Source organism: Somniosus microcephalus, chromosome 3, assembly GCF_052327205.1.
Source record: "Somniosus microcephalus isolate GS21.2 chromosome 3, FLI_Smic_1.0, whole genome shotgun sequence".
In the NCBI taxonomy this organism is placed as follows: Eukaryota; Metazoa; Chordata; class Chondrichthyes; order Squaliformes; family Somniosidae; genus Somniosus; species Somniosus microcephalus.
The window spans coordinates 354,938,033-355,010,121 of record NC_140989.1 but is presented as its reverse complement, the minus strand read 5'-3'; the positions used below and the strand labels follow the sequence as shown (position 1 = coordinate 355,010,121).

Below are 72,089 nucleotides of genomic sequence, written 5' to 3'. Positions count from 1 at the left end.
AGATGCATTGCTGGTCATCTTCCAGAACTCGATAGACTCTGGAACAGTACCCATGGATTGGAGGGTAGCTAATGTTACCCCACTATTCAAAAAAGGTGGTAGAGAAAAAGCGGGGAATTATAGACCGGTAAGCCTGACATTGGTAGTGGGGAAAATGCTAGAGTCCATTATAAAAGATGTAATAGCAGAGCACTTGGAAAGCAGTGACAGGATCGGACAAAGTCAATACGGATTTACAAGAGGTAAATCATAGAAACATAGAAACATAGAAGATAGGAGCAGGAGTAGGCCATTCGGCCCTTTGAGCCTGCTCCGCCATTCAATGAGATCATGGCTGATCATCCAAATTCAGTACCCTGTCCCTGCTTTCTCCCCATATCCCTTGATCCATTTAGCCTGAAGAAATATATCCAACTCTTTCTTGAATATATTTAATGAACTGGCCTCCACCGCCCTCTGTGACAGAGAATTCCACAGGTTCACCACTCACTGGGTGAAGAAATTCCTCCTCATTTCAGTCCTAAATGGCTTACCCCTTATCCTTAGACTATGACCCCTGGTTCTGGACTCCCCGGCCATCAGAAACATCCTTCCTGCATCTAATCTGTCCAGGCCTGACAGAATTTTATAGGTTTCGATGAGATCCCCTCTCAATCTTCTAAACTCCAGTGAGTATAAGCACAATCGACACAATCTCTCCTCATACGTCATTCCTGCCATCCCAGGTATCAGCCTGGTGAATCTTTGCTGCATTCCCTCCATGGCAAGAACGTCCTTCCTCAGGTAAGGCGACCAAAACTGCACACAATACTCAAGGTGTGGTCTCACCAAGGCCCTGTACATCTGTAGCAAGACATCCTTGTTCCTGTACTCGAACCCTCTTGCTACGAAGGCCAGCATACCATTTGCCTTCTTAACCGCCTGCTGCACCTGCATGCTTACCTTCAGCGACTGGTGCACAGGAACATTCAGGTCTCTTTGCACTTCCCCATCTCCCAATCTATTGCCATTCAAATAATAATCTGCCTTCCTGTTTTTGCCACCAAAGTGGATAACCTCACATTTATCCACATTATAGTGCATTTGCCATGTTTCTGCCCAATCACCCAACCTGTCCAAATTGTTCTGGAGTTTCACGACATCCTCCTCACAGCTTACCCTCCCACCCAGCTTTGTGTCGTCTGCAAATTTGGAGATATTACATCCAATTCCCTCGTCCAGATCATTAATATATATTGTGAATAGCTGGGGTCCTAGGACCGATCCTTGCGGTACCCCACTAGTCACTGCCTGCCACTCGGAAAATGACCCGTTTATTCCAACTCTTTGCTTTCTATCTGCCAACCAGTTCTCTATCCAAGTCAATACCTTGCCCCCAATCCCATGTGCCTTAATTTTGCACGCTAATCTCTTATGTGGGACCTTATCGAAAGCCTTCTGAAAGTCCAAATACACCACATCCACTGGTTCTCCCTTATCTATTTTACCAGTTACATCCTCAAATAATTCCAGTAGATTAGTCAAGCATGATTTACCTTTTGTAAATCCATGTTGACTTTGTCCGATCCTGTCACTGCTTTCCAAGTGCTCTGCTATTACATCTTTTATAATAGACTCTAGCATTTTCCCCACTACCGATGTCAGGCTTACCGGTCTATAATTCCCTGCTTTTTCTCTACCACCTTTTTTGAATAGTGGGGTAACATTAGCTACCCTCCAATCCATGGGTACTGTTCCAGAGTCTATCGAGTTCTGGAAGATGACCAGCAATGCATCTACTATTTCTAGGGCCACTTCCTTAAGTACCCTGGGATGTAGATTATCAGGCCCTCGGGATTTATCGGCCTTCAGTCCCATCAATTTTCCTAACACCATTTCCCTACAAATACTGATTTCTTTCAGTTCCACCCTTTCATCAGACCCTATGTTGCCCGGCATCTCTTGGAGGTTATATGTGTCCTCCTTTGTGAAGGCAGAACCAAAATATGAATTTAGTTGGTCTGCCATTTCTTTGTTTCCCATTATAAATTCCCCTGATTCTGACTGCAAGGGACCTACGCTTGACTTCACCAATCTTTTTCTCTTCACATATCTATAAAAGCTTTTACAGTCAGTTATTATGTTCCCTGCAAGCTTATTCTCATATTCTATTTTCCCTTTCTTAATTAATCCCTTTGTCCTCCTTTGTTGAATCCTAAACTGCTCCCAATCCTCAGGATTATTGCTTTTTCTGGCCAATTTATAATTCCTCTCCTTGGATCTTATGTTATCCCTAATTTCCCTTGTTAGCCACGGTTGAGTCACCTTTTTTGTTTTATTTTTATGCCAAACTGGGGTGAACAAATTCTGTAGCTCATCCATTCGGTCTTTGAATGTTTGCCATTGCCTATCATGCTTGACTAATCTACTGGAATTTTTTGAGGATGTAACTGGTAAAATAGATAAGGGAGAACCAGTGGATGTGGTGTATGTGGACTTTCAGAAGGCTTTCGATAATGTCCCGCATAAGAGATTATCGTGCATAATTAAGACACATGGGATTCGAGGCAAGGTATTGACTTGGATAGAGAATTGATTGGCAGACAGAAAGCAAAGAGTTGGAATAAACGGGTTGTTTTCCGAGTGGCAGGCAGTGACTAGTGGGGTACCGCAAGGATCGGTCCTAGGACCCCAGCTATTCACAATACAGTATATATTAATGATCTGGACGAGGGAATTGGATGTAATATCTCCAAATTTGCAGACGACACAAAGCTGGGTGGGAGGGTAAGCTGTGTGGAGGATGTCGTGAAACTCCAGTGCGATTTGGACAGGTTGGGTGATTGGGCAGAAACATGGCAAATGCACTATAATGTGGATAAATGTGAGGTTATCCACTTTGGTGGCAAAAACAGGAAGGCAGATTATTATTTGAATGGCAATAGATTGGGAGAAGGGGAAGAGCAAAGAGACCTGGGTGTTCTTGTGCACCAGTCGCTGAAGGTAAGCATGCAGGTGCAGCAGGCGGTTAAGAAGGCAAATGGTATGTTGGCCTTCATAGCGAGAGGGTTCGAGTACAGGAACAAGGATGTCTTGCTGCAGTTGTACAGGGCCTTGGTGAGACCGCACCTTGAGTATTGTGTGCAGTTTTGGTCGCCTTATCTGAGGAAGGATGTTCTTGCCATGGAAGGAGTGCAGCGAAGATTCACCAGGCTGATACCTGGGATGGCAGGAATGACGTATGAGGAGAGATTGTGTCGATTGAGCTTATTCTCACTGGAGTTTAGAAGATTGAGAGGGGATCTCATCGAAACCTATAAAATTCTGTCAGGCCTGGACAGATTAGATGCAGGAAGGATGTTCCCGATGGTTGGGGAGTCCAGAACCAGGGCTATTAGTCTAAGGATAAGGGGTAAGCCATTTAGGACTGAAATGAGGAGGAATTTCTTCACCCAGAGAGTGGTGAACCTGTGGAATTCTCTGCCACAGAGGGCAGTGGAGGCCAATTCATTAAATATATTCAAGAAGGAGTTGGATATATTTCTTAAGGCTAAAGGGATCAAGGGATATGGGGAGAAGGCAGAGACAGGGTACTGAATTTGGATGATCAGCCATGATCTCATTGAATGGCGGAGCAGGCTCGAGGGGCCGAATGGCCTACTCCTGCTCCTATCTTCTATGTTTCTATGTTTCTATATTAAGGTCACTCTTCCCTAAAGGACCCTACACAACAAGATTATTAATTAACCCCTTCTCATTGCACAATACCCAATCTAGGATAGCCTGTTCCCTAGTTGGCTCCTCAACGTACTGGTCTAAAAAACCATCTCATACACACTCCAGGAATTCATCTTCCACCGTATTATTGCTAATTTGATTTGGCCAGGCTATATGTAGATTAAAGTCATCTTTAGCGGGTGATGTTACTGAGGTGGAAGTAAGTGGTCTTCGTGATGGGGGGTTAATGACTCAGAAGCTCGGTTTGTGTCAAATAGGATGATGAGGTTGCAAACAGTCAGGGGTTGAGAAAGGTGGTGGAGAGATAGATCTAGTTGTCATCAGCGTACATGTGGAAGCTGAGCCCATTTCTGCAGATGTCACCAAGAACAACATGTAGATTAGGAAGAGGACGGGGCTGAGGATGGATTGGGGGCCAAGGATGGCTCCTTGGGTAACCCCTGAGGTAATGGTGGGAGGAGAAGACACTGGTAGAGACAGTTGAGCATATAAAACTTCTCTCTCAGAGAATTGTCCAAGTACATATGACTCTTTACCCAGATTACTGGGTGAGATTTGTATACAAATGGTCTACTCAGATGTTTCGTCAACCATTCAAGTTGCAGCTATAAGTAGCTCGCAGGTATGGGCTACAGTGGACAGCAATAGACAGGCAATGCAATTGGGGCCATAGTCCCCAATGGACACCCAATGGGCACAACAGCTGCAGCAAAGAGCATTGTTCTGCATCACTTTTAATGGCTAGAATCTGGGGTGTGATGTGCAGCAATTTGATCATGACTTCAAAAGCTGCTAGATGAAGAACTTTCTTCGAGCAGAGTTCATGATGCTGCTATTACTGCTTACCACCTGCCTGCTACCCATCCCTCAGATCACAGTGTTGCAGAGGTATCCTAGTTTTTGGGAGCAGAGGATCAGGAGTAGCCATTGATGTGCCTTCAATAACTCAAAGACAAGGAATTTAAAGGATTCAACTAAGGCTTTTAATCACTAAGAACATAGCAGCATTACAGGTCTTCCCACATCGGGCGTCTGGTAGGAATGACTCATACAGCTCTTGAGACCTTTATATGGCAAAAGACAGGGGCGTAGCCAATACACACAATAGGAACAAAAGGGGGCGGTTCACACAATACAAGCAGGTGAAACACACAGGTAAAACACATAGACTGATGAAGGCATATATTTCATCACAGCCATTCAGCTCCTCAAGCCTGTTTTGCCATTCAATTAGATCATGGCTGATCTGTACCTTAACTTCATTTAACTGCCTTTGATCCATATCCCTTGTCCAGAGCAGCATCAGTTGATTGCGGAGAAGGTTGGTGTGGATGTTGGTGCTGCTGGTGTGCCCGGTGATGCTAGGGTTGGGGCTGATTGTGTTGGGATTCTGAGGACCGAGGTGAGATTTTTTCAAGGGCACCGATGCTGATGGAATAGATGGCAGGTGAGGTTGAGCTGACAGAAGTAATCTGTCAATGTTGAGATAGGTTCTCCCAAGGAGGTGACAGTGGATAGAGAGATTACTCCAAACACTTCAAAAGTGCATAAAGCTCAAAAGTGGGTTCCAAATCATTAATGTTTCAGCTTCTAAGATTGGGAAGTGAACAGCTGTGAAATGGTAGCTTTATTACCACTTTTGCAGCTGTCACCTATTCACAGAAATGGAGAGTTGTTCAGAACCCGACATACATACCTGGCGTGATCCCCGAGTGACATGAACGTCATGGAAAACTTGGAAAAGCGGTTTGAACCTGGTAAGATGCTGATTAAATTGCTTTAAACACTCTCTTAACTCTCAATGGCATGACCCACCGCTTAGTGCCGGGTCATGCACGGTTAGAGGGGTAAACATTTTAGCAGCTTTTTGAAGGCAGCCAGAGAGGTAACTGGGCAAAATGGTTTTGCAAGAGAATTGCAGGGTGCAGGGGTACAGTGGCTGAAAGGTCTGGCTTCAATGGGGAAGTGGAGAGGGTTGGGGAAGAAGCAATAATCCAGGGTCAGGGAATGCATGGTACGTGCTGAGAAGGAACTGGCAGTAACTCTGACACCAGGAAATTTAGAACCTTAACAAATGTTCCAGCTGCCACTGACTTTGCCCAAACGGTATCACCTGTGGGAGGATCTAAGTTGTCAGATTGTGCAACTGATCGTGATTTGCAGATAAAAACAATCTGAAGGTCAAAACTATGTAATTGGTAACCATGTAACATAAATACTTGCAGCTGTATCATAAAGAATATCATACATTAACTTTTAAATGAGTGTTTGATGTTATTAACCAATTTATTTAGGTAAAAAAAGCTTTAATTGAAGTCTGACATTCACTTGCAAAAAAGGCTGGGCTCAGAGCTCCTCCAGTCACTATGGGGCGATTTTGCCAGCCCTGGGGAGGTGGGTGATGTAAAAAGACTACTGAGCACTTGGTTTGAGTATAAAACAAGGCTTTAATCAACTGTTTCAAAACCATGAGATTCTAGTTACATCACTAGTTCCTGGTTACAGAAACATCCTGATCAAGCTGGGCCCACGCCTGAGTATTTATACTCCTTGGACGGCGCCACCAGCTGGCCGCCCAGTGTTACTTCATGAGTCATGATAAGACTCATGACAGTGGGTATGGAGGCGGGATTGCTGGGAAAATGGCAGAATATGGGGGCGGGTGCCCATCCCGCCCCCAACCCATCTCCGTGCCACCTTCCCAGGAGGCGGGTACCCGACCCGCGCTGGGAGCCGCTTCCTCGAGGCGGGAAGGGGATGAGTGCCAATTAACTGCCTGTTAACAGGTAGTTAACAGGCAGTTTTTTGGATAATCGCTATTTTGAGCCCTAAAGTGTGAGCTTCCCGATGGCTCCGAACCTCGCCAGGGTCAGCAAGGCGAACCATGGGTCTGCAGGGGTCGGAGGGGCCGAGATGTCCGGTGTGCAGGTGAGTGATGGGTGCATGTGTGCAGAGGTCAGTGTATGAGGTGAGTGTTGAGTGTTTTAAAAGCTTCACTTACCTTTGCTTCTTCCTCCAGACTTCATCCCTTCAGGTCTCGGGAGTCCCTCATCTCACCGGCAGAGAAAGCAGAATGGCCGCTGCATTCTGAAATACATCAGCCTTCTGCTTTTTGCTCAGGAAGGCTTTCTAATTGAGTCTTGAGTAAAGACTCAACTTAGAAGACAGATTGTCAGTATTTGACAGCTTCACAGAGCTGTTAAACGATGACAATTCAGCTGTCTAAAACTCTTTACAGATGAAACGTCACTCGCTGACGTCACCAGTAACTGGCTTTCCCTTAATTGGCCTGCAAAGCCCGCTGGGCGGGCTTAACAAGGTCAATCAAGGGAAAATAGCGTGAGTTGGCCGGACTTCGATGGAGGCAGGACTGAAACTTGACAAGCAGCAGTCCCACCTCCATCACGTCCCCATTGGCAAAATCACCCCCAATGTGTTCTGGGACGGACACATCGAGGACAAATTTCAACTGCCGGCTGCCTGTTTCTGGCCAGCAGTTGAAAATTGGGGGAGGGGATCCTCGGCCAGCCCCATTGACGCTCAAGGCCCACCTGATGCAGTGTTCAGGTGGGCCTGTTAATGGGCGAGCAGCACGCCAGCCTTTATTGGGCTAAGGCAGCTTGAATATGCATACATCTGAATACACCATTTGGAATTTTACAAGAAAGAAGTTGCATTTCTATAGCGCCTTTCATGACCTCAGGACGTCCCAAAGCGCCTTACAGCCAATGAGGTACTTTTTGAAGTGTAGTCACTGTTGTAATGTAGGAAACGTGGCAGCCAATTTGCGCACAGCAAGGTCCCACAAACAACAATGTGCTCCTGGCCAGGTATTTTTTTGTTTTTAGTGATGTTGATTGAGGGATAAATATTGGCCAGGACACCGGGGAGAACTCCCCTGCTCTGCTTCGAAATAGTACCACGGAATCTTTTACATCCGCCTGAGAGAGCAGACGGGGCCTCGTTTTAACGTCTCATCTGAAAGACAGCACCTCCGACAGTGCAGCACTCCCTCAGGTACAAATAGACAGAGGCTGTGCTGTGCATGTTCCACCCATTTATACCCGATAGTGAGAGTGGCCTAAGCAGTGGTCAGTTAAAGGGACCACTGGCTGCCCCAGTCGAGAAAAGGCCCAGAATTTGCTCTGTGACAATTTCTGTGAGGACAGGAGGAGCAGAAATTCTCCTCCTGGCTCCTCAAAATATTGCAGCCTGCTGCTGGCCCGTGCTCAACTCGTGCGGAACCCGAAAACGGTTTTAGCCTCCTGATGGCGTCTTCGGGCGGGTAACACGGTTGCTCCTGCTGACCTCGCGCCATTTCCGACTGTAGGTTTTGTTTCCTCCCACTCTTTAGGGTACGAGAGACAAGAATCAGCCGAGACTGAAACACATTTCGAAATCATTGGTTTTATAAGACACAGCAGGTTTGCAGATAAAGATGCTCACAACCTTATCTGGGAATGCAACTCAGAAGGTAGGCTGATCAAATCCTTCTTCTGGGAGACCGATGGGTTAATTCTTTGTCATCGACTTCTACTCTTAAATGCTTCTTGTGGTCTCCTAGATATCACTGTAAAATGGTTGTTTTATACACTCTTACTGCTAGGGGAACAGCCTGCCAGTGGTTTCTTCTCCTTCTATTTCTCACGGCTTGAGAAGACTTTTCTTTGCTTATCTCTCCTGCCCTTTGAATGCACGGCACACGTTGGACACTTTCCTGGCCTTGGCACCTACGAAGGCTCCAGACAGATACTTTCAACCAAACTTCAATGGACAGTAAACAAAGACTATCATGAACTCTGATTTTAGCCCAGCTGAAACATAGAAACATAGAAGATAGGAGCAGGAGTAGGCCATTCGGCCGCTCGAGCCTGTTCCGCCATTTAATGAGATCATGGCTGATCATCCAAATTCAGTACCCTGTGCCTGCTTTCTCCCCTTATCCCTTGATCCCTTTAGCCTTAAGAAATATATCCAACTCTTTCTTGAATATATTTAATAAGTTGGCCTCAACTGCCTTCTGTGGTAGAGAATTCCACAGGTTCATCACTCTCTGGGTGAAGAAATTCCTCCTCATCTCAGTCCTAACTGGCTTACCCCTTATCCTTAGACTGTGACCCCTGGTTCTGGACTCCCCCGCCATCGGGAACATCCTTCTTGCCTAGTCTAGTCCTGTCAGAATTTTATATGTTTCAATTAGATCCCCTCTCATTCTTCTAAACTCTAGCGAATATAAGCCAAATTCTGCTCTGTTACCAAGTAATCCGAAAATTTCAAGTCCATTCTTTTGGTCTCCCTTAAAAACAAGTATTAAAAGTCCATATTGAAAAGTCTAAAATTCTTCAGGGCATAAGTCCAATGTCCCCCCAATTTACTTTAATAGCAGCAAAATCCCAGAAGCTCGAGAAGGAAGTGATATCTTTTAAAAAAATATTTGCATACCTGCCTTCAATAAACAGCTTGCTTATGCAACGAGTCTGCCCTTGCAAGTAAATGACCAAAATCAATCTTGTTCAATGCTCCTTTATGCCTGCGGTTTTCTCTCGGTGTTGCATGCCTGTCTGTGCCTTGGGACGTTTTACTACGTTAAAGGCGATATATAAATGCACATTGTTGTTGTTGACTGTGGTTCTCTCTCTGTACTTACATAAAAGTTACATCGAATTTTACAGCACCGAAACTGGCCGCTCGACCCCAACAGGGCTGTGCCAGTGTTTATGCTCCACAAGAGTGACCCTGGGAGTCCTCAACATTGACTCCGGACCCCATGAAGTTTCATGGCTTCAGCTCAAACATGGGAAAGGAATCCTCCTGCTGATTGCCACCTACTACCCTCCCTCAGCTGATGAATGAGTCGTGTTGTATAAGGGCAACGAGGGGGATGGGCAATAAATTCCAGCCTGGTCAGCGACGCCCACATCCCGAAAATGGATTTTTTTAAAAGGTGACTTCCGATAAAATTGATTATTTGATGTTAAAATAATTTGCAGCTTAGGGAAAATTTACCCTTCATGAGAGGAAAGATATGTTTCCAGCTTACTGCATTTATTAAAATAATCCGCACGGGTGGGATATAAGACCTTTAAAACTTAAACATAAGAGCATAAGAACATAAGAAATAGGAGCCAGAGTCGGCCATTTGGCTATTCCATTCTGACGAAGGGTCATCGACCTGAAACGTTAACTCTGTTTCTCTCTCTACAGATGCTGCCTGACCTGCTGAGTGTTTCCAGCATTTTCTGTTTTTATATTAGATTTTATATTCGATCTCAGAATGAGGGCACCACTGGCATTTATTGACCATCCCTAACTGCCCTTGAGAAGGTGGTGGTGGGCCGCCTTCTTGAGCCACTGCAGTCCGTGTAGTGAAGGTGAACCCACAGTGCTGTTAGGTAGGGCGTTCCAGGGTTCTGACCCAGCGACGATAAAGGAACGGCAATATAGGGTCAGGGTGATGTGATTTGGAGGGGAACTTGGAGGTAGTGGTGTTCCCATGCACCTGCTCCCCTTGTCCTTCTACAGGTTGTGGGTTTGGGAGGTGCTGTCGAAGAAGCCTTGGCGAGTTGCTGCAGTGCATCCTGTAGATGGTGCACACTGCAGCCACGGTGCGCCGATGGTGGAGGGAGTGAATGCTTAAGCCAGTGGATGGGGTTACCCGATCAAGCAGACTTCTTTGTCCAGGATAGTGCCACTCTTCTTGACTGCTGTTGGAGCTGCACTCATCCAAGCGAGTGGAGAGTATGCCATCGCACTCCTAACTTGTGTCTTGTAGATGGTAAAAAGGCTTTGGGGAGTCAGGAGGTGAGCCACTCGTCACAGAATACCCAGCCTCTGACCTGCTCTAGTAGCCACACCATTTATGTGGCTAATCCAGTTCAGTTTCTGGTCAATTAATAACTTCAAAACTGATATTGACAGATTTTTGTTAGGCAAGGGTATTAAGGGTTACAGAACCAAGGTGGGTAGATGGAGTTAAGATAGAGATCAGCCATGATCTAATTGAATGGTGGAACAAGCTCGCGGGGCTGAATGGTCTCCTGTTCCTATGTTCCTATGAAGGCACTTGCACCACATTCCATCTCTAAGTCCCTCTTTAGGTATCAAAATTAAAGTTTGAAGCCATCGGACCATCAATTATGCACATTAGGAGGAACAGCACATTTAAAAAAATTAAATCATGGAAGGTTTTTAAATTTTTAATGTAACTCAATCTGATGCATTCAAGGCTACAGAAAATATTGTGTAGGTCGCAGTGAGGAGAAATAAAATTGCTTTAAAAAAATCGCCATAAAACACCAACAATGTGACTTTGGGTCCTTCTGCACCTAAACAATTAGGTATCGAATTACACCCATTCAGAACTGGCAGAAATGCAGGAAACTCTAACTGTTCTCTGGTCTTTTGCATGGGAGGGCGGAGCTATGTTAATGAGCAGCGGAGGGTTTCGGCAGAGGTTTAACTGAATTGGTGCGAAAGATCGAGGAAACTTGGGCGTAACAAATTTCCTTGAACTTTGGCGCTGGAATTCGGCATTACGCAGTACTTATGCCATTGATTTGCGCAAGATTTCAGGAAATGTGGGGGGCCAGAGGTTTATAATGAAGGTAAGAAACCAGAGAAAGCTTGAAATGGCCATAAAAGATAACCAAAACCCGCTAGACGCCATAATAACAGAAAAAGAACTTCTTGAAAAACTCAAGGACCTGCGACCAGGAAAAGCTTGCGGGACAGACGGCATACTAAACGAGATGATTAAACACGCAGACGACAAACTGAAACTGGCTATCCTAAAACTCTTCAACTTGGTTCTGAGTGTCGGTTATTTCCCTGACATCTGGAACAAAGGACTCATAACACCCATATACAAAAGTGGGGACAAAATCGACCCAAACAACTATCGAGGCATCTGTGTAAACAGTAACCTGGGGAAGGTATTCTGTAGCATCATAAACAAAAGACTTATAAACTTCCTTAAAGAGCACAATGTCTTGAGTAAAAGCCAAATTGGATTCCTGCCAAACTATAGAACATCCAATCATATCTTCACCCTACAGACCCTAATTGACAAACACGTTCACCATAACAAAAGCAAAATCTACGCATGCTTTGTAGATTTCCAGAAGGCTTTCGACTCCATCTGGCATGACGGTTTATTCCTGAAACTTATCGAAAGCGGGGTAGGAGGGAAAACATATGATGTAATTAAATCAATGTATACAAACAATAAATGTGCAGTTAAAATTGGAGACAAACAAACAAAATACTTCCCACAGGGGCGGGGGGTGACGCAGGGCTCGCCAATCTCACCGACACTCTTTAATATTTACATTAATGGATTGGCAAAACTACTTGAACAATCTACAGCACCCGGCCTCACCCTATATGAATCCAAGGTTAAATTCCTCCTCTATGCCGACGACCTGGTTCTGCTGTCACCAACTAAGGAGGGTCTACAGCAGAACCTGGACCTGCTGGAGTTGTACTGCCAGACTTGGGCCCTGACAATAAATCCCCAAAAAACCAAAGTCCTTGTGTTCCAGCAAAGATCCAAACAACATGGACCCACAATAAATTTCACAGTAGGAACAACCAAAATTGAACAAACCACTCACTACACATACTTGGGCTTAAAAATCAGTTCTACGGGAAACTTCAAACTGGCTGTGAATGAACTGAAAGAGAAAGCAAGAAGGGCTTTCTATGCCATCAAAAAATCAATCCAAATAGAAATCCCAATTAGCATTTGGCTCAAAATTTTCAAATCAGTAATTGAACCAATTGCACTCTATGGCAGTGAGGTCTGGGGACCACTAACACAACAAGATTTTGCAAAATGGGACAAACACCCAATTGAGATCCTACATGCGGAATTCTGTAAAAGTATCCTCCGGACTCAAAGGAAAACAGTAAACAACGCATGCAGGGCGGAACTAGGCCAATACCCATTAATAATCACTATCCAAAAAAGAGCCACCAAATTTTGGAATCACCTACAAATGAGCAACCCCCAATGCTATCACTACGATGCCCTGAAATGCCAAGAGCTGACCATAAAGAAGAATACCCTCAGTCAACTAGTCCTGGGACTCAATAAAGTAACTAATAACAATACTAACAATAACCAGTCCCAGGACAGTGACAGGGTAACACAAAGAATTCGACCCAACACAATCGTCGCTAAGCAAAAGGAAAAATATCTGTCATATTGGGCAGAAACAACAAAAACCCAAAGCAAACTCAATTGCTACTTGGCCCTAAACAGACAATACAACATAGCTGATTACCTGACCATGGTAAAGGATAAGAAACTGAGAAGAACCTTGACAAGGTACAGACTTAGCGAACATAGCCTAGCGATCGAAAAAGGCAGACACAGGCAGACCAGGCTGCCAAGAGAAGACAGGATATGCTCTCACTGCAGTCAGGGAGTAGTTGAGACAGAGATGCACTTCCTCACAGCCTGTGGAAAATATCAGGGCATCAGAGAGAATTTCTACCAAAAATTCTCACAAATATGCCCTGAATTCAGAAATCTGACTGACAACCAAAAACTCCCATTCCTACTGGGGGAGGAGAGAAGCTGTGTAACACTGGCGGCACACTATGTTACAGCTTGCCATGAACAGAGGGACAACCAGTAAACTAAGACAAGAGTATATATAAACAAGGCAAATGTATATTTATAAACTCAGGGATATACCTGTTTATACACTGTATGAATGGAACCGCGTTTATGTGTTCAACCATAAATGTATTTTGATGCATTGGCAACATAAGATGTACCTTATCATGCCAATAAAGCGATTTGTATTGTATTGTATTGTACATCGGCATGTGTTTCCTGATGCCGTAATTGTTCATCCATGTTCATAGTTCACATTGGATAGCTTTATTGCACTGTAAAAGTTATGGAGCCCAGCAGCAAGGAGTGAAAGAGGGATTTTATAACACTGTAATAAACATAACTCTTCACCTCAAATGATGAATAATCTATTGGTCTTGCCCTCACTTCACTACAAAGACAAATGCCAATACCAAATCCAGATAAAAAAACAAGATTATAAAACAAATCAGGTCAGCATTGACACACAAAATGACTAATCACCCTTGTGCAAACCCTCATTGCCTGTCTTGTGCGCTCATTTCCCTATCCTGGTGCTCCTATGAGGTGCTTCCCCAATACCTACAGCTTGGGAGGTGGAAGCCTGCTGAGCTTCCATTGAGGACATTTCAGATGGCCTTGGGGAATGACCTCAAGCAGCTCTGGGCCTTGAGGGCCCGGCTGCAGACTGCAGTATCTCGGCGTGGGCCGGGGCAGTCTGGCCCAGCTGGTTGAGTGACACCAGCAAGGGCACTAGCGGAGTGGCTGGCAATGGAGCAGGGATGCTGTCATCCTGAGCGAGGAGAGCAAATGCCTTTCCCATAGAGCCAAGGCTACCTACCTGGGGCAGTGCTTCAGCACTCCTACGGCTCAGCTGAAGAACAGAGTGCAGGAGTGATGTGATGCCCTGGAAGCCCCTTTCAACAGCTGTCCCCAAAGCCAAAGTTGCAACCATCTGAGCTTCCATGCCAGCAGTATGAGCTGTCTGAGTTGTCATAAGACGCTCCATCATGGTGGGTTCCACTGATGGCCCTGGCCATGTTGGACAGAATGGTCTCCATGCGCTGTGCAAAGCCTTGAGACAGGCTGGAGCAGGATTCCTCCATGCTCCGTGACATTGTGTGCAAGCTCTCTAGCAGTCTGCCCAGTGCACCAAGCATTCCTTGATGTCTGCCCATCAATAGTGCTGAGTGTTTGAGCAGGAGGAGCTAGAATGGTTGGAGATGTGTGGTGCACTGTTTGCAGCACTGTGCAGCCATCTTGAACCGTTGAAAAACCTTTCCTTATTCTCTACATCACACTTCCATTAAGTATACCACCCTGTTTGAACTGTTTTTCCACTTTATTCTCTATTTTCCCTGGAAATCTTACCTTCGACTGCCCCGTGTTTCGCAATTCCTTCATTGGCAATGCCAACGACAGTTAACTGCCTAATAACCGTGTTATCAGCATGAACGTACATTGGCCATTTAAGCACTTCTCACAAATACTCTTTGGACCCTGATGCCAACATTTATAAGCTATCATTCCCAACATTATGAAAATTAATAAATTACAGCTTAAATGTGTTATATGACCTGCAGGAAGCATTGTTGAGCAGACCAAAGCCTTGGTGCAATGATGGTGCTCCAAAAAACCTTTGGCTTATCGCTGGGCTGTCTTCTGTGTGCTTGTATTATACACTGTTCCGAAGTAAAGTTGGTGAATAATGGATATAGAGACATAGTTATTGCTATTAACCCTGGCATTATAGATAGCAAGCTTATTGACAACATTCAGGTGAGGTATTGAGGTGGTGACTGAGGAGAACTACTAGCCGTTGCTTTCTGGCATTGTGTGTTCTTTACAATTATTGTTCTGAATTTAGGATTTGGTGCGAGGAGGGAGAGTTAAAGGAATACGTTTCCCCCTCAGCACCTGATTAAAATGCAGCGAGGTATTGACTTTAAACCTGTGGTTGCTTTCAGGAAATGGTGACTGAAGCCTCCTCCTACCTGTACCGAGCCACCAAACAGCGAGTTTATTTTTCAGATGTAAAAATCCTGCTGCCTCTTACATGGCCAGTTAATTCTAGCCTGGTTCAGAGACCGACTACTGAATCCTACGAGAAGGTAAGGACTGAGAGGAGAAGCTTCTGCCGTTCAGCACCGTAACTTCTCCCGAAACCCCGTTCACACGTGTAAGTGGGGGGGTTTATTTGCGCTGAATTTCTGCCAAAGTTACAGCGATGGAGCAGGCGAAGCTCCGAGGAAATTCCTGGCGGAATCTGACACTTTCTAAAGATTTGCTTAAGTGTCTACCCCGAAGATTATCTATTACTTATTTATCTATTACGTAACAGCTTTCCTATAGCGAGGCAGTGAGTACCTTATTTGACAACAAAATGGGAATTATACTTTGTAGAGAACAATTATATTATCAGAGTCACTAGTGTCAGGATAAGATAAATTCCGTTTTTATTACAATGGAATTATTGCTGGTGCTTTGGGGATTGAGTTCCAAAACCCTGTTTATTTTTCCACGAAGACAGTAACTCGTGCCTTAGAATATTGCTATGTTCCTTTACCTGTGCATTAGATTTTAGTTTAACTATCTGAAAGCCTAGCATGCACAGGTTCAGCGGCACTGGCGACTGGGATCTTGGAGCAGTTCTAGGAGTTGTTGGGCTTTAGTAGTATTGGGAAGTAGCTCTGGGGCCTGGCAGGATGACAGGATTGTAGAGGGTGAACCTACGGTTTGGCGGCATTGGGGAATGGAATATTAGGGTGCGATTCTTACTGTCTGGCAGTAATAGCGGAAGGAAGGTATACGGTGTTTGGCAACAGTGGGGAGGGGAGGGGGGTTCCAGGTGATGGCAACACTGGGAGGAATGGCAGTGCTGGGGGAGGTCTTGAAGTCTGGCCGCACTGGGAGCAGGTGTCAGGTTCTGGCAGCATTGAATGTGGGAGATGACATGAATCAGTCATTCATGAAAGAAAGACATATGAAATAATACTGAGCGGCCTGCGGGTGGCGCTGTCCAGGAAGGGTATAAATATTCGGGCACGGGCCCAGCTTGCGCAGGACATTCTTAACAGGAACTAGTGAAGGACACAACTAGACCTTCATGTTGTAAAACAGTTGATTAAAGCTTTGTTTAACGCTTAGACCGAGTGCCTAGTAGTTTTCTTATGTCAGGAGATACCAGGATCTGTCCGTGTTGCGGGCAGGAGGTCCTAGGAATCAGTATTACTAGGCAAGGAGTCTCAGTTCCAGTAGTACTGGGAGTGTGCTGTGTCTGGGAGCAATGAGAATGGGGCTTATGGCGTTGGGAAGCATTGGAGTTGTGGGAGCAAGGTCTAGGAGCATTGGATAGGGGTTTTCATAGGATCGGACAACATTGAAAGAGGGATATCAGGATCTGGGAGAGGGGGATCTGACATCAGGGAACATGGAGAAAGATTCTGAGAGCATTGCAAAATGAGCTTCTGGACCCCAGGGGCATTGGTGAATAGGATACTTATGTCCAGGAGTACAAGGGTGTGTGGGGGGGGGAGCTGTCCAAGGATCCAGGAATATTAAGAGGGTGGGATCTGGCACCATTGGAGAGGGGAGCCAGATTCAGGTAGTGTTGAGGGGGAGGAGGGACCAAGATGATCTAGATTGACCCTGGACTGTTCCAAGGCACCAGGCACTCCTGTACAAAGTTCTCAGACTGTGAGTCATGCTCCCAGCCAGCTTTGAGCACAGAAGGCACTTTAACACTATAGTTGCTGACTTACTCTATAATGAACACAGTTGTAATTAATTAGAATGTTTACACTTGGACAACACAGGCCAAAGTTATGGCAACAGATTGGGAGAATCGCACCGAGACTCTACCCCAAGTACTGCAATGGTATTTAAACTTCTGCTCTAGGTAGTGCACTCCTTTGCAGTGTGTGTGCGTGTGCGTGTGCGTGTGCGTGTGTGTGTGTGCGTGTGCGTGTGCGTGTGCGTGTGCGCGTGTGCGTGTGTGTGTGCGCGTGTGTGTGTGCGTGTGCGTGTGCGTGCGTGTGCGTGTGCGTGTGTGTGTGTGCGTGTGCGTGTGCGTGTGTGTGTGTGTGTGCGTGTGTGTGTGTGTGTGTGTGTGCGTGTGTGTGTGTGTTGCAGTGTTTTTCACATGGAAACATACAATTGTCTCTTCATAGGCTGATGTGATCATTGCTGAACCATACCATAAATACGGAGATGACCCGTACACCCTGCAGTACGGCGGATGTGGTGAGAAGGGGCGGTACATTCACTTCACCCCAAACTTTATACTAAACAACAGTCTGACCCCAGTTTATGGCTCAAAAGGTAAATTACTTTAACTAAGTTAACACCACTGTAGCATGTGTTTTGAGCACTAAATTACATCGGAACATAGGGACAAGAGTAGGCCATTCAGCCCCTCGAGCCTGTTCTGCCAGTGAATGAGATCATGGCTGATCTGTATCCTAACCTAATCCACCCACCTTGGCTCCATATCCCTTAATATCCTTGGCTAGCAAAAACCTAATGATATCAGATTTAAAATGATTAATTGAACTAGCATCTATTGCTTTTTGTGGAAAGAGTTCCACACTTCTACCATCCTTTGCACAAGGAAGTGTTTCTGAACTTCTGTCTTAAATGACCTAGCTCTGATTTTAAGGTTATGACCCCTTGTCTTAGACTCCCCCACCAGCGGAAAAAGTTTCTATCTACCCTATCAATTGCTTTCCAAATTCCAAAAACTTCTGTGGAATTCTCTTCCCCAGAGAGCTGTGGAAGCTGGGTCATTGAATATATTCAAGGTGGAGATAGACAGATCATAGAAACATAGAAGATAGGAACAGGAGTAGGCCATTCGGCCCTTCAAGCCTGCTCCGCCATTCAACGAGATCATGGCTGATCATCCAAACCCTAGCACCCGGTCCCTACACCGACAGCCATCCCACCCAAGCCCTATCCCCATAACCCCGTAACCCCACGTATTTAATCCCCCCTAACACTAAGGGCCAATTTTATCATAGCCAATCAACCTAACCCGCACATCTTTGGACTGTGGGAGGAAACCGGAGCACCCGGAGGAAACCCACGCAAACACGGGGAGAATGTGCAAACTCCACACAGACAGTCACCCGAGGCTGGATTTGAACCCGGGTCCGTGGCGCTGTGAGGCAACTGTCTCCGGTTCCGACTTACTCCACATGGATTCCAACTAAACTTCCACCCTTCGTGCTTCGGATCCACCCAGGATTACAAATATCTCCAAGATATTCATCGTTCCTCGAACTACTGCTCTCGCCGCATCCTGAGATCCACGCTCAACGCCATGCGGCGCCACATGAACACACTCGACTTCTCTCTTCAGCAACACCGGCGCACTCTATCTCAAAGCTGTCCGGGTCCACAGTTCCATTTCATCCTTCGACTCATCCGACGCTTCAACAAAAAACTTTTCTTCTTCCTTTCCGATGTCAAGGATCGCAAGCTTCATCAACTCTTGGACACCAACGCCCCTCCGGAACCTTCTTCCCCTTCACTTTCCTCTGACCCCCCTTCTCCCAATCTCACCCCCTGCCGCATTTTCACTATCCCCTCTGACCCCGAACGATCAGTCCTCAGCAAAGGCCTGAGCTTCATCCCCTTACGTCCCCACCTCAATGAATTTCGAGCTCGGCACGATGTTGAGCTCTTTTTCCGCCGCCTTCGTCTCCGTGCCCACTTCACTGGCCAGGAGTCTTCCCCCCGCACAACTGACCCTTTCTCCCGCTTGCAGAATTCCCGTTCTACCTGGACCCCTCCCCCTGGCCTCTTACCCGCTCTAGATCTTTTCATCGCTAACTGCCGCCGTGACATCGGCCGTCTCCATTTCTCTGCTCCCCTCACTCACTCCAACCTACCTCCCTCTGAACTCGCAGCACTCCATTCTCTTAGATCCAACCCTGACATTGTCATTAAACCCACTGACAAGGGTGGTGCTGTTGTTGTTTGGTGTACTGACCTCTACCTAGCGGAAGCTGAACGCCAACTCTCCGACACCTCCTCCTACCTCCACCTGGACCATGACCCCACTACCGAACATCAAACCACCGTTTCCAAGACTGTCACTGACCTCATCTCCTCTGGAGATCTTCCCCCTGCTGCCACCAACCTCATAGTTCCCCAACCCCGCACAGCCCGCTTCTACCTCCTTCCCAAGATCCACAAACAGGACTGCCCTGGTAGACCCATCGTTTCAGCCTGTTCTTGCCCTACAGAACTCATCTCTTCCTATCTTGACTCTATCTTTTCTCCCCTTGTCCAGTCTCTTCCCACCTACATCCGCGACTCTTCGGACGCCCTCCACCACTTTAACAGTTTCCAGTTTCCTGGCCCCAACCGCTTCCTTTTCACCATGGACGTACAATCCCTCTACACCTCCATCCCCCACCCGGATGGCCTGAGGGCGCTCCGCTTCTTCCTTGAACAGAGGCCCGACCAGTCCCCATCCACCACGACCCTCCTCCGCCTGGCTGAACTTGTTCTCACATTGAACAACTTCTCCTTTAACTCCACTCATTTCCTCCAAATCAAAGGTGTTGCCATGGGTACCCGCATGGGTCCTAGCTATGCCTGCCTTTTCGTGGGCTATGTGGAACAATCTTTGTTCCAGTGCTACTCGGGTCCCCTCCCTCACCTCTTTTTCCGATACATTGATGACTGTATCGGTGCCGTTTCCTGCTCTCGCCCCGAACTTGACAATTTCATTCACTTTGCCTCCAATTTCCACCCTTCCCTCACCTTCACATGGTCCATCTCGGTCTCTTCCCTTCCCTTCCTCGACTTCTCCGTCTCCATCTCTGGGGATAGGTTATCGACCAATATTTACTACAAGCCCACTGACTCCCACAGCTACCTGGACTACACTTCCTCCCACCCCGCTTCCTGTAAGGACTCTATTCCATTCTCCCAGTTTCTCCGCCTCTGCCGTATCTGCTCCGACGACGCCACCTTCCACACCAGTGCTTCAGACATGTCTTCCTTTTTCCGCAACCGAGGATTCCCCTCTACTGTGGTTGACACTGCCCTCGACCGTGTCAGTTCTATCACCCGCACTTCTGCCCTCACCCCTGCCCCTCCCTCCCGGAACCACGATAGGGTTCCCCTTGTCCTCACCTTTCACCCCACCAGCCTCCACATTCAACGGATCATCCTCCGGCATTTCCGCTACCTCCAAAGTGATCCCACCACCAAACGTATCTTCCCCTCCCCTCCCCTTTCAGCATTCTGCAGGGACCGCTCCCTCCGAGACACCCTAGTCCACTCCTCTATCACCCCAAACAGCCCTTCCTCTTCGCCTGGCACCTTCCCGTGCAAGCGGAGGAGATGTAACACCTGCCCCTATACCTCCCCCCTTCCCACTGTCCAGGGCCCCAAACACCCCTTCCAGGTGAAACAGCGATTTACTTGTACTTCTCGCAATCTAGTATACTGTATTCGCTGCTCACGATGCGGTCTCCTCTACATTGGGGAGACCAAACGCAGATTGGGTGACCGCTTTGCGGAACACCTCCGTTCAGTCCGTAAGGGTGACCCCGAGCTTCCGGTCGCCTGTCATTTTAATTCACCGCTCCATTCCCACTCGGACCTCACCGTCCTTGGCCTCTTGTATTGTTCCACGGAAGCTCAACGTAAACTCGAGGAACAGCACCTCATCTTCCGATTAGGCAGTCTGCAGCCTTCCGGACTCAATATCGAGTTCAACAATTTCAGATCATAAGCTCGGCCCCCATTTCATTTTCTCTTGTAATTGTTCCACTCCTTTTCCCCCCCGCCCCCTTTCCTTTTGTTTCTCTCTCACACCTGGCAGCTATCTTTTGCCCTGCCAGTACACTTTACACCTAATCCCAGTCTATTACCGTCTAGCTTCTAATCTCTTTTACTTCTTTTGTTTCTTTTATTCTTTTGTCCGATCGCAGCCCTGCCTCCGATCTAGTTTCTTTTCTTTCCAGTTTTGAAGAAGGGTCCAACCCGAAACGTCAACTCAAATTTCTCTCCACGGATGTTGCCTGACCTGCTGAGTTTTTCCAGCATTTTCTGTTGTTATTTCGGATTTCCAACATCTGCAATATTTTGCTATCGTACTAGTGCTAACCACTATGTCACCGTCTTGATCTTTGAACAATAAGGGAGTGATGGGTTATGGGGAGCGGGCAGGGAAATGGAGCTGAGCCCAAGATCAGACCAGCCATGATCTCATTGAATGGTGGAGCAGGCTCAAGGGGCCAAATGGCCTACTCCTGCTCCTATTTCTTATGTTCTTATGTTCCTATGTTCAATCAAATCACCCCATAACCTTCTATATTCCAGGGAATACAAGCCTAGTCTATGTAATCTCTCCTCATAATCTAACCCTTGGAGCCCTGGTAACATTTTGGTAAATCTGTACTGCACTCCCTCCAAGGCCAATATGTCCTTTCTAAGATGCGGTGCCCAGCACTGTACACAGTACTCCAGATGTGGTCTAACCAGGGCCTTGTAGAGCTGTAGCAAAGCACCCTCTGCTATATAATCTAGCCCTCTAGATAGAAAGGCAAACATTCCATTCGCCTTTTTGATGATTTTTTTGTACTTGCCCACTATGTTTGATTGATCTGTGTACATGGACCCCTACATTTCTTTGGACCTCCACTGTTCCTAGCTGTTCACCATTTAAGAAATACTCGGATCTATCCTTTATTGGTACAAAATGGATGATCACACACTTACTTGTGTTGAAATCCACCTGCCACAGTTTTGCCCACTCACTTAATTTATCAATGTCTCTTTGTAATTTTATGCTCCCATCTACACTAGTTACTATGCCACCAATCTTTGTGTCATTGGCAAACATAAGAACATAAGAAATAGGAGCAGGAGTAGGCCATTTGACCCCTCGAGCCTGCTCCGCCATTTAATGAGATCATGGCTGATCTGATCTTGGGCTCAGCTCCATTTCCCTGCCCGCTCCCCATAACCCTTCACTCCCTTATTGTTCAAAAATCTGTCTAACTCCACCTTAAATATATTCAATGACCCAGCCTCCACAGCTCTCTGGGGTAGAGAATTCTACAGATTTACGACCCTCTGAGAGAAGAAATTCCTCCTCATCTCAGTTTTAAGTGAAACTATGCCCCCGAGTTCTAGATTCCCCCATGAGGGGAAACATTTTCTCTGCATCTACCCTTTCGAGCCCCCTCAGTATCTTATATGTTTCAATAAGATCACCTCTCATTCTTCTAAACTGCAATGAGTATAGGCCCAACCTGCTCAACCTTTCCTCATAAGTCAACCCCTTCATCTCCGGAATCAACCTCGTGAACCTACTCTGAACTGTCTCTAATGCAAGTATATCCCTCCTTAAATAAGGAGACCAAAACTGTACGCAGTACTCCAGGTGTGGTCTCACCAATACCCTGTACAGTTGTAGCAGGACTTCCCTGCTTTTATACTCCAACTCCCTTGCAATAAAGGCCAACATTCCATTTGCCTTCCTGATTACTTGCTGTACCTGCATGCTAACTTTTTGTGTTTCATGCACAAGGAACCCAGGTCCCTCTGTACTGCAGCATTTTGTAATCTCTCTCCATTTAAATAATAATTTGCTTTTTTATTTTTCTTACCAAAGTGGATAACCTCGCACTTTCCCACATTATACTCCATCTGCCAAATGTTTGCCCACTCATTAGCCTGTCTATATCTCTTTGCAGATTATTTGTGTCCTCTTCACAACTTGCTTTCCCACCTATCTTTGTATCATCAGCAAATTTGGCTACATTACATTCGGTCCCTTCATCCAAGTCATTAATATAGATTGTAAATAGTTGAGGCCCCAGCACTGACCCTGTGGCACCCCACTAGTTAGAGTTTGCCAACCGGAAAATGACCCATTTATCCCGACTCCCCGTTTTCTGTTAGTTAGCCAATCCTCTATCCATGCTAATATATTACCCCCAACCCTGTGAGCTCTTATCTTGTGCAGTAACCTTTTATGTGGCACCTTATCGAATGCCTTCTGGTGTGGTGTATGTAACCTGTTCCACCTTAAGAGAACTACCTTAAGAGATGTACTACTTTCTCTTGGCTGCTGTATACTGTAATACCGGTGGTGACCACACCGGTATATAAGTGTTGTGTAGGGATTTGCTGGGCAGTTCAGCCCTGACCTCCGAATAGTAAAGACCTGTTAAAAGTTATTCTTGTTGTCTGTGTCCAGTGATTGATCCTAAGCATAACTGGGACACACAGACTCAACATCTGGAAATCCAAATACACCACATCCACTCGTTCCCCTTTATCCACCCTGCTCGTTACACCTTCAAAGAACTCCAGCAAATTTGTCAAACATGATTTCCCTTTCATAAAACCATGCTGACTCTGCTTGACTGTATTATGATTTTCTAAATGTCCTGCTACTGCTTCCTTAATAATGGATTCCAGCATTTTCCCAATGACTTGGATATTTGGCTCTCCATTGTGTTATCTAAGTCATTAGTAAATGTAGTGAATAGGTGAAGCCCCAGCACAGATCCTTGTGGGACACCACGATTCACTTCCTTCCAATTCAAGTACATATCCCTCCATCCTCGGCCTCTTACACTGTTCCAACAAAGCTCAACGTAAGCTTGAGGAGCAGCACCTCATCTTTCTATTAGGCACTTTACAGCCTTTTGGACTTAAGATAGAGTTCAACAATTTCAGACTATAAATTGGCCCCTGTATTTCTTTAATATATATTTTTTTCTCGTTTCCTCACATGGTAGCTGTTAATGTTGCTGCTATCATCATTCACACATCATCTAGAGCCATCTTTTGTTTCTTAACTTGTCCCATTACCTCTACTTTTACTTTGCACCATCATCCCATTTGTCAGTCAATCTCTCCTGCCTTCCATCCTGTCACAGACCTTCCCTTTGTTCTTTCCTCCCCTCCTCCCTGTGCCTGCTTAAAAATCTCTCTTCCCTAACCTTTTCCAGTTCTGACGAAGGGTTCGACCTGAAACGTTGACTCTCTTTCTCTCTCCTCGATGCTGCCTGACCTGCTGAGTGTTTCCAGCACTTTCTGTTGTTATATCGGATTTCCAGCATCCGCAGTATTTTGCTATTACATACCCATTATCCCTACTCTATCTTCTACTGCCTAACCAATCTCATAACCAGGTCAATAATTTGCTTGCAATTCCATGAACTTTAGTTCTAGTTAACCGTCTCTTATGTGGAATCTTATCAAATGCCTCATGGAAGTCCATATAAACTACATCCATAGACATTCTTCTGTCTATTACTTTAGTTACTTCCACAAAAAAATCAATTAGTTTCATTAGACATGACCTAAACTTTACAAATCTCTGTTGTCTCTCTCTAATCTGCTCAAATTTCTCTAAGTTCTCTAGTATTAATTATAGATTCCAATAACTTCCCTACAACAGATGTGAGACTAACAGGTCTATAATTTCCTGGTTTCTCTCTCTCATGTTCCTTAAATAACAGAGTTACATTTGCAATTTTCCAATCTAAAGGGGCAATTCCTCAATTGAGAGAGCTTTGGAGGATTATGGCTAAAGTATCTTCAATTTTCTCACCTACTTTCTTTAAACCCTGGGGTGGAAACCGTCATGTCCTGGGGATTTGTTCATCTTTAGTGCCATTATTTTTTCTGAGACTGTTTTCTTGCTTACGTTAATTTTAGTGAGTTCCAGTCAGGTGTATTATCCTCGTCCTCTACTGTGAAGACTGACACAAAATAATTATTCAACAAGTCTGCCATTTCCTTATTTTCATTTGCAATATGGGCAAGTATGAATTAGTGCTGGTCAGAAGGTGGGCTGTGGAATAATTCTGAAGTTCTGAAGTATTTGGGGTTTATGGAGAATGAAGAGTAGGTTCCCAGTGAGGAAGGCATTGGAGATATAAAGCCTGGAGGGGATGAAAGTGTGAACAGAGGTTTCCATGATGCGAGTGGGGGAGTTGCGAAGAATAGTGAAAGGCCAGAGGATTGGGAAATTTTTTTAAACCAGCAAAGGACGACTAAAAAAATGATAAAGAGAGAGAAGATAGATTATGAGAGTAAGCTAGCAAGAAAAAAACAGACAGTAAGAGCTTCTACAGGTATATAAAAAGGAAGAGAATAGCTAAAGTAAACATTGGTCCCCTAGAGGATGAGTCTGGGGAATTAATAATGGGAAGCAGGGAAATGGCAGAGACTTTGAACAAATATTTTGTATCAGTCTTCATGGTAGAAGACACTAACAACATCCCAATAATACATAATCAAGAGGTTATTGGGGTGGGGGGGACCTTAAAACAATCACTATCACTAGAGAGGAAGTATTAGGAAAACTAATGGGACTAAAGGTAGACAAGTCCCCTGGACCCGATGGCCTGCATCCTAGAGTCTTAAAAGAGGTGGCTACAGAGATAGTGGATGCATTGGTTGTAATCTACTAACATTCCCTGGATTCTGGAGAGGTCCCAACGGACTGGAAAACCGCAAATGTAGCGTCCCTATTTAAGAAAGGAGGGAGACAGAAAGCAGGCAACTATCAACCAGCTAGCCTAACATCAGTCATTGGGAAAATGCTGGATTCCATCATTAAGGAAGTGGTAGCAGGACATTTAGAAAAATCATAATATAGTCAAGCAGATTCAGCATGGTTTTATGAAAGGGAAATCATATTTGACAAATTTGCTGGAATTCTTTGAGGATGTAACAAGCAGGGTGGATAAAGGGAAACCAGTAGATGTGTATTTAGATTTCGAGAAAGCATTCGATAAGGTGCCACATAAAAGGTTACTACACAAGATAAGAGCTCACGGGGTCGGGGGTAATATATTAGCATGGATAGAGGATTGGCTAACTAACAGAAAACAGAGAGTTGGGATAAATGGGTAATTTTCAGGTTGGCAAACTGTAACTAGTGGGGTGCCACAGGGATCGGTGCTGGGGCCTCAACTATTTTAAATCTATATTAATGACTTGGATGAAGGGACCGAGTGTAATGTAGCCAAATTTGCTGATGATACAAGGATAGGTGGGAAAGCAAATTGTGTGGAGGACGCATAGAATCTGCAAAGGGATATAGATAGGCTAAATGAGTGGGCAAAAATCTGGCAGATGGAGTTTAATGTGGGAAAATGCGAGGTTATCCAGTTTGGTAGGAAAAATAACAAAGCAAATTTATTATTTAAATGGGGAGAGATTACAAAATGCTGAGGTACAGAGGGGTCTGGGGATCCTAGTACATGAATCACAAAAAGTTCGCATGCAGGTGCAAAAAAGCAAATTATTATTTAAATGGAGAGAGGTTACAAAATGCTACAGTTAAGAGGGACCTGGGGGTCCTTGTGCATGAAACACAAAAAGTTAGCATGCAGGTACAGCAAGTAATCAAAAAGGCAAATGGAATGTTGGCCTTTATTGCAAAGGGAATGGAGTTTAAAAGTAGGGAAGTCCTGTTACAACTGTACAGGGCGTTGGTGAGACCACACCTGGAGTATTGCGTATAGTTTTGGTCTCCTTATTTAAGGAAGGATATACTTGCATTGGAGGCAGTTCAGAGAAGGTTCATGAGGTTGATTCCGGAGATGAAGGGGTTGTCTTATGAGGAAAGGTTGAGCAGGTTGGGCCTATACTCATTGGAGTTTAGAAGAATGAGAGGTGATCTTATTGAAACATGTAAGATTCTGAAGGGGCTTGACGGGGTAGATTCAGAGAGGATGTTTCCCCTCGTGGGGGAATCTAGAAGTGGGGGCACAATTTCAGAATAAGGGGGCACCCTTTTAAATTGGAAATGAGGAGGAATTTCTTCTCTCAAAGGGTCGTGAATCTTTGGAATTCTCTTCCCCAGAGAGCTGTGGAGGCTGGGTCATTGAGTATATTTAAGGTGGAGATACAGATTTTTGAAAGGTAAGGGAGTCAAGGGTTATGGGGATCGGGCGGGGAAGTGGAGTTGAGGCCAAGATCAGATTAGCCATGATCTTATTGAATGGCGGAGCAGGCTCGAGGGGCCAAATGACCTACTGCTGCTCCTACGTCTTATGTTCTTAAGATCGAGATCGATAGATTTTTGGACTCGAGAGGAATCAAGGGATATGGAGATCGGGCGGGAAAATGGAGTTGAGGTCGATGATCAGCCATGATCTTATTGAATGGCGGAACAGGCTCAAGTGGCCGTAAGGCCTACTCCTGCTCTTACTTCTTATGTTCTTATGTATGGTGAAGGCAAAAATGGAAGTAAGCAGTCTTGGTTAAAGAATGAATTAAGCAATGTTACAAAAGAATCAATACATTTCTAAGCTCCTCCATTCAAATCAGTGGAGCACTAAAGTTTTCAACTAAATATTTTTGCACAGCAATTCTACGCCATTCTCAGAGACACTGCAGCAGAACCCAGTACCACCACTCTGGAGAACAGAACATTAACTATTTATGTGATGCCACAAAATAACTTCACGCCACTGACTACATTTTGTATACATGAGAGAATCGTGCCAATATTTACACTTTCTGAAATGTCAAGTAGAAATACCATTTATATCTCACAGAACGTGAAAGCATTGGTTTCATTATTCTGAACAGAAATACATCTGTTTCTACAGGTAGAGTATTTGTTCATGAATGGGCCCATCTCCGGTGGGGAGTGTTTGATGAATATAACGATCTGGTGCCCTTTTATATATCTGCCAATGGAATCCATGAAGCAACGAGGTAGGACAATTCTAATTGTATGATTTCGTTCAATGAAAAAAGTCTTTTGGGATTTCTAGACAAGGCTGCAATACCCAAGAAATGCCTTTCCATTCTTGTAATCTGCTGCAGTAGATGTGATGACTCAGTTAAGCCAGCAAGTTGCTCAGGTAGCTTGGTGGTGTCGCTATGTCATGGACAGGAAAGACTTGCGTTTCTGGCAACAACTGCCAACAAAGGTAGTGAATTTCTTCCCAGCTACAACAGCAACAATAACTTGCATTTAGATAGCGCCTTTAACATAGTAAAATGTCCCAAGGCGCTTCACAGCAGTGTTATAAAGCAAAATTTAACACCAAACCACATAAGGAGATATTAGGACATGTGAGGTAGGTTTTAAGGAGCATCTTAAAGGAGGAGAGAGAGGTAAAGAGGCAAGGAGGTTTAGGGAGGGAATTCCAGCACTTAGGGCCTCGGCAGCAGAAGGCATGACCGCCAATGGTAGGACGAAGGAACTGGGGGGCACACAAGTGACCAGAGTTGGAGTAGCGCAGAGATCTCGGAGGGTTGTAGGGCTGGAGGAGGTTACAGAGGCCATGGAGCGATTTGAAAACAAGGTTGAGTATTTTAATATCAAGGCATTGCCAGATTGGGAGCCGAGGTAGGTCAGCGAGCACAGAGGTGATGGGTGAACAGGTCTTGGTCCAAGTTAGGATAGAGGTAGTAGAGTTATGGATGAGTTCAAGTTCATGGATGGAGGCCGGCAAGGAGAGCATTGGAATAGTCAAGCCTTGAGTTAACAAAGGTGTGCTTGAGGGTTTCGGCAATAGATGAGCTGAGGCAGGGAGGAGACGGACGATGTTACGGAGCTTGAAGTAGGCGGTCTTGGTGATGGAGCGGATATATAGTCGGAAGCTCATCTCAGGGTCAAAAAGGATGGCAATGTTGTGAACAGTCTGTTTCAGCCTTAAACAGTGACCAGGGAGAGGGGTGGCATCAGTGGCTAGGGAACGAAGTTTGTGGCGGGGACCAAAGACAATGGCCCCGATTTTCTGGCAGCCGTTGGGCGGCTTTTCAGGCGGCCGGGGGCCAAAAATCGCCGAAAAAGCAGGTCACGACACCCCCCTGCCTGATTCCCCGCCCCGTCCGACTTTCGGACCACCGTTTCTCCGCGACCTGCTTCAGTCCCGCCCGCCGCTGGCGGGACTGGCCGTTAGAACACTAATGAGCAATTATTACCTTGCTTAAGTCGATTTTCAGGGGCCGTTGCGATTTTGGGGCTTTCCCCACATCAAACACGCCTGCGGGAAACCCTGCAGATGAAACCTGGCGTGAAGCTTGCCGGCTTGTTTGCAGTTACTATAGACCAAAGGTCTTCGTTAGTAATGGTGATGATGGAATAGGCTTGACATGAATCAGTCATTCATGAAAGAAAGACTTATGAAATAATACTGAGCAGCCTACAGGTGGCGCTGTCCAGGGAGAGTATAAATACTTGGGCACGGGCCCAGCTCGCACAGGACATTCTTAACAGGAACTAGTGAAGGACACAACTAGACCTCCATGTTGTAAAACAGTTGATTAAAGCTTTGTTTAACGCTTAGACCAAGTGCCTAGTAGTTTTCTTACGTCAAGGCTAAAAATGAGATTAACAATGAATGGAGTTGCTACTTTCTGTTGGGGATTGATTTATCCATCTTCCTTTAATTCAGTATCTTCTTGCCCATGAATACAGTGAACTCGGGACCTGTCAGAAAAGTGGGGGAGGGGGAGGAAAGTGAATGCCTGTACTACTTATTTACAATTATGGCTTGAAGCTACTTGCAAGATCATAGAAACATAGAAGATAGGAGCAGGAGTAGGCCATTCGGCCCTTCGAGCCTGCTCCGCCATTCAATGAGATCATGGCTGATCATTCAAATTCAGTACCCTGTCCCTGCCTTCTCCCCATATCCCTTGATCCCTTTAGCCTCAAGAAAAATATCCAACTCTTTCTTGAATATACATAATGAACTGGCCTCCACCGCCCTCTGTGGCAGAGAGTTCCATAGGTTCACCACTCTCTGGGTGAAGAAATTTCTCCTCATTTCAGTCCTAAATGTCCTACCCCTTATCCTTAGACTATGACCCCTGGTTCCGGACTCCCCGGCCATCGGGAACATTCTTCCAGCATCTAGTCTGTCCAGGCCTGACAGAATTTTATAGGTTTCGATGAGATCCCCTCTCAATCTTCTAAACTCCAGTGAGTATAAGCCCAATCGACACAATCTCTCCTCATACGTCATTCCTGCCATCCCAGGTATCAGCCTGGTGAATCTTTGCTGCACTCCTTCCATGGCAAGAACGTCCTTCCTCAGATAAGGCGACCAAAACTGCACACAATACTCAAGGTGCGGTCTCACCAAGGCCCTGTACAACTGTAGCATGACATCCTTGTTCCTGTACTCGAACCCTCTTGCTACGAAGGCCAACATACCATTTGCCTTCTTAACCGCCTGCTGCACCTGCATGCTTACCTTCAGCGACTGGTGCACAAGAACACCCAGGTCTCTTTGCACTTCCCCTTCTCCCAATTTATTGCCATTCAAATAATAATGTGCCTTCCTGTTTTTGTCACCAAAGTGGATAACCTCACATTTATCCACATTATAGTGCATTTGCCATGTTTCTGCCCAATCACCTAACCTGTCCAAATCGTACTGGAGTTTCATGACATCCTCCTCGCATCATAACCTCCCACCCAGCTTTGTGTCGTCTGCAAATTTGGAGGTATTACATCTAATTCCCTCGTCCAGATCATTAATATATATTGTGAACAGCTGGGGTCCTAGGACCGATCCTTGCGGTACCCCACTAGTCACTGCCTGCCACTCGGAAAACGACCCGTTTATTCCAACTCTTTGCTTTCTGTCCGCCAACCAGTTCTCTATCCAAGTCAATACCTTGCCTCCAATCCCATGTGCCTTAATTTTGCACGCTAATCTCTTATGCGGGACCTTTTCGAAAGCCTTCTGAAAGTCCAAATACACCACATCCACTGGTTCTCCCTTATCTATTTTACCAGTTACATCCTCAAAAAATTCCAGTAGATTAGTCAAGCGTGATTTACCTTTTGTAAATCCATGTTGACTTTGTCCGATCCTGTCACTGCTTTCCAAGTGCTCTGCTATTACATCTTTTATAATGGACTCTAGCATTTTCCCCACTACCGATGTCAGGCTTACCGGTCTATAATTCCCCACTTTTTCTCTGCCATCTTTTTTGAATAGTGGGGTAACATTAGCTACCCTCCAATCCATGGGTACTGTTCCAGAGTCTATCGAGTTCTGGAAGATGACCAGCAATGCATCTACTATTTCTAGGGCCACTTCCTTAAGTACCCTGGGATGTAGATTATCAGGCCCTGGGGATTTATCGGCCTTCAGTCCCATCAATTTTCCTAACACCATTTCCCTACAAATACTGATTTCTTTCAGTTCCACCCTTTCATCAGACCCTATATTCCCCGGTATTTCTGGGAGGTTATTTGTGTCCTCCTTTGTGAAGACAGAACCAAAATATGTATTTAGTTGGTCTGCCATTTCGTTGTTCCCCATTATAAATTCCCCTGATTCTGACTGCAAGGGACCTATGCTTGACTTTACCAATCTTTTTCTCTTCACATATCTATAAAAGCTTTTACAGTCCGTTTTTATGTTCCCTGAAAGCTTACTCTCATATTCTATTTTCCCTTTCTTAATTAATCCCTTTGTCCTCCTTTGTTGTATCCTGAACTGCTCCCAATCCTCAGAATTATTGCTTTTTCTGGCCAATTTGTATGTCCTCTCCTTGGATCTTATGCTATCCCTAATTTCCCTTGTTACCCACGGTTGAGTCACCTTTTTGATTTATTTTTATGCCAAACTGGGATGAACAACTTCTGTAGTTCATCCATTCGGTCTTTGAATGCTTGCCATTGCCTATCCACCGTCAACCCTTTGAGTGCCATTCCCCAATCCTACCCAACTCGCTCCTCAGACCATCGTAGCTTCCTTTATTTAAATTGAGGACCCTTGTTTCTGAGTCAACTACTTCATTCTCCATCTTAATGAAGAATTCGATCATATTATGATCGCTCCAACCCAAGGGGCCTCGTTCAACAAGATTGCTAATTAATCCTTTCTCGTTACATAATACCCAGTCTAAGATGGCCTGATCTCTGGTTGGTTCCTCGACATATTGGTCCAGGAAACCATCCCGTAAACACTCCAGGAATTCCTCCTCCTCAGTATTGTTACCAATTTGGTTAGCCCAATCTATATGTAGATTAAAGTCACCCATGATGACTGCTGTGTCCTTGTTGCATGCTTCTTTAATTTCCCTTTTAATGCCATCCCCAACCTCCGCCTTACTGTTTGGAGGTCTATATACCTCTCCCACTAACGTTTTTTTCCCCTTAGTATTTCTCAATTCTACCCATACAGATTCCACATCATCAGAGCTAATATCCTTCATTACAATTGTGTTAATCCCTTCTTTAACCAGTAATGCTACCCCACCTCCCTTTCCTTTTTGCCTATCTTTCCTGAATATCGAATATCATCAGCTTAAGGTCCTTGTGCTCCTTCCAGGGTTTCCTCTGTTTGCGGACAAGCGATAACATCACTTAACTGAAGCTTTGTTTTTTAATTAAGCAAACTGCTAAATTGTTTTGGCCTAAATCCAATCTAGATGGCAAGGCCCGTGGTATCGAGCCTGGTGGAGCTTTTACGTGCAAGTAACCCAAACTGCCAATGCAATCATTATTTCTTCCCACCCATTTTTATTTTCCAAACCGGTTTCTTGTTTGCCGTCACCCGGCCTCGCCCCTCCGAACCTCACCCTCCGTGTCACACAAGAGGTCAGCCTGCTCCGAACCTCTGCTCAGAGATGTATAAGGGTAGCACTGAAAAGAATGAAAGAAAGAAAGAGTTGCATTTATATAGCGCCTCCTCGCGACCTCAGGATATTCTCAAAGCGCTTTACAGCCAATTAAGCACTTTTTGAGGTGTAGTCACTGTTGGAACGTAGGAAGCGCAGCAGTCAATTTGTGCACAGCAAGCTCCCACAAACAGCAATGAGATAATGAGCAGGTCACCTGTTTTAGCGACGTTGGCTGAGGGGTATATATTGGCCAGGACACTAGGGAGAACTCCCTGCTCTTCTTCGAATAGTGCCGCAGGATCTTCTATGTCCACCTGAGCGGGAAGATAGGGCCTCGGTTTAACGTCTCATCTGAAAGACAGCACCTCAGACAGTGCAGCACTCCCTCAGCACTGCACTGGAGTGTCAGCATAGATTATGTGCTCACGTTACTGAAGTGAGTCTTGAGCCCACAATTTTCTGACACTTTTGACTGTCATTTGATTTGATTTCCAGCTAGACCAGATTGTAGCACTCCCATCTGTGTCAAATGAAAGACTTATAGCAGCAGGGCAGGTAGATAAGATGGTTAAAAAGGCATATGGGATACTTGCCTTCAATAGCCGAGGCATAGAATATAAGAGCAGGGAGGTTATGATGGAGCTGTACAAAATGCTAGTTAGGCCACAGCTGGAATACTGTGTGCAGTTCTGGTCACCACACTATAGGAGGGATGTGATTGCATTGGAGAGGGTGCAGAGGAGATTCATCAGGATGTTACCTGGGCTGGAGCACTTCAGCTATGAAGAGAGACTGGGCAGGCTGGGGTTGTTTTCCTTAGAGCAGAGACGGCTGAGGGGGGACCTGATTGAGGTGTACAAAATTATGAGGGGCTTAGATGGGGTAGGTCGGGCGGCTTTTCAGGCGGCCGGGGGCCAAAAATCGCGGAAAAAGCGGGTCACGACCCCCCCTGCCTGATTCCCCGCCCCGTCCGACTTTCGGACCGCCGTTTCTCCGCGACCCGTTTCATTCCCGGCTGCCGCTGGCGGGAGTTGTCGTCAGAACACTAGTGACCAATTATTACCTTGTTGAAGTAGATTTTCCGGGGCAGTTGCGATTTTGTGGCTTTCCCCACCTGAAACACGCCTGCGGGGAACCCCGCTGATGAGACCTGGCGTGAAGCTTGCCAGCTTGCTTGCTGTCAGCTGCAGGTCAATCGGAGAAGCTGCGATTTAAAGGGACAGCACTTGTATGTTGAAGGACCTTGTTGTTGCAGGTTTGGGGCTACTTCTTCAAGGCTTAGGCACAGCTGTGGAAGGTTGAAGCCTCACACACTTCTCCAATGCGATCTCCTGGGAAGTCCCTCTCACCACCCTCACTCAGCGCTTCCGCAACGGAGGCATCTACGAGAAGCATGGGACGCATTTTTTTCCTTCCCTTCTTGCCATTAGAGGATCTCCAGCAGCAGAGGCGGCAGCAGCAGAACCAGGAACAGCAGGATCAGCAACAGGAGCACCAGGCTGCTGCTCACTCACCTGAAGCTGCACAGGCCAGAAGGGGCCAGCGCTTGGAAGTGGCTTCAGAGCACCTTGCTGCACTTTAGGGGGCCATGGGGACCCGTTTCTGCACTGGCAGTCCTACTCAGAAGGACTTCCATGAAGATCTGGTTTCTCTGTTCAACAGATGGCCAACGCTCCTCAAGAGATGTCATTCTCTTATGAGCGCTCACCATGTTTTCCGTACCCTGGCGAGTTATCTCCTCCATGGAGGTTGCCAACCTTTCCATGGTGATGCGTTCATGCGCCAATGACTCCACAAAGGCTCTGCTCATGGTCGCTATGGACTCCTCCATTCGCTCCACACTCGCAGCGACCCTGGAGACAAAACCTGCCAGAGACTCCTGCATCTGTGCATGGAGATCCATCACCTCTTCTCTTGCGGATGGACCCAGAGGCAGAGGGTCGACATGCAGCGCAGCTGAGCTGAGCTGGCAGAGTCCTGCGCCTTCTGACGAGGACTCTCCACTGCTGTCCCTGTCTCCAGAATCTGCTGAGGCTCACTTGTGAGCTGTGAAACACCAGGTGACAACACTACTCTATGCCCCGAAGGTCCCCCCGAGGTGTGAGTGTCTGCGCTGGTGCTGGGTGCACTTACTTCTGCTGACGCTGCGCCCTCAGAAGTTGGAGCTTCCTCTAAGGAGTCTGGCTGCACAGCCTCATCCTCCTCCACAGTGAGGACGGGGGCTCTGGATGGTCCTGTGGGGGAGTAGAGGAAGGAGTTAGAGATGTAATGCCAAGGTTCTTCTGGTGACTCCCAGCGAGTTGGCATCTGCTGACACCTGCATCCATGCAGCCTTGGTCTCAGTGGGAGGCCTCTTCCTGCCTGACCTAGGGAAGAGGACCTCCCTGTGGGCCCTAACCCCATCCAATAATACCTGCAGTGAAGCTTCGTTGAATTTGAAGACAGTTCGGGATCTGGCACTGGCCACAGCTGCTGCAGGCTCCTCTGCCATCCTGAATGGTTCATTTGGAAGCCTTCAGAGGATGCAGTGCTTGCTATGGACCTTGAAAGCACCACGAATGATGACATCATACTGTGGGGCTTTCTGACTAGAAATGGACAATTAGCAAAGCTGCCCACATGCTGGGAATTAATTGGCCACTTGAGGGAAAATTGTGTGGAGCTGGCTGACACATTTTTTTGTGTGTCAGAACCTCACATTCGGGGGAATCCGACCATTTCCCACACAAGCCACAAAATGGCTTCGTTCTTCCCAATGTTTATTTGAAGGCAATTTCTGCTCATCCAGTCCTGGATGTCGGACAAGCAGTGTAACAAATCAAAGAAAGTGGAGGGGTTGAGCGAGGTGATGGTGAAGTAGAGCTGGGTGTCGTTAATGTACATATGGGACCTGACATTGTGTTTTTGGATGATGTCGCCGAGGGGCAGCACGTGGTTGAGAATTAGGAGGGGGCCAAGGATAGATCCTTGGGGAACTCCAGAGGTAACGGTGCGGGAGCGAGAAGAGGAGCCATTGTAGTTGATTCTCTGGCTACGAATGGATAGATAAGAATGGAACCAGGCGAGTGCAGTCCCACTCAGCTGGACGATTGAGGAGAGGTGTTGGGGGAGGATGATGTGGTCAACTGTGCCAAAGGCTGCAGACAGGTGGAGAAGGGATAGTTTACCACCATCACAGTCACACAGGCTGTCATGTGTGACTTTGATAAGGGTCATTTCACTGCTGTGGCAGGGGCAAAAACCTGATAGGAGCAGATCAAACATGGAGTTGTGGAAAAGATGGGCACGGATTTGGTAGGTGACAACACGTTCAAGGGCTTTGGAGAGGAAAGTGAGGTTTGCGATGGGCGGTAGTTTCAAGGACCAAGGGGTCAAGGGTGGGATTTTTGAGGAGGGGGGTGACGACGGCAGATTTCAAGGGGAGCAGAACCATACCTGAAGAGAGGGAACCTTTAACAATATCAGCTAACATGGGGGATAGGAAGGGAAGTTGGGTGGTCAACGGTTTGGTGGGAATAGGGGCAAGGAGGGTCTCATGGACAAGATCAGCTCAGATAGGGCATGAGGGCAGATAGGAGAGAAACTGGAGAATGATGTGAGTTCAGGGCTTGGGGGAGGTACCTTAGGGGATGTTTGGCTTGGTGGGCTAGGAGCAGGGAGGGAAGCATCAGAGGCAGCTGAACAGATGGTCTCAATCTTAGCGACAAAGAAGTCCATGAGCTCCTCGCACTTGTTGTTGGAAGTGAGGTTAGAGGAGGCAGAGGAGAGGGGTTTAAGAAGACAGTAGATCCTGGAATAGTGAGCAGTTTGGACAGATGAGAGCAGGACCCGATATTGCTTTATGTTGTCCAGCCAGATCTGGCGATGAATGGCTGAAGCAGTTGTCCGCCATAAACTTTCAAGTCTGTGTACCTTGGACTTAAGGGAGCGGAGATGAAGTTCATACCAGGAAGAATGACCAGGATGAGAGAGAGTAATGGTTTTAGTGGGGATAAGGGCATCATAGGTCGATGTGTGAGCATGATTGAGCAGAAATGTCATGATGAATGGAGGGCCAAAGGCTAGACAGTTGGGAATTTGAAAGTGCCGATGTGAGTGACTTGGATAATGAGGTGTTAAACTTTTTGGTGCGGAGTGGGGGTTGGGGGGGGGCAATGTGTCTCACCAAAGGAGTGGGCTATAGATGATGAAAATGCTTCACAGTTGGGCAGAATGCTGACTAAACATCAGGGCCAATTTTAACTCGGCCCGTTATCACCCCATTCCCGCCCAGTGGCCTTGAAATCCCGGTGCAGCACATTCCCACTCGGATCTTGTCCACGCCCATTTTTTCCAGATTCTTCCACTGGGCAGTCCAAATGCACAGCTGGATCAGACGGGAGCCTCGTTATTGTATGCAAATCTGGATCCTATGGCATAAGAGCATGATGTAATTCAGAGGGACAAATGGACGGAATAAAAATGGGCTGAAAGGAATTTCCACTCCTTGATCTTTACTAAATAAACAGGTCTAATCTCGTTAAATGGCTACCTGGAATCAAATACATCTTTTATTATTATTTTGACTTTCAGGTGTTCAAAAGAATTAAAAGGAAAGGCTGCTGATTGCACAGGCAGTTCCTGTTCAACATGTGACATTGATGTCAACACAGGGTTGCCGAATGGCGATTGTAAATTTTTCCCAGAGAAGGGTCAGAGTTCATCGACATCAATAATGTACCTACAGGGACTGTCAAATGTAAGTGGAGTCACTAGAAGGTGCTTTTCTCAAACATTGTTAACAGTTTTGATCCGCAGCATATATTTTCTTTAAAGGGGGCGTTTGAATTGGTGCCAGCGCTCTGGGAGGGTTTCCCTTTAGTGGAGACCCACAATCTCTGAGCACTGCAGATGGGTGTCAGCTTGAACAGTCACAAGGTCAGTAGACGTGGAAGATCTTATCCTATACCTACAACAGCAAAGTTGTTGCATTTGAATGTCAGCCATGTTTCAGGGGCGCCTTTAAAGCGCTCCACCAATGACTACAAATCATGTCCTCCAGCAACTTGTCTCCTTGCAGCTGGCCTGTTTTTGACTAGTCGAGAAACAGGAGCCAGAAGCACGAAAATACGAAACCGCTATCAAAATAGGATTACATAGAAACATAGAAGATAGGAGCAGGAGTAGGCCATTCGACCCCTCAAGCCTGTTCCGCCATTTAATGGGATCATGGCTGATCATTCAAACTCAGTGCCTTGTCCCTGCTTTCTCCCCATATCCCTTGATCCCTTTAGCCTTAAGACATATATCTAACTCCTTCTTGAATATATTTAATGAATTGGCCTCAACTGCCTTCTGTGGTAGAGATTTCCACAGGTTCACCACTCTCTGGGTGAAGAAATTCCTCCTCATCTCAGTCCTAAATGGCTTACCCCTTATCCTTAGACTGTGACCCCTGGTTCTGGACTCCCCTGTCATCGGGAACATCCTTCCTGCATCCAGTCTGTGTAGTCCTGTTAGAATTTTATAAGTATCAATGAGATCCCCTCTCATTCTTTTAACTCTAGCGAATATAAGCCTGATCGACTCAATCTCTCTTCATATGTCATTCCTGCCATCCCAGGTATCAGCCTGGTGAATCTTCGCTGCACTCCCTCCATGGCAAGAACATCGTTCCTCAGATAAGGCGACCAAAACTGCACACAATACTCAAGGTGTGGTCTCACCAAGGCCCTGTACAACTGCAGCAAGACATCCTTGCTCCTGTACTCGAATCCTCTCACTATGAAGGCCAACATACCATTTGCCTTCTTAACCGCCTGCTGCACCTGCATGCTTACCTTCAGCGACTGGTGCACAAGGACACCCAGGTGTCGTTGCACTTCCCCTTTTCCCAATCTATTGCCGTTCAGATAATAATCTGCCTTCCTGTTTTTGCCACCAAACTGGATAACCTCGCATTTATCCATATTAGTCTGCATCTGTCATGCATCTGCCCAATCACCCAACCTGTCCAAATCATGCTGGAGTTTCTTGGCATCCTCCTCACAGAACACACGCCCACCCAGCTTTGTGTCATCTGCAAACTTGGAGATATTACATCTAGTTCCCTCATCTAGATCATTAACATATATTGTGAATAGCTGTGGTTCTAGCTGTTAACTGCCTTAACTACCTGTCCCACCAGTTCCAGTCAGGTCAGTTTGGGAGCAGCTGAACAGACACTCACGACAATCGGGTGGGGACGCGATGGCTGCGGGTTGGATGTCTGAAGCCATTTTTTCCGATTTTCGCTACAGACCCACCTCCAAACCCACCTCCTCGGGGCTATTAAAATCGAGCCCTTAATCTTTGGCCTTGTGTTGCAGGCTTCCTGCCCGAAAGGCCTCCAGACTGTCAATCAGGCTGCCTCCAGGTAGGAACCCCACAGAAAATAACTTAAAAGAGACCTGCAGTTAAATTCTGACAGCAGTCCCCCGAACAGAACTCGCCCCCAGGCTAAACTTCAGGCCACAGAGTCGGGCCTTGGAGAATGTTGAAAGTGCAGTGTTTGCCTTCTTTATATTATCAGATGACAGTGATTGGGCAGGACAGTATGCACCTGTTGTTGCGAGCAAGTTATCTACTATAAAGAGGGACCTCATGAAAAAGCGTTTTGGCAGATCTGTCTTTTGGCTTCTTCACAAACACATGTTATGATGTTATCAACACATTATGGGGTAGGATTTCAACTTTGCGCCCAGGTGTAAACCTGACGGTGTGGATTCCTGCCTATTGTAGAACCAACCCGAATTTCATCGGAATCAATGGGATGCCTATCAGGCGGGTTCTACAACGGGCGGGTGATGGCTCCATCAGTTTAGCTCCCAGGGGTGAAGGCAAAAATGACCCCCTCTATGTGTCAGCTTGGTTCAACAGCAACACTCGTGATTCTAAGTCAGAAGGTCATAAGTTCAAGCCTCACTAAGATTTTTAATATATTCCGATTTTTTTCGTTTGGCTAGATTTTGTTTAGCGTTTTTAAACAGAGCTGTTTTTTTCCCCCTTGTTCGAGCCACAGCCCCTTTAACCATGCCATCTTTTTTTCAAATCTCCAGGTGGTTGAATTCTGTGACGATCAGACTCACAATGCTGAAGCACCAAACATGCAAAACAAAATGTGCAATTACAGGAGCACTTGGGACGTGATTAGCAAATCGGAAGATTTCGGAGACAATTCCCCACCCTACAATGTTTCACTGAAACCGACATTTACATTCTTACAGGCCAAAGACCGCGTGCTATGCTTAGTCCTTGATGTTTCTGGAAGTATGAGTTCGGTAAGGCCTTTTGTGATATTTACTTCACAGAAAATGTTGATTTGGTCGCTGCTGTTGCATGGCTTCACACAACAATCCCGAGAAGGTCAGTAATAACCAATAGAGGCCAAATTTCTCTTACCAGTAACTTTAGCAAAAAAGACATTGCGGGTACAAATCAGCAAACCCCGTTTTATATTCATACAGAATTTTTCCTTAAAATTCTTGATGGGAGGAAGTTTACTTTAAATAATGGAAAACAAAAACAAGTTATGGGGCTAGCAGTTTAAAACTCCTTTTTTCATTCAGTGAGAAAGTGCTTCTAACAACTCTGGGGGTGATTTTCTAACTTGCAAGTGTTAAGAATCTTTACAAGGGAGAAAGAAATATTTCCGACATGTCTTCCTTTTTCCTCAACCGAGGATTCCCCTCTGCCGTGGTTGACACAGCCCTCGACCGTGTCCGTTCTATCTCCCGCACTTCTGCTCTCACACCTTCCCCACCTTCCCCTCCCTCCCGGGACCACGATAGAGTTCCCCTTGTCCTCACCTTTCACCCCACCAGCCTCCACATTCAACGGATTATCCTCCGCCATTTCCGCCACCTCCAGCATGATCCCACCACCAAACACATCTTCCTTCTCCCCTTTCAGCATTCCAAAGGCATCGCTCTGCAACACCCTGGTCCACTCCTCTATCCCCCCCAACACCCCTTCCCCTTCCCACGCCACCGTCCCGTGCAAGCACAGGAGATGCAGCACCTGCTCTTTTACCTCCCCCCTTCCCACTGTCCAGGGCCCCAAACACTCCTTCCAGGTGAAACAGCGATTTACTTGTACTTCTTCCAATTTAGTATATTGTATTCGCTGCTTACGATGCGGTCTCCTCTACATTGGGGAAACCAAACGCAGATTGGGTGACCGCTTTGCGGAACACTTCTGTTCAGTCCGTAAGGGTGATCCCGAGCTTCCGGTTGCCTGTCACTTTAATTCTCCGCTCCACTCCCACTCTGATCTCTCCGTCCTCGGCCTATTACACTGGTCCAATGAAACTCAACGTAAGCTCGAGGAACAGCACCTCATCTTTCGATTAGGCATTTTACAGCCTTCTGGACTCAACATCGAGATCAACAATTTCAGACCATAACCTTTGCCCCTATCATTTTGTTTCTCTCTCTCACATGGCAGCTGTCGATCATTCTGCCATTTACACTTCATCTAGAGTCATCTTTTGTTTCTTAACTTGTCCCATTACCATCACCTTGTGCCTTGCACCATCATCGCTTTTTGTCTCTGAATCTCTCCTGCCTTCCATCTTATCACAGACCTTCCCTTTTGTTCTTTCCTCTCCTCCCCCCTCTCGCTGCCCCTACACTTGCTTAAAAACCTGTTACATCTCCAACTTTTTCCAGTTCCGACGAAGGGTCATCGACCTGAAACGTTAACTCTGTTTCTCTCTCTCTACAGATGCTGCCTGACCTGCTGAGTATTTCCAGCATTTTCTGTTTTTATTTTAGAAAGAAATGTTTGTAGTTTACAGCATGTTATCACCTCATCAAACGTCTCAAATTGCTTTACGCAACAAATTACTTCGTTGTGTAGGTAAATGTACACAATGCCTACTACCTTTAGACAGTATCCAGGTGATAGTAACACCCTGCACTGCTCAAGCATGAAGGATACAGTTGCCATAGATCAGCAACTTAATTTACTGCTGACTGTAAGTTAAGATTCTCAATGAGAAGTTAGATGTTATAATCCATTTTCTTTAACATACTCAGTTTTAATTTTAATTCATTCTCGTGATGTTGGTGTTGATGGCAAGGCTGGCATTTCTTGCCCATCTCTAGATGCCCTTCAGAAGGTGGTGGTGGGCCTTCTTCTTGAACCGCTGTAGTCTGTGTGGTGAAGGTACTCCCACAGTGCTGTTAGGTAGAAATTCCAGGCTTTTGGCCCAGTGCCAATGAAGGAATGGCGGTATATTTCCAAATCGGGATGGTGTGTGACTTGGAGGGGAACTTGGAGGTGATGGTGTTCCTCGCTGCCCTTGTCCTAGGTGGTGGAGGTCCTGGGTTTGGGAGATGCTGCTGAAGAAGTCTTGACGAGTTGCTGCAGTGCATCCTGTAGATAATTAACACTACAGCCAAGATACGCCTATGGTGCAGGGAGTGGACATTCCCCAGGTGCAATGAAGAGGAATATTTTCTTTTAACTGTCAATATTTATCCCTCAACCAACATCATTGAAACACTTTATCTGGTCATTATATCATTGCTGTTTTGTGGGAGCTTGCTGTGTGCAAATTGACTGTTGTGCTTCACAACAGTGTCTGTCTGTCTGTCTGTCTGTCAATATCTATCTATCTATCTATCTATCTCTCTCTCTCTCTCTCTCTCTCTCTTTGTTTCTTTCTCTCTTTCTTTCTTTCTTTCTCTCTCTCTTTCTTTCTCTCTCTCTTTATTTCTTTCTTTCTTTCTGAAATAGGAGCAGGAGTAGGCCATTCGGCCCTTCGAGCCTGCTCCACCATTCAATGAGATCATGGCTGATCTGCCTGAATTCCATTCACCGGCCCTATCGCCAGATCCCTTGATGCCCTCACTAGTCAGAAATCTATCAACTTCTGTCTTGAATATACCCAAAGACTGAGCCTCCACAGCCCTCTGGGGTAGAGAATTCCAAAGATTCACCACCCTCTGTGTGAAGAAATTTCTTCTCATCTCGGTCCTGAATGGCCGACCCTTTATCCTGAGGCTGTGGCCCCTGGTTCTAGACTCCCCAGCCAAGGGAAACACTCTCCCAGCATCCACCTTATCAAGCCCTGTAATAATTTTGTATGCTTTTGTTTTGTTCAGAATTATAGACAGGAGCCTTTCAATTCAGCATTAAAATATATAGAACTACACTATATGTAGGGCTGTTTTTAGTTTATAGGTGTGAGTCAATTCTAAATGTTTCAGAACTGATATAAATCAAACCCGAAAAGTCAAGTGCTAATAGTAATCAATTCTCCAACATGAGTTAATTTGTATAATTATTCACAGCAATGGGTGAAGAATCTGGGATCTGCTTGTTGGTTAAATTTGAGGAGGTTTTTTTCTCTCACCTTTGTGAAGCACCTTTGGATTTTTCGACATTAAAGGCACTATATAAATGCAAGTTGTTGTTATTGGATGGAGCCAATTAAAGAGGCGTACTACATTTGGGGAACAAAATCCTGACAGACATTGAAGAGCTGCAAAAGGCAATTTAGCCCATTAGCAACCTTTCCCAAGGCTGAGGGTGCAAGGGATCCAGAAGTGGCAGGCGGAAAAGAAGAGAAATATCCACACATGAGTCTGCAGACAAGTGACCGGGTAACCAAAGTTTGGCTGCTGAAGTGGATTGGACGTGAGGAGGTTTGCCCTCTGTTCCAGTCCATGGTGCTTTTCCCATGGGTCAGAATTACAGCATGTCTGCCAGGAGGTGGGGCAAGTTTCAGGCCAGGCTGACTATTATTGCTGTCCCTGCATGTGCCAACCCTATGCTGCATCTATCTGTGCAACAGGCGGCAAGGTTCTGTACATGGCTGTGCTGATCCAGACCCTGAGAAGACAGATCACCACCCGTCTTTTACAGGTGGATGTCCTCGAGCCTGCCAAGATAGCTGTTGCCAACTTGGCAGGTGTGACCAATCAGGCTGGCATACCTGGAAGGGGGAATAAAGGGTTAATGTAAGCGGGCTGATACATGGGAATAGGAATACTGCTCATGTTAGTGATAAGCACCAAAACAGACTGCAGGGTATTATTGATTAGGTCATTCATAGGTTGTAACCTCTTTCCAGCTCTTCAAAAAGCCTGTTTGCAGGACATTAGCTGCTTCTCTGTGACACGGGTCAGTACGTCAGACTCTGCTTTTACCTCTTGGCCCCTCCTCCCCCACCCCTTCATTTTCTCACTGGTGCCTTTTGTAACAATTTGAACTGAAAAAGAAAGTTCTTTGAGATACTATTGGACAAATGCTTGACACAGTCACCTGAAATTCCTCTCTCACCTGTTTTAATAACTGCATTAACCGGTTTAAAATAAATAGATGAGCCCCTTCAATAAATAGTGGAGTGAGGAATTTCAGATAAATTTGTTAAGTGTCCACTCACGAGCATCCCTCAACATCATTTCAGGGCCTTCATTATTTTGCTTTAAATATTTTAAAAGCAGTCCTTCTTTCCTTCTATCCTCCCCCCCAATGGTCAACCTTTTCTGGGCCCATGTGTTATGGGAAACGTGCCTTTATATTCCTGCTCACTTGCAGTCTGATCCCATTTTATGGGTAGTGCCTGGTACAGTGATAGACAGAATAGAACTGCTGTAATTTATCCACAACACAGTAAGACCCAGCTGGATTAGAGCTGTTCTGATAATGCTCCTGTGAAGCGGTTTGGGATCATTTACTGCATTAAAATTCTCATCCTTGTTTTCAAATCCTTCCATGGCCTCGCCCTTCCCTATCTCTGTAACCTCCTCCAGCCCTACGTCCTTCCGAGATCTCTGCGCTCCTCCAATTCTGGCCTCTTGAGCATCCCCGATTTTAATCGCTCCACCGTTGGCAGCGGTGCCTTCTGTTGCCTAGGCCCTAAGCTCTGGAATTCCCTTCCTAAACCTCTCCACCTCACTACCTCTCTCTCCTCCTTTAAGATGCTCCTTAAAACCTACCTCTTTGACCAAGCTTTTGGTCACCTGTCCTAATATCTCCTTAATAACAACAGAAAATGCTGGAAAAACTCAACAGGCCAGGCAACATCCGTGGACAGAAAATAGAGTCGTTTCGGGTGAAAACCCTTTGTCAAGACTAAAGAAGCACAGGAAATGAAATAGATTAAGAGGCCAGGCTGGGAGAGAACAAAAGAGAAGAGACATTAAGAGGTATTCAAAATGAGACGAGATGGTGATAGGACTAGTGGAGACAAAAGACGGCTCTAGATTAGGTGTGAAATGCGCTGGCAGAATGGGAGACAGCTGCCATGTGGGAGAGAGAAAAAAAAAGAAGGGGGCGGGGGGGAAACCAAAACAAAGGGGTGGATAAAAAATATAAGTAAAAATGTAATGGGGCCGAGGTTATGATCTGAAATTATTGAACTCGATATTGAGTCCGGAAGGCTGTAAAGTGCCTAATCGGAAGTTGAGGTGCTGTTCCTCGAGTTTACGAGTTTAATATCTCCTTATGTGGCTCGGTGTCAGATTTTGTTTGATAATTGCTTCTGTGAAGCGTCTTGGGACATTTTACTACATTAAAGGCGCTATATAAATACTAGTTGTTGTTGTGTTGGAGAGGAAAGAAATAAATTATGTTATTAAAATTAACTTTAAAAAATTCTTCTTATTTTAAACACAGTGTATAAAGAAAACAAATGGCTGCTTGTTAGACATTGCATTTTATATCTGACTTAATGTTCTTTTTGGTAAATAGGAGAATCGTATTAACAGGCTCCGACAAGCAGCCGAGATATTCTTACTGCAGATCATTGAGACAGGATCACGAGTCGGAATTGTCACTTTTAACTCTGGTGCAACTATTCGAACAAAACTGAAATTGATTGATAATGATGATGTGAGGGATGATCTTGTCCAACTGCTACCTAGATCAGCTAGTGGTGGAACAAATAACTGCGCAGGGGTTCGGTCTGGTTTTGTGGTAAGACCCTAAAAGCTTAAGGAATTTTAAATAATCCATTACTTTCAGTTATTACATTTTTCCAGCGTTGACGGTAACTGACTGCTTTGCAGGTACTTCGTGGTGATGACGGTGCGACAAATGGTGATGAAATCGTTTTGCTGACTGATGGAGAGGATAGTGGAATAAGCACTTGCTTTAAAACGGTGGAACAAAGTGGAGCTGTTATCCACACCATAGCATTAGGACCAAGAGCAGCCGTAGAATTGGAACAGCTGTCAAATATGACAGGTAAGTGACATGAATCAGTCATTCATGAATGAAAGCCTTATAAAATAATACTGAGTGGCCTACGGGTGGCGTTGTCCAGGGAGAGTATAAATACTCGGGCACGGGCCCAGCTTGCGCAGGACATTCTTAACAGGAACTAGTGAAGGACACAACTAGACCTCCATGTTGTAAAACAATTGATTAAAGCTTTGTTTAATGCTTAGACCAAGTGCCTAGTAGTTTTCTTATGTCAGTAAGTAGCACTGAAAGGCCCTGCAATGATGCCTTTATCAATGTCTCTTTGTAATTTTATGCTCTCTTCATTAGGAGAGATTACATAAACTATTGACTATGCCACCAATCTTTGTGCCATTGGCAAACTTGGATATCTGGCTCTTTATCGTATTATCGAAGTTATTAATAAATATAGTGAATAGTTGAGGCCCCAGCACAGATCCTTGTGCGACACCACTATTCACTTCCTTCCAATTCAAGTACATACCCATTATCCCTACTCTCTGTCTTCTACCACGTCACCAATCGCCTTCTCCTATTTCTTATGTTTTTATGTTCCAACCAGCTGAATAATTTGTCTTCAATTCCATAAGCTTTATTTTTAGCTAAACATCTCCATTAAAATAGTGGACAAAGAATTTCAGATTAATGCATTAAACAATTAACCAAATGCACTGCAGCAACTCACCAAGGCTTCTTCAGCAGCACCTCCCAAACCCGCAACCTCTTCCACCTAGAAGGACAAGGGCAGCAGGCGCATGGGAATACCATCACCTCCAAGTTCCCCTCCAAGTCGCACACCATCCTGAGTTCGGTGTATATCACCGATCCTTCATCGTCGCTGGGTCAAAATCCTGGAACTCCCTACCTAACAGCACTGTGGGAGTACCTTCACCACACGGACTGCAGCGGTTCAAGAAGGTGGCTCACCACCACCTTCTCAAGGGCAACTAGGGATGGGCAATAAATGCTGGCCTTGCCAGCGACGCCCAGATCCCATAAGCAAATTTAAAAAAACAATAATACTGTAATATCACGTGGTACAACTGCATTGCCAAGGTGTGTGTGTTGATGACAGGGAAAATTAGTTTTAGCAGTGAATGAGACATGCAAATTAGTTTCAATGTGCAAATGCTCTACGTTATCATTTACTGTCTGAAATGTATTTGGTTAATGTTTCTGTTCTACAGTTTGGTACAAATAATATTGAAGATCCGCAAAGTCAAACATAAGACAATAATTGGAAAGTTTGAACACTGATGGTTTCCATTTACCAGCTATATCTATCAATCTACAGCAATGAAATCAGTTCAATAGGTTGCATTTCCTGGCCAGCAGACTTCGCCATTTAAAGCCTGTCCCATTGTTCCATTACATTTCTTTGTCACACTTCAAATAAAATACATAAAGAAACAAAGATGGTCATTTGGAGTGTTCAGAGAAACTCACCAGGAATAGAAGCTGCCAAAGTCAGAATGGCCACTTAAATTGATGTCCACCCAAATATTGGAATAGGTGGACCTCCAACAGGATGTTAGTGGGGATTTTTTCTTTCCTGATTTCAGTTCTAATGCTGCTGTCACATTTTAGCCATGAACACAGTGGTAGCAAGAAGAATATTGGCCCCAGTGTATCATTTAACTTAACATAAACAATGTCACGGAAGATCCAATAATAGAATAATAAAACCATTATGCATGTGCATATTTCTGGTCCATCACATTTCAGGCCCCAAGCTTCCTGTTAAAATTGCAGGGGGCGGGAACACAGTGGGTAGTGCCCGGCTGCCAATGTAAACCCCTTGCCCACACCATTCCCACCGGACAGGGTTAAAATCGGGGCTAACATGTTTAATAGTTTTATTCATTGAAACATATAAGATTCTGAGGGGGGTTGACAGGGTAGATGCTGAGAGGTTGTTTCCCCCTGGCTAGAGAGTCTAGGACCAGGTGGCATAGTCTCAGGATAAGGGGACGGCCATTTAAGACTGAGATGAGGAGATGTTTCTTCACTCAGAGGTTTGTGAATCTTTGAAATTCTCTACCTCAAAGGGCTATGGATGCTGAATCGTTGAGTATATTCAAAGCTGAGTTTTGGACTCCAGGGGAATCGAGGGATATGGGGATCGGGCGGGAAAGTGGAGTTGAGGTCGAAGTTGAGCCATGATCTTATTGAATGGCGGAGCAGACTCGAGGAGTCATATAACATACTCCTGCTCCTAATTCTTATGTTCTTATTCCCAGCTGAGTTTTTCTGGGCAGAATGCTGCCAAATTGCAGAAATCCATTGCGACTATTTCTGAATTTAGTTTTAATTGGCATTGGCCATGGGTATTACCTGTGTTTATCATAGAATTTGTCATCTTCATTCTGTAGGAGGATTACAGTTTCTAGCCACTGATAACCTGGATACAAATGGATTAGTCGACGCTTTCACTGGATTAGTATCAGGAAATGGTGACATTAGCCAACAGTCAATCCAGGTTTGATCACCTTTCAGGGAACGACATTCCAATTATTCTTGTTCTAAACAAGTTCTTTGCAGTAAAAAAAAATTAATTCTATTTGTTTGTTCCCAGCTTGAAAGTTCTGGAAAGAGCATTTTCGCTAATGGTTGGTTGAACGGTACAGTTGTCATCGATAAGACTGTTGGGAACGACACTTTTTTTGTAGTTACGTGGGTGACGCAGACACCGACTCTGTTTGTATCTGACCCCAGTGGAATGGTGTACAACAACAGTGACTTTAAGATAGATCAAACTGTACTTACAGCCCGTCTTAAGATTATTGGCACTGCACAGGTATGGATCAAAATACGTGCTTCAATTAACTGTTTATGTTTTGCTGTCTATTTCCTGTAATCTAACCTTTTTCTGGCAGTATTGTCTCGGTGCAGCCTGCTTACTGCCATCCATCCTCGAGTCAGACAAGTCCCCATTCTACACAACAGTCTTTCTGGTGCTGCCTGTCATCGACCAGTTGAGTAAACAGTGCAAATGGAATGAAGCAAATGGTTTCTTTTCCTGCCTATTCCCACAATGTGAAATGTATCACTTCTACGCGGTACAGCTTCCAGTGCATTGATGAGAAAGCTGGGTACTAGGAAACACTCCTTCCATCTGAATGACAGCCTTGGGACTTAATCCATGGGGGGAGGGGGGGGGCACCACAGTTAAGTCCAATCCTGTGTTGTGTCCGAGAGTAATAAGACACAGACTGCAGGAGAACGGTACAACAGGTGTTTACTCAACGTGGCTCACTCTGGAACTGAACTGTACAGATTACTACTCAGTGCCATATACAGGTGTGGTCACTGCCAGTACTACAGTATACATGAGCTGTAAAAAGTAGTTCCCCCCTTAAAGGTATATACATTACAATTCCTCCCCTTTTAGATTAACAGTACCATAACACTCATTTAACAATTAAATATCAAACTAATTACAATTAACATTTTTAACATACAACGTTAGCTGAAAATAGTCCATTTATATATTCAGTCTTTGGGGAGGCTTCCTGATCCTTTCTGGATAGCGCCTTTCCCGAGTGTCTCGCTCTTGGTGCGGAGCCGATTCTGGCACCCTGTCGTCGGTTGGGTCATCAGCATCCGATGCTACTGTTTCTGGGGTAGATGCGACCTGTACGTCGGGTTCCTCATCAGGTATGCATGGGCGAGGCATGGGGTTGACTTGTTCCTGTGACTCTAGGATCTGGTCAGCATGGCGTCTCACGATGTTCTCCCCAACGTCCACTGTGTACATTAGTGGGCCCTGCCGTGTGCATATCGTTCCTGGCTGCCATTTTTCTGTTCGGTAGTCGCGGGCCAATACTGGTTGCTCTACATTGAAGCTCCTTGTTGGCTTCTCATGGATGTGCTGGAATTGCTTACTCTCAACATCTCTTCGTACGTTTGGTCTGAGCAAATCCAGGTGAGATCTTAACCTTCGGTTAAAGAACATCATGGCCGGGGCCTGGTTGGTGATTGCATGTGTCGAACAGGAAATTGTCCACCTTATGCTGCAGCGGAATGTTGTCATTGTACATAGCCTTTATTGCCTTCTTAAAGGTTTGTATGAACCTCTCAGCCAATCCATTTGTGGCTGGATGATACGGGGCGGATGTGTAATGCCTTACCCCATTCTTTTTCATAAACCTCCGGAATTCTTCGGACACAAACTGTGGTCCGTTATCTGAGCAAATCTGTTCTGGCAAGCCATTCCTGGCAAAAATGGTCCGTAGGACTGCAATAGTTTTCTCCGTGGTGGTGGAGGACATTTTGATGACCTCAGGTCATTTCGAGTGCGCATCCATGGCTATTAAAAACATTGAGTCCATGAATGGACCAGCAAAATCAATATGCACCCGTTGCCATGGAGATGAGGGCCACTCCCATGGGTGTAGAGGGGCATGTGGTGGTGCATTTTGGATTTTCTGGCATCCTGAGCAGCACTTGATCAGGTCCTCGATTTGTCTATCGATTCCCGGCCACCACACATAAGCCCTGGCAAAGCTTTTCATTTTTACCCCTCCCAGATGACCCTCGTGAAGCTCATTGAGCACTCTATCCCTTAGCTTGGGTGGAATTACCACTCGGGATCCACTCATCAAGGTCCCCCGGCACACTGACAGCTGTTCTCTTCTTGGCAACTCACTGTTGCCAGCATTCTCGACATGTGCTGGCCATCCCTTCACCGTCAAATCATATACCCGAGACAGTGTCGGGTCATTTCGGGTCTCCTGTTCTATACGAGTGTTAGTTACCGGTAGGTATTCAACTATAGTTGAATGAAATATTTCGACAGGATCCACTGCTGGTGCTTCCTCCGCAGTAGGCAGTGGCAGGCGTGATAGCCCATCAGCATTTCCATGCTGTTTCGTGCCCTTATATTCAATCTCATAGTGGTACGCCCCTAGAAAGAGTGACCATTTGTAGTCGTTGCGCAGTCATCACCGGAACGCCCTTCTTCGGATTAAAAATGGAGACAAGATGCTGGTGGTCAGTCAGCAAGGTGAATTTCTGCCCCTGCAGATAGTGATTGAACTTTTTCACTCCCCACACTAGGCTGAGGGCCTCCCTGTCAATCTGGGCGTAGTTACGCTTGGCTGAGGTTAGTGATCGTGACGCAAAGGCTATTGGCCTCTCTGAACCATCCAAGAATTTGTGCGACAGCACCGCTCCAATGCCGTAGGGTGACGCATCACACGCCAACCGAATTGGTAGTGCCGGGTTGAAATGGGCCAATACCTCTTTCGATGCGATTAGTGTTTTGCTCTTCTGGAAAGCTCATTTACATTCGTCACTCCACTTCCATGGCACCCCAGTTTGCAGTAGGGTGTTCAGTGGGTGTAGTATTGTAGACAAATTTGGCAAGAACTTATGGTAGTAGTTTACCAGCCCGAGGAACGACCTCAGTTGTGACACGTTTTCCAGTGCTGGAGCCTTGACTACTGCCTCAATCTTTTCTGGAGACTTATGTAACCCCTCTTTATCGATAACGTGGCCACAATACGAGATCTGTTTTTTAAAAAACTCGCATTTGGGGCGGTTAGCTCGGACCCCATATTGCTTCAATCTAGTGAGCACCTGCTCCAGGTTGGCGAGGTGATCACTGTCATTTTCGCCCGTGACCAGGATGTCATCCAAATAACACTGGGTCCCTGGGATCCCTTGCAGGACTTGTTCCATTGCCCTTTGCCAAATAGCCGGAGCTGATGCTACCCCGAATACCAGCCAGTTGTATTGGTAGAAACCTTTATGGGTGTTGATTGTGAGGTATTTTTTTGATGCTTCTTCTACCTCCATTTGCAGATACGCCTGGGCCAGATCAATCTTAGTGAAGCGTTTCCCTCCAGATAGCGAGGCGAAAATATCTTCAATCCGCGGAAGTGGATATTGTACGGTGTGAAGGACTGGGTTCACTGTTACCTTAAAGTCCCCACAGATGCGAACCTTCCTTGGTTCCCCAGGTGTGCTGCTCAACGACTTTCTCATCACAGGGACGATGGGTGTAGCCCACTCGCTCCAGTCTACCTTGGACAGTACTCCTGAACGTTCCAAACTCTCCAGCTCTGCTTCGACGGCTGGGCAGATTGCATAAGGTACCGGTCTGGCCTTAAAAAATTTTGGGCTTGCGTTTTCTTCGATTTTAATTGTTGCTGTCATGCCTTTTAGTGTTCCGAGTCCTTGCTGGAACACTTCTTGCGCGTTGGTTAGGATCTTTGACAGTCGCCCAGGTGTGACGTCGTCATCCTTTTTGGTAGCCACAGTCAGTGTTTGTATGGAATGCCAATCCAGCTGTATTTTCCAGATCCATTCACGTCCCAGTAATGGTGGTCCTCCATCTTGTAATACATACAGGTCTAGTTTTGGTGTTTCCTTACCGTTATATATAACGGTCACCCTTATTTTTCCTTTGGGGTAGACTTTTTGCCCCGTGTACGTCTTGAAAATAATTTTTATGTCTCTCAAGGGTATGTGTGAGAATAGCCGCTCGTAGTCCCGTCGGTTTATGACTGTTAGGGCTGATCCTGTGTCCAATTCCATTTTTACCTGGACTCCTGCTATCTTGAGAGTGACCCAAATGGTTCAGTGATCCTCCGTTTTGATCACATTATGTACTTTCAGACAACTCAGCTCCCTGTTTTCAGAGTCTGTATCACTCATTTGTTCATCTGAACTATTCTCCGTCACCTTATGTACCTTCTTGTACTTTTCTTTTGGAGATTTCTTATTGCTGGTTTTCTTTCCCAACCTGCAGACTCATGCTATGTGTCCTACTTTTCCACACTGTCTGCACACCTTGTCTTTGAACCAGCAATCATTGTGGTCGTGTGTTGTTCTACCGCAGCGATAGCACTTCTCTGTTCTGTATGACATTTCGTTTGTGCCATATTCTTGCGGTCTCTGTTGTATCTCTGCAGCGCCCTGTGCTGCTGCTTCATATGATACCGCAATGCTGAAAGCCTTGTCCAGCGTAAGGTCCTTTTCAGATAAAAGCCGTTTCTGGGTTCCTTCACTTTGAAGCCCACACACAAACTTGTCCCTTAAGGTATCTGCCAGTCCCGTTCCAAACTGGCAGTGTTTCGATAGTTTGCGCAGTTCTGTTAAATATTCAGCATTGCTTTCATCCTTATGCTGGTTCCGTTTGTGAAACTTGAATCTTTCTGCTATCAGCAGCGCTGTGGGGTTTAAATGTTCCTGTAGTATCGTCACTATGTCTCCAAAACTCTTTTCCACTGGCTTCGCTGAGGTGACTAGATTTCGTAATAAGCCATACGTCTTTGCACCCATTAAATTTAACAATACCGGCGCTTTCTTGTCATCTGACACCTCATTTGCCTTGCAGTATACCTCTATTCGTTCGACATATGTAGTCCAATCTTCAACTTCATTGTCAAATGCGGTGATACTGCCACACTTCGGCATTTTGGGTGTGATTTAAAACGGCTTAATATGGCGTCTCCCACGCTTTCCTTCCTCCCCCGCTGCTGCCAACGCCGCTCTCGGCGGTCCTCGTGGCAATGGCGGCGCCCTGTATGTTTTGCATGCTTCTCCTGCGCTGCTGCCAACGCCGCTCTCAATGGCGGCGCCTCGTGTGTTTCTGCGCGTCTCTCTCCCTCTCCTCAACGCTGCTCGGCCCCTGAACACCGGCTGCGCCCTGTGCGCTCTGCCCTCTCTCTCTCTCCCCCGTCGACGCTGCTCGGCCCTTTGCTGTGCCGCTTGGTCGGGCTCTAGCCCGCCGCTGTCCGGGAAGGGTCTGCGCACTACCTGTTGCCAGCCCGTTTCGCTGGACCACCGCGACTGGAAAGCCAAGCCTGGCTCTCAACAGCCTCCCCCGCAATTCTCAAGTCTCTGCTGGATGACTGGGCGCTTGCCCGTGGTCGACACCCGTGTCTCTGGCCTTGACCTCCAATCTACTGGTCTCCAGAAACGAATCCCTGGGAGGTGATGCAGAGTTGCAGGTAGGATCGAATTTGTCTCGTCACCAATGTTGTGTCCGAGAGTAATAAGACACAGACTGCAGGAGAACGGTACAACAGGTGTTTACTCAACGTGGCTCACTCTGGAACTGAACTGTACAGATTACTACTCAGTGCTATATATAGGTGTGGTCACTGCTGGTACTACAGTATACATGAGCTGTAAAAAGTAGTTCCCCCCTTAAAGGTATATACATTACAACCTGACCTTCACATGGAAATATTTCCAGTGATGTTGGCTGGATAGCTCTCAGGAGTAGATGCCCTGGCCATTCCTTCCTTCCCCAACAAGCAGCACTGAGGCCAAGTCTAGAGCCTCGGCTGAGATCAGCTCAGTCGGCACTGACCAGCAATCGAATTTGAGACTTTCCTGGATTGTATGGAACAAGTCATTGAGGGAGCTCCTATCTGTCCTAAAATTAACACTGAATATTTGTTTCCCAGACAGGAACTTGGATCTACAGAATCCTGAATCCAGGACCCAAACAGGTTATAACTATCACAGTAACATCCCGAGCAGCAGATGAGAAAGTTCCCCCAATCACAGTCAACGCGTATATCAGCAAAAAGGATTCAACTAGCCCGATGATAATCTATGCGGAAGTCAGTCATGGATTTTTACCAGTCTTGTTTGCGAATGTGACAGCTATTATTGAATGTCCCACTGGTTATCCGGTTGAGCAGGATCTTTCTGATGATGGCCTAGGTAGGATATAGAAATTTTAGCTTCCTTTCCATGAGAAGTATAACAAATAAAGTACAGAAAGGCTTTATGACATAGGTTAGCTTCGGAAGATCTTTGCATTTTCATTGCCAATCCAATAAGATGGCCTTGTGGGGGAGCGGAGCCTCCCTTAAGTTCCCCTGACTCTACCAAAGCATCAACATAAGAAGCGAGGCAGAACTGACGGGCGGCGACTCTCCGTACATTAGGAATTCCTCTGCCCCAGCTCTCCGCCATGACCTGGTGTAGCATCAGAGGAAGCACGTCCACTCTCATCAGGCATATCTCCCTGACAACAGGTGGAAGTGGGGCCCAGCTGGGGTTCCCGGTCAGAATTGAAGATGAGGGGAAAAATTGTTTTTATAATGTTGCAGCAAGCTCCCTGACCCAGGGTTGGTGGGGGGGCCTGGTCTGGTCCTTGTCAGAGGGGTGGGGCTGCTCAGCATTCCAGCTGAACCGCAACCCCCCACCCACCACCACCACACACACCCCACCACACACACCCCCTCTCCGGTCAGGCAACATCTGCTGGTGGAGCTCGGCCTGGGCTTACAGCAAGTACGGGCCCACGTAGCCAGGTGAATGAGGCAGGAGAGAGTGTTCTGAGCCTCCTGCCTTCTCTGGTTCATTGACTAGCTGGGTGCCTCAGGGCCGGGTTGCTGAATAAAGTGCTGTAGGGATCCTGGGAGCCAGCTGAAGAATTCCAGGTGAGGCCTGATTTAGTATTTTAAAGCACTCCCCCCACCCAACCCCAATCCAACACGTGCCCCCGTATACAGGTATAGTGACAGTAGGAACCTCCATTTTGTCAGATTTAACAAGTGCTATCCCTAATATTAGTATTCCTTGCTCCTCTCAGTCTACAGTTATTTACCTTTTCTTGCCTTTAGGTGCTGATGTGAACAGGAATGATGGGGTTTACTCCAAATATTTCCTCCAAGTTAATGCAGCCGGAAGATACAACCTTAAAGTGCGTGTACAAGGAAAGGAAGGAACTACAAGGATGGCAATCAGAAGAGGGGGACATGCCTTGTACATACCAGGATACACAGAAAATGGTAATAAATATCTGGCAGTGGCAAAGAAGGACATGTAGAGATGCCATCACAGTGGCATATGATTTTATATCAGGGTGAACTATTGAGTTGTAAGTTCGCTATATGAACTGAGCACTATCTCTTAGGTTCCTACCTGCAGCTGCCCAACAAACTTACATAATGCTTATAGTTCCTCATAACAAAGTGCAGGAATTCATATCCATCCTTACAGCCCATATCAAGCCCTAAGGCAAATAATGATGTGTGCGTGGGGGAAAGATTGCTCTGATGTGCGTTACTTGTCTTACTGATGGGAATCTACGATGGTTCTCCATCTCCAATGCCAACCAGTATTGTACACTTCCTGAAGATGTTATCTTCAAACAAAGGTGCATCTGTTGAAGATTTTTCAGAATTAAATTAACTTTCAGGATAAAACAACAAAGAGAAAGAGAGTCAGAATAAAACAGATCTTTGGGCCTTCTGCCTGTTGGTCCCCAACTACAAGAGGACCCTGGAGCGAGTCGAGGTGTGATTGTCCCTCCCACTGTGAGGAAGTGATGAGCTTTTGCTCACTACACTCCCTGACACTGTTTAGCCAAGGCCAGAAACTTGCCCTGTGGGAAATTACAGGCCAGTCCTGTAGACCAAGAGCTAATGCGCCTTTTGTTAAAGGGTAGTGCTAGTTAAGTCTATGAAGTCTGGATCTAAGAGATGAATGTCTTTCTTCTCATGTAGGCAATATTCAAACAAACCCACCAAGGCCTCCCATCAACGAGGAAGATCTTGAGGCTCAGGTTGGAAGCTTCAGCAGAGTCAAGTCAGGAGGAGCAATTTCACTTCCCCCAGGAACGCCCATTGTTGACTTTCCACCAAGTAAAATCACAGACCTTCAAGCAACAATAGTTCAAAATAAAGTGAAGCTGGAATGGACAGCACCAGGAGAGGACTATGATCAGGGAACAGGTAACTGTTGCTGAATTCAAGTTACTTGTAAGGAATCTTTCTTTCTAAGAGTGAATTGAACAGATAGTTGATGAATTCCGCTGACCAGCGGAGATATCACACACAGAAGAAAAGCACCACAGGAAGAGAGGGACCAAGGAACATTGAAGGCCAAGTCAAGCCTGCGTGATTTGGTATGATATTGGTATAGTATGTTAGACCAGTGGCATTGGCTGCCATTTCCAGGGATGATTTATGGTGTGTGATGTGAGAAGAGGATCGAGACACAAGAGGGGCCTAAAGGTCACGAGAAAATAAACAAATATAAATCAAACAGGAAAGATTTGAGACACCAAGGGGAAGAGGCAATGGTGTAAAAATGTTTAAGACAGAAATGAGATTCCTACAGCACCTTATCATTTCCTCTGAGTTAAGAGGCTGTGCAATTCACTTCCAGGCTCAGTGTTTGAGGCAAGAACTAAGTCAAGGTTCAAGATTAGATTGGATAGATGGACGAAGGAAAGGAGGGCGGGAAGTGATACGGGAACAGAGTGGGTAAATGTGATTCGGACTATTTGCTCGCATGGACGGTAAAGGCTGACCTGGTCTAAATGGCCTGAATGGGTGTTGTAAATTCCAGGTAGCTCATTATTTTTGACGGGCAGTCACTATTGTTAAGTAAGCAAACACAGCAAGGTCCGACAAACAGCAGCAAAATAATGGAATGAATAATGACACCAGTTCTGACGAAGGGTCATCGACCTGAAACGTTAACTCTGTTTCTCTCTCCACAGATGCTGACTGACCTGCTGAGTATTTCCAGCATTTTCTGCTTTTATTTCAGATTTTCAGCATCCGCAGTATTTTGCTTTTGTGTTGTAATGACACCAGTGTGTCAGTCAATGAGTTGGAGGCAGGCCTGGACTTGTGGTTTTAATTTAATTATAAGCTACAGTTCCGACAGGGATGTTAGCACAGTGGTTATGTTACTGGATTAGTAATCCAAAGGCCTGGACTAAGGATCCAGAGACGTGAGTTCAAATCCCACCACGGCAACTGGGGAGTTTAAATTCAGTTAATTCAATAAATGTGGAGTAAAAAGTGAGGATCAGTAATGGTAACCATGAAACCATTGGAGTGTTGTAAAAACCTATCTAGTTCACTAATGCCCTTTAGGGAAGGAAATCTGCCGTTCTTACCTGGTCTGTCTTATATGTGACACCAGGCTCTTAACTGCCCTCTGAAATGGCCCAGCAAGTCATCTCAGTTGTACAAAACAGCAACATGAAACAATAATAAGAATAAAACCAGATGGACCACTCGGCATTGACCTTGGAACTGGCTTAGGACACGACAACGGCACACCCTGCCAAGTCCTCCTCACTTGGGACTTGTGACACAATTGGGAGAGCTGTCCCACAGACTAGTCAAACAACAGCCTGGCATAGTCATACTCACAGAATCATACCTTTCAGCCAATGTCCCAGGCTCCTCCATCACCATCCCTGGGTGAGGACAGACCCACCAGAGGAGGTGACAAAACAGTATATGGGAGGGAGTGCCCATGGGAGTCCTCAACATTGACTCCGGATCCCATGAAGTCTCCTGCTGATTGCCACCTATCGCCCTCCCTCAGCTGATGAATCAGTACTCCTCCATGTTGAACACCACTTGGAAGAAGCAATGAGGGTAGCAAAGGCATGGAATATTCTGAGTGGGGGACTACATTGTCCGTCGCCAAGAGTGACTTGGTAGCACCACTACAGACCAAGCTGGCCAAGTGCTGAAGGACATAACTGCCAGACTGGGACAGCGGCAGGTGCTGAGTGAACCAACACGAGGGAAAAATCTACTTGATCTCGTCCTCACCAATCTACCTGTCGTAGATGCATCTATCCATGACTCTATTGTTAGCCGTGACCACCGCACAGTCCTTGTGGAGATGAAATCCCGTCTTCACACTAAGGACGCCCTCCATCATGCTAAATGGGATAGATTCAGAACAGATCTAGCAGCTCAAAACTGGGCATCCATGAGGCGTTGTGGGCCAACAGCAGCAGCAGAATTGTATTCCACCATAATCTGTAACCTCATAACCGGCATATCCCTCACTCTACCATTAACATTAAGCTAGGGGATCAACCCTGGTTCACTGAGGAGTGCAGAAGAGCGCACCAGGCATACCTAAAAATGAGGTGTCAACCTGGGGAAGCTGCAACACAGGACTACATGTATGAGAAGCAGCATGCTATAGACAGAGCTAAGCGATCCCACAATCAACAGATCAGATCAAAGCTCTGCAGTCCTGCCACGTCCAGTTGTGAATGTAGGTGGACCATTAAACAACTAACGGGAGGAAGAGGCTCCAAGAATATCCCCATCCTCAATGACGGCAGTGCCTAGCACGCGAGTGCAAAAGACAAGGCTAAAGCATTTATATCCATCTTCAGCCAGAAGTGTCGGGTGGATGATCCATATCAGCCTCCTCCTGAGGTCCCCACCATCACAGGAGCCAGCCTTCAGCCAATTCGATTCACTCCACGTGATATCAAGAAATGGCTGAGCGCACTGGATACAGCAGAGGCTATGGGCCCCGACAACATCCCAGCTGTCATGCTGAAGGCTTGTGCTCCAGAACTAGCCGCACCTCTAGCCAAGCTGTTCCAGCGCAGCTACAACTCTGGCATCTATCCAACAATGTGGAAAACTTCCCAGGTATGTCCTGTCGACAAAAAGCAGGACAAATCCAATCCAGCCAATTACCGCCCCATCAGTCTACTCTCAATCATCAGCAAAGTGATGGAAGGTGTATTCGACAGTGCTATCAAGCGGCACTTACTCATCAATAACCTGATCACCACTGCTCAGTTTGGGTTCTACCACAACCACACTGCTCCAGACCTCATTACAGCCTTGGTCCAAACATGGACAAAGGAGCTGAATTCCAGAGGTGAGGTGAGAGTGACTGCCCTAGACTTCAAGGCAGCATTTGACCGAGTGTGGCATCAGGAGCCCAAGTAAAACTGAAGTCAATGGGAATCGGGGGGTAAACTCTCCACTGGCTGCAGTCATACCTAGCACAAAGGAAGATGGTTGTGGTTATTGGAGGTCAATCATCTTAGCCCCAGGACATTGCTGCAGAAGTTCCTCAGGGCAGTGTCCTAGGCCCAACCACCTTCAGCTGTTTCATCAATGACCTTCCCTCCATCATAAGGTCAGAAGTGGGGATGTTCGCCGATGATTGCACACTGTGCAGTTCCATTCGAGACTCCTCAGAAAACGAAGCAATCCATGCCCAAATACAAGAAGACCTGGATGACATTCCAGTTTGGGCTGATAAGTGGCAAGTATCATTCACACCACACAAGTGCTAGGCAATGATTATCTCCAACAAGAGAGAGTCTAACCACCACCCCTTGACATTCAATGGCATTACCATCGCCAAATCCCCCACCATCAACATTCTGGGGGTTACATTGACCAGAAACTTAACTGGACCAGCCACATAAATATTGTGGCAACAAGAGCAGGTCAGAGGCTGGGTATTCTGCGGCAAGTGTCTCACCTCCTGACTCGCCAAAGCCTTTCCACCATCTACAAGGTACAAGTCAGGAGTGTGATGGAATACTCTCCACTTGCCTGGATGAGTGCAGCTCCAACAACACTCAATCCAGGATCATTCAGGACAAAGAAGCCCGCTTGATTGGCACGCCATCCACCACCTTAAATATTCACTCCCTTCACCACCGGAGTAGCGTGGCTGCAGTGTGTACCATCTACAAGATGCACTGCAGCAACTCGCCAAGGCCTCTTCGGCAGCACCTCCCAAATCTGTGACCTCTACCACCTAGAAGGACAAGAGAAGCAGGCGCATGGGAACACCATCACCTGCAAGTTCCCCTCCAAGTCGCACACCATCCTGACATTGGAAATATATCGCCGTTCCTTCATAGTCGCTGGGTCAAAATCCTGGAGCTCCCTCTCTAACAGCACTGGAGTACCTTCACCACATGGACTGAGGGATAAATGTTGGTGAAAACAGCTAGGGAACATCCATTGCTCTTCATCAAATAGTACCACTGTATATTTTCTTATTCACTTGAATAGGCAGGATCTGGGCAAAAGGGGATCTTAATTCAGACAGATCCCATTATCAGGCAGTCATGAAGTCAAGCTCATGACCAAGTGGTCAGAAAGCGAATTGGAATCAGCTGCTGTCTAATTACACACGTATGCACACACACGCACGCGCACGCACGCGCACGCACACACACGCACACGCACACACACTTAAAAGGGAAACAGGAGATACCACCTATCACTGAAATGTGACCGAGGAAAATCCTGAAGAATAACAGAAGAAAAGGTAAAGGGTGCACATTGTCTTGAAATTAACATCAGATGTTGAGTATGCTGTTGTGACAGACAGTAACAACAACTTGTTCTTATATAGCGCCTTTACGGCGCTTCACAAGAGTGTAATCAGAAAAGATTTGACACTGAGCCATATAAGGTGATATTAGGACAGGTGACCAAAAGCTTGGTCAAAGAGGTAGGTTTTAAGGAGCATCTTAAAGGAGGAGAGAGGTAGAGAGGTTTACAGCAGCAGATACAAAAGTCAATATTTTCCCATATCTGAGTGTTAGTGCAATCTACAGTGGTTTATTTCAGTAGGAAAAGATTCAGCTACTTCCAATCATATGTGAATGAATGCATTTATTTTCAATGTTTTTATTACTTCTTTTCTTAGCCTCTCGCTATGAGATGAGAATGAGTGACAACCTACTACAGCTGCGGGACAATTTCTCAATGGCTGCACTGGTTAATTTGGCCAACTTGAATCCACAACCATATGGCTCCAGGGAAAGAGTTACAATTGTTCCTGAGAATACCGAACTGCAAAATGGCACAACTCTCTACTTTGCTCTCCGTGCATACGATAAAAACAATCAGTCTTCTGAAATGTCTAATGTAGCCAAGTATTTTATCTCTGTGCCATTGATTGAGCACCCAAATGGTATTAATATATCGGGGATTATTTTGATTGTAGCCGTTGTCGCAATTATTGTATGTTTGATCGCTGGGATCACTACTTGCATTGTGCACAAAAAAATCCAAAAGGATTTTCGTAGATGAAGAATAATAAATAGCTAAAGCGCAATGCCCTTACAGTAGAAATGAACATGCAGCATGCAATTAATGAGGCTTAAAATCGAAACGCAATCAAATTACACTTTATACACGTATAGACTTAGGGGGTTGAAAATCCATTATAGTTGTCCCCATCATCTGCTGTAACTTCAGCGGGATACTCATGAAAGCTCCAGAAAAATGGTGTAAACAACATTTACACTATTTTTCTGGGGTTTCCTGAGCTCTTCTACCAAACCTACAGCGGACATTCAGGCGAATTCACCTCCTAACTATTTGACTATCCTCTTGCGGGAGGTAGGAAGGAACGAAGGGAGAACTTGCTGTTCTATAGCGCCTTCCACCACCTCCGAATGTCCCAAAGCACTTTACAGCCCATGAAGTACTTTTGAAGTGTAGTCACTGTTGGAATGTAGAGGTGATGGAGAAGTAATGGGGTCTCTTTGGGTAGTTTTCACTGGTAATGGAAGTGTAGAACCAAGTCAACCCGAGACAGCAGTCTTGATAATCCGACACCTGAGCCAGACTGATCCACAGTACGACAAGACAACGTTGATGATTGACCAGCCAGCTTGGCTCATTAGTGGACTCTGGTGGGATAGACCACTCACTGAGGGGCTCGCATTCTCTCCACTTGACTCCAGATAACCCTGCAAGCCAGTGCTCCAATAGGAACAGTTGGTTTCTGGCTGGACAAACAGTGAGAAGGTTACTATTGCTCTGTCATGGTAAGCTGCATGGTTTTAACTGGATAAACTCCAGTAGTACCCTAGACACACCCCAGGGTACCGAAACTTTGGCTCTCACCAACCTATGTCCAACTTCTCTGGATTTGGGTAAGTGCGTGTGTCCTTACAGGGAAGGAATCTGTATTGTTGGCTAATTTTGATGTTATTTCTGTTGTTCTACACTAATAAAAAATGTTTTCTGCAATCATAGCATTGTTTTCTTTGGGTGGCTGATACCATCTTTCAGAAGTTTGTAAAGCAGGTCCCTGGGACTATGTCAATATTTGGAGTGGGTCCCTCACTCAGGAAGTGTAAAAAACGGTTTATGCAAAGTTCCAAGCTCACGCGCAGAGAACTCATCAGGAGGTCACAAGTGTCTCATCTTAACTGCTTACACTAGTCTCATCAAGACTAGGTCAAAGTCCCTAAGGAGCTCCGGTGTATCATATAGGGTTAATAGAAACATAGAAACATAGAAGATAGGAGCAGGAGTAGGCCATTCGGCCCCTCGAGCCTGCTCCGCCATTCAATGAGATCATGGCTGATCATCCAAATTCAGTACCTTGTCCCTGCCTTCTCCCCATATCCCTTGATCCCTTTAGCCTTAAGAAATATATCTAACTCCTTCTTGAATATATTTAATGAATTGGCCTCAACTGCCTTCTGTGGTAGAGAATTCCACAGGTTCACCACTCTCTGGGTGAAGAAATTCCTCCTCATCTCTGTTGAATCCGTGATTCTTAAGGTATGATGTTTTCTAATAACTAGACGGAGGCTGTAAATTAACAATCAACAGGTGTTTACTGGAGGAGGGTAGCCTAAAGACTAACAGTACAGGGGCATGCTCAAGGCTTATATACAGGTGTGGTCACTGCCGGTACTACAGTATACAGGAGCTGTAAAAGTAGTTCTCTCTTAAAGGTACATACACTACAATTCCTCCCCTTTTAGATTAACAGTGCCCATAACATTCAAATAACAGTTAACACTTTAACATGCACTTTAAACTGAAATAGTCCATTTATAGATTCAGTCTTTGGGGCGGCTTCCTGATCCTTTCTGGATAGCGCCTTTCCTGAGGTTCTTGTTCTTGGTGCGGAGGCGATTCTGGTCCCCTTTCGTCGGTTAGTTCATCAGTTTCCGCTGCTACTGTTTCTGAGGTAGATGCTACCGGTATGTCGGGTTCATTCCCAGGTACGCGAGACATGGGGTTGACTCGTTCCTGTGACGCTAGGATCTGGTCAACGTGGCGTCTCACAATGTTCTCCCCGACATCCACGGTGTACATTAATGGCCCCTGCCGTGTGCATATCGTTCCGGGTTGCCATTTCTCTGTTCGGTAGTCGCGGGCCAAGACTGGTTGTCCTACATTGAAGCTCCTTGGCGGCTTCTCATTGATGTGCTGGAATTGCTTATCCTCAACATTTCTTCGCACATTTGGTCTGAGCAAATCCAGACGAGATCTCAACCTTCGGTTAAAGAACATCATGGCCAGGGTCTGGTTGGTAACGGCATGTGTCGCATTTCTGTAGGCTAACAGGAAATTGTCCACCTTATGCTGTAGTGGAATTTCATCATCGCACATGGCCCTTGTCGCCTTTTTAAAGGTTTGTACGAACCTCTCAGCCAATCCATTTGTGGCTGGATGATACGGGGCGGATGTGTAATGTCTTACCCCATTCCTTCTCATAAATTTCCGAAACTCTTTGGACACAAACTGTGGTCCGTTATCATAGCAAATCTGCTCTGGCAAGCCGTTCCTGGCAAATATGGTCCGTAGGACTGCAATCATTTTCTCTGTAGTGGTTGAGGACATTTTGATCACCTCAGGCCATTTCGAGTGCGCATCCACTGCTATTAAGAACATTGAGTCCATGAATGGACCAGCAAAATCAATATGCACCCGTTGCCATGGAGAGGAGAGCCACTCCCATGGGTGTAGAGGGGCATGTGGTGGTGCATTTTGGACCTTCTGGCATCCTGAGCAGCTCTTTCTTAGGTCCTCGACTTGTTGATCGATCCCCGGCCACCACACATAAGCCCTAGCAAGGCTTTTCATTTTCACCCCTCCCAGATGGCCTTCGTGAAGCTCATTGAGCACTCTCTCCCTTAACTTGGGTGGAATTACCACTCGGGATCCACACATCACTGTCCCCTGGCATACTGACAGCTGTTCTCTTCTGGATGAGAATGCTGGCAACAGTGAGTCGCCATGTGTTGGCCATCCCTTCACCGTCAAATCATATACCCGAGACAGTGTCGGATCATTGCGGGTCTCCTCTATATCCGTGTTAGTTACTGGCAAGCGTTCAATTATCGACGAATAAAATATTTCAATAGGGTCCACTTCTGGTGCTTCCTCCACAGTAGGCAGTGGCAGGCGTGATAGCCCATCAGCATTTCCATGCTGTTTCGTGCCCTTATACTTTATTTCATATTGGTTCGCCCCAAGAAAAAGGGACCATCTTTGTAGCCGTTGTGCAATCATCACCGGAACGTCCTTCTTTGGATTAAAGATGGAGACAAGTGGTTGGTGGTCAGTCAGCAAGGTGAACTTCTGCCCATGCAGATAGTGGTTGAATTTTTTTACTCCCCATATTGGCTGAGGGCCTCCCTGTCGATCTGGGCGTAGTTGCGCTCGGCTGAGGTTAGTGACCGAGACGCAAAGGCTACTGGCCTCTCCAACCCATCTGGGAATTTGTGCGACAGCACCACTCCAATACCATAGGGTGATGCATCACATGCCAACTGAATTGGTAGTGCTGGGTTGAAATGGGCCAACACCTCTTTTGATGTGATCAATGCTTTGCTCTTCTGGAAAGCTCATTTACATTCGTCATTCCACTTCCATGGTACCCCCGTTTGCAGTAGGGTGTTCAGTGGGTGTAATACTGTAGACAAATTTGGTAAGAACTTATGGTAGTAGTTCACCAGCCCGAGGAACGACCTCAGTTGTGACATATTTTCCGGTGCTGGAGCCTTGACCACTGCCTCAATCTTTTCAGTGGACTTATGTAACCCCTCTACATCAATAACATGGCCACAATATGAGATCTGCTTCTGGAAAAACTCGCACTTGTGGCGATTAGCTCGTAGCCCATATTCCTTTAATCTAGTGAGCACCTTCTGTAAGAATTTGCAATAATTTACAGTTCTGAAGATCAATTTTTTTTTGATTAAAGAATCCCTGGGCGATGTGCTTTTAAATTTCCAGGGATAAAAATGGCTGTCACCACATGGCCGAAGACAAAGGACAATGCTTTGTTTACAAAGCAATTGAATGCTATTAGCATTTGTTTGTATATCGAGTGGATACATCTAAACTGCAGAAGAGACTCTTGTATCTTGAATGGGAAATGTTTAACATTTGAATGGGTTTTAAATCACCCAGCACTGGACAATAGGGCTGTTGCATTCTCGTTGTTTCAGCCCAGGGAGCTCCGGAAGACACATTAACCCAGTCTAACCACTTTGAGTTAGCCAATCACAGCTTTCTCTTGTGTATTGGACCCTTTTGGGTGGGGAATTTTGCACACAGCCCTTGCAAGGCAGAACGGCAGGGGCCGCACCAGGTATAAAGATAGCGGCTGAGAAGCTAGCTCTCTCTCTTACTTCGCTGGACCACAGGTGAGCAGAGTTCCTGACTCCTCAACAAGGCAACCTAGCAGGAGTTTGGGGTGGTGATTTAAGGGAATTGCTAAGATTGTTTAAATAACATTGTAGCCATTGTATCCCTCGTTTTCGCCGTCTGCAACCCCCTGTTATATAGTTTTACTGTAATTACTGTGTTTGTGTGGTATAGTTTATTCTTTTGATTGTAGTTTATTTAGGTAATAAAACTTGACTTTTTTCTCTCATCCAAACCACTTGTTCCGTTTTAATATCATTAATTATAAGTTCCTCCACTCAGGGTTCGAGTACAGGAACAAGGATGTCTTGCTGCAGTTGTACAGGGCCTTGGTGAGACCACACCTTGAGTATTGTGTGCAGTTTTGGGCGCCTTATCTGAGGAAGGATATTCTTGCCATGGAGGAAGTGCAGTGAAGATTCACATGCTTGAAACCTGGGATGGCAGGAATGACGTATGAGGAGAGATTGGGTCGATTAGGCTTATATTCGCTGGAGTTTAGAAGAATGAGAGGGGATCTCATTGAAACTTATAAAATTCTAACAGGACTAGACAGACTAGATGCAGGAAGGATGTTCCCGATGGCTGGGGAGTCCAGAACCAGGGGTCACAGTCTAAGGATAAGGGGTAAGCTATTTAGGACAGAGATGGGGAGGAATTTCTTCACCCAGAGAGTGATGAACCTGTGGAATTCTCTACCACAGAAGGCAGTTGAGGCCAACTTATTAAATATATTCAAGAAGGAGTTAGATATATTTCTTAAAGCTAAAGGGATCAAGGGATATGGGGAGAAAGCAGGGACAGGGTACTGAATTTGGATGATCAGCCATGATCTCATTAAATGGCGGAGCAGGCTCGAGGGGCGAATGGCCTACTCCTGCTCCTATCTTCTATGTTTCTATGTTTAAAGGGGAGGTGCATTCTGGCTGGAGCAGGTGTTGGATGTTGCTGGAGAAGACATTCTGATCAGGAAGAACATTGACTAATGGCACAAAAAGGGCAGAGAGCATTTTCCAAGGTTCTCGGCTGCTGCACTGGAGGCCTTGGTGCAGGAGGTGCTCAGGAGGAGAGAGGTCCTCTTTGCACAGGGCGCCAGGAAGCCCTCCATACAAACTGTGAGAAGGCAATGGGAGCAGATAGCCATCGCGGTGAATGCCAGCAGTGTAGCCCCGAGGACTTGGATGCAGTGCTGCAAGAAGTTCAATGACCTCACACGAGTGGTCAAAGTCAATGAATTCATCTTTAAAGCAATATCCTTACAACTGAACCACTAGGCTCAGACACTGCCCAATTTACCACCTCCCTTCACTCACCTACCAACAACCTCTATCAATCACGACTCATACCTCACATTCATAGCTTCACCTCACCCTCACACACTTAGCACTGCTGCAAACCTCACACACTGTCAGCTATTCAACCATGACAGGCACATCACCCAAGCACATTACATCGCAATCACTGATACACTTCCCGCTCTCTTGCAGGACATGGTGGCTCATAACCGGAGGCAGCAGGGAGACAGACGCACCCGCATGACCTAACCCCCATGGAGGAGATGGTGCTGGAGATTATTGGGGAGGCCATCGCTGAGCCTTTGGCCAGCGGCGGGGCTGAAACAATCCAAGATGACGGTATCCTAATATGTAATCCTCCTTCTCACATCCCACTTCCCCCTCGCCCCATAATCTCTTTTGATTTACAAGCTGCAGATGGTGCAAGTGTGCACCTCTTGCTTTCCCCTACTCCCCTCACTGCAACCCCACCCTTGTGCCTTTCTCCTTTCAGAGGCCCAAGAACTGCAACCTGGCCAGGCAGTTGTGGAGGAGCAAGAACTGGAAGCGGAAGAAGGCAGTGATGCTGAAGACACAGCACCGTCACTCGATTTCACACCCGCAGCCACCAGCTCAGATACTGACACTCCGTATACTTTAAAGGATAAGTTAGATGTGGGATCTGCACGTGGTGAGGCACCAGGCATGAGTGGTCTGCTGCCAGGGCAGGGAGAACGGGCAGTACAGGTGCTAGCTCCCTGGATAGCACGGTCGCCCATGAGTTTTGCTGCACAGGACTCAGATGAGGACTTCAATGGGGCGGCCTAGAGAAGAAGACTGATGGGTATGCACAATGAAATGCTTGGTGCATTGGCAGGTCTGCCAGAAAGCCTGCGTGCAATGTCAAGGAGCATAGAGGAGCATGGCAGCGACCTTGCACAGGGCTTTGTGCAGAGCTTGGAGCCCATCCTTTCCAACATGGAAGTGGTGGTCAACTTGTGGACCCAACCATGATGCAACGTCTGATGGCCGATGTCTCAGCTTCCATTGCAGCACAAGCAGAAGCCACCCAACATCTGGGTGCTGCAGTGGAAGCTCAGACATCTGTCATGCAAGCTTAGCTTGCTGCCATGCAAGCTCAGACTGCTGCCATCGTGGCTGTGAATACCAGTGTTGAAAGGGGCTTGCAGGATGTCATGGCAGTCCAGCAATCTGTCCTCCAACAGATTACTAGGATTGCTGAGGAATCGCCCCAGGGGAGTGGCAGTGGCTCTGTGGAGCAAGAGCCTGCTGCCCTCCCCATGTCGAGATGGTGCAGTCTGAAGCCGGGCCTTCTAGGCCCAGAGCTGCTCGAGGTCGTCCTCCAAGGGCATCTACAGTCTCCCCCACTGGAAGTCAGCAGCCTTCCACCATGCTGCAGCCACTGGGGGAGCACTGCATAGGAGCACTAGGACGGGCAAAGGCACGTGGAAGACAGGCACTAAGGGAATGCACAAGGGTGATTAGTTGACTTTTGTTTGTCATTTTGGATGGTTTGATTTATAAATTTGGTTTGGAATGTTTGCTTGATGGTAGCTTTTTATTGTAGCATTGTGGCCAAGAGGACGCTGTGATGGTCAGTAACAGAGGGAAGGTAAGATGTGGTGAATGTGGAATTGGGGTTGCATTCACTGGCACCGCAGTTAGATAAGTCGATCATGGACAGCCCGGCCAGAAAGAGGCTGTGTTGGTTGCCGCCTCCCTTCCTCCTCCTCCTCCTCTTCCTCCTCCTCTTCCTCCTCCTCCTACTCCTCCTCCTCCTCCTCCTCCTGCTCCTCCTACGCCTCCTCAGCTCTTCACCGTATGCCTGGTGGCAAGGGCTGTGCCCTCATGATGGTGAGGTTGTCCAGCATGCAGCAGACCACGATGAATCTTGACACTCACTCTGGCGAGTACTGCAGGGCTCCTCCAGAGAGGTCCAGGCAGTGAAAGCGTTGTTTAAGCACCCCAGTGGTCTGCACGATCACATTCGGTGTTACAGCATGGCTTTCGTTATATGTATGCTGCCCACGTGTGCTTGGGTTGGGCACCGGAGTCATGAGCTAGGTGGTCAGCGGCTAGCCCTTGTTGCCCTGTTGCCCTCTGGTTTGTTGCGGTGGCTCGAATGCGGTTGGTGCAACGGACTGACGCAGAATGAAGGCATCATGACAACGTTCCAACTTTTTTCTCCGTGCGCGGTCCCTTTAAATTTGCTGCGAGGCCGCACATGTGTGGTATCTTCCAGCGGCAACAGCTTGTGAGCGGCCTGCGCGGGACCTCCCGATTGACAAGCGGCCAGCGCGGGACCTCCCGATTGATGACAGGCCTGCGCGGGACCTCCCGATTCACGAGCGGCCTGTGCGGGACCTCCCGATTGACGAGCGGCCAGCGCGGCCACACCTTACAGAGAACATTGGTCATGACTGTTGCCAGGAGACCCAGCACTGACCCGCATGATGCGCTGAGTATGGTCGCACACCAGCTGGAAACTGAGGGCGTGGAAACCCATCTGGTCGTGTTACATCTCCGAATTTAAATTGCAATGCGACGTGTGTGCAGTCAGTGGCGCCCTGTACCATGGGGAAGCCTGCTATCCTGGTGAAGCCGTGTGCTCGCTCCGCCTGCTTCTCTCTGGCTAGAGAGAATGAAATGTATTCAGTTCTCTTTGCACACAGAGCCTCAGTGACCTCCCTTATGCAACAGTGCACGGCAAACTGGGAGGTGTTGGAAATATCGCCTGCTCCAGTCTGGAACGAGCCCGACGCATAAAAATTCATGGCCACGCTCACCTTCACAGCCACTTGTAATGCTGTCCCTGCCCTGGACTGAGGCTGCAGTTCTGCCTGCAAGAGGTGGCAGATTTCAGTGAGCACCTCCTTAGTGAAGCAGAGACGTCGGATACACTGTTCCTCGCTGAGGTTGAGGTAGAATTGCTCCCTGAAGGCCTTGTGTGGATATGGCCTCCTGCTGAGAGCCCTTCTCCCCCTCCTCCTCCTCCCTCTTTGAGCAGTTTGTCCTCCTCTGTGTCGTCTCTGCTCATTCTCCCTGTTATACTGCAGGCCAAAGTGAGATGCAAACTACTGCACCCATGTCTGGGAGCAACTGGTCTGAGCAGAAGCCTTAAAGTAACCTGACACACCACTCCCTGGAGACTTCAGCAACTTCAAATAAGGTAACAGACCACCAAACACTTCTACAAACTCACCAAGAGCCAGCAATATAAGTATAGAAGTAGGCGCAAACCCATCATATGTAGCATATGTACACATGAGTTTGCACATCGTATCTTTTATTTTCTGATCCAGCTTCTTGCCTACCCCCATCTAATAGCTCCGTGGACCAGTTTAATGTCCGGCCTACTGCAAGGAGTCTCCTAGGTTTTTAGACGTAACATATTTAATTATTTAATCGTACATACTGTCCGCTGGTGGGTTGGGTGTTTCAGCTCAAGCTGTACGACCCCCACTGTAGCCCAGCCACGCACAAGTTTGATTGGCACCCCATCCACCACCTTAAACATTCACTCCCTCCACCACCGGTGTACCGTGGCTGCAGTGTGAAACATCTACAAGATGCATTGCAGCAACTCGCCAAGGCTTCTGTAAGGTTCGAAAATTTCTGCACAACCCCAGAACACAAGGAAAGTCATTTTTAAAGTGATTTTTTTTTTGGAAACATCACAGAAGGAATCTGCAAAAAGGATAATTGTGGTGGTTGGGCCAAACAGAAGGATTTCAAAGAGATTGTTTAAGGAAGAGACTTTTTGGAATGTTTAAAGAGTTATTGGGCAAAAGGGATTTAAAATAAAAATCCCAGGAAGGTTTGGCTGGTTTAAAAGACATGTCCAGACTTGCAAAAGGCTGGAACAGCAGGGAGGCGGGGTGAGCCCCCGAAGTTTGGATATTGGGCTGTCTAAGGAATGTCAGGATGCCCCAGTTTTACATAAGGACAATGAAGCCTGTTTTCCCGCCCAAGCCAGGTATCAGGTAAACAGGACATGCCCCAGCCATACAAAAGGAAAAGAACATCAGTCTTACAGTTACTATAAACAAACCACAGTCCAAAGTCAGTTTAAAGGGATTGACACACGTTTAGCATTTTAAATTGGCTTCGAAGCTATCCCGAAACCAGTTAAAAGCCGATTAAGTTTAGAGGAGCCATCCCTTGAAGTCGTTAAGTCTGATGGGCCATCCCCGAAGCTCGTTAAAGTTTTAAAGAACATTAAAAAATAACAAGCCCGCCAAATTTTAACAAAGGAAACCGAGATTTGGCGGTCAGATAAGCCAGGCCCCAAAGTAGTATAACTGAGGCCTGCTTGTCCAGTTAAACGGTTGGTTCGGAGCACAGCCGAGTTCAGAAGTCAAGTTACAGTCAAGGTCGAGTGCAGTACAGCTCAAGAAAGAGATCATCAACGGAGACTCGAAGGAAGAAAGAAGAAACAGAGATCGCGGCAACCAAAGGCCTACAGAAACCAACACCAGC

At 46.3% G+C, this 72,089-nt stretch overlaps 1 protein-coding gene across 1 annotated transcript; it reads left to right on the top strand.

The window, feature by feature from the left end:
• The first annotated feature begins 14,901 nt into the window (after window positions 1-14,901).
• On the top strand, window positions 14,902-62,892 carry LOC147122358 (calcium-activated chloride channel regulator 1-like). Its single transcript, XM_085983440.1, has 14 exons — window positions 14,902-15,097; window positions 15,286-15,429; window positions 17,488-17,638; window positions 27,925-28,033; window positions 37,487-37,652; window positions 39,991-40,212; window positions 45,635-45,859; window positions 45,952-46,129; window positions 48,499-48,605; window positions 48,702-48,923; window positions 54,547-54,808; window positions 55,717-55,884; window positions 56,602-56,829; window positions 61,559-62,892. The coding sequence occupies exons 1-14, from the start codon at window positions 14,936-14,938 to the stop codon at window positions 61,942-61,944; spliced, it is 2,730 nt and encodes a 909-aa protein (XP_085839566.1). The 5' UTR covers window positions 14,902-14,935; the 3' UTR covers window positions 61,945-62,892.
• Window positions 62,893-72,089: the final 9,197 nt, after the last annotated feature.

Excerpts from the sequence above, each read along its gene's own strand:
- LOC147122358 (XM_085983440.1), top strand. The coding sequence starts at position 14,936 with ATGATGGTGCTCCAAAAAACCTTTGGCTTATCGCTGGGCTGTCTTCTG. Across the intron at positions 45,860-45,951 it reads GGGTTCGGTCTGGTTTTGTG|GTACTTCGTGGTGATGACGG; the intron begins GTAAGACCCTAA and ends ACTGCTTTGCAG. Across the intron at positions 55,885-56,601 it reads ACCAGGATACACAGAAAATG|GCAATATTCAAACAAACCCA; the intron begins GTAATAAATATC and ends CTTCTCATGTAG.